Source organism: Pinus tabuliformis, chromosome 9, assembly GCF_031772625.1.
Source record: "Pinus tabuliformis cultivar Carrire ecotype Pingquan chromosome 9, CPIR1, whole genome shotgun sequence".
Taxonomy (NCBI): Eukaryota; Viridiplantae; Streptophyta; class Pinopsida; order Pinales; family Pinaceae; genus Pinus; species Pinus tabuliformis.
This window is the reverse complement of record NC_142307.1, coordinates 1748978364-1749050452: the sequence shown is the minus strand read 5'-3', so window position 1 is coordinate 1749050452 and position 72089 is coordinate 1748978364. Positions and strand designations below refer to the sequence as shown.

Genomic DNA, 72089 nt, shown 5'->3' with positions numbered 1-72089 from the left:
CACCTCACCAATGGTATAAGAAATTTGTTTCATTTATGCTAGAGCATGGCTTCAAAACACTAGAGGCTAATCATTGTATCTACATGAAGAGGTATGAAAAAGAAAGGTATATTATACTACTGTTGTATGTGGATGATATGCTAGTTGTTGGACATGATAAGAACATGATTAATAAGGTGAAGAAGGACTTGAGCAATCAATTTGCAATGAAATATCTAGGTCCAACACAACAAATATTGGGCATGAGCATTATACGTGATAGAAAGAACATAAAGTTGTTATTGTTACAAGAAAAATATATTTAAAAGGTGTTATATAGGTTCAATATAAAATATGCCAAACCAGCCGGTATACCGCTAGCATCACAATTAAAACTTAGTGTTTATTTGTACCCTTATGATGACAAGAAGAAGGAGGAAATGAGTAAAATCCATTATGATTCAGTTGTTGTTAGCTTAATGTATGCCATGGCAGGTACTGCACATTCAGTCGGAGTAGTGAGCTGGTTCCTTGCAAATCCGAACAAACAACATTGGTAAGCAGTAAAGTAGATTTTGATGTATCTCAAGAGTACTAGTAATTATTGTTTATGTTTGGTAATAACAATGTTGTTATTGAATGTTACACAGATGCAAACATGGTTGGAGATGTGGATACTATGAAATCTACAAATGGTTATTTATGTACTTATGTAGGAGTAACAGTATGCTAGATATCCAGATTGTAAAAAGTAGTGTCTTTCTCCACAACAAAGGCAGAATTCATCAGTGCCACGGAATTTTGCAAAGAGATGTTGTGGATGCAATGATTTTGAGGAGAGTTGGGAACAAAACAAGATAAATATTTGTTGCATTGTGATAGTCAAAGTGTTATTTATTTAGTGAAAGTCCCAACATATCATTCTAAGACAAAGCACATTGATGTTCGATATCATTTACTAGAGATTTTTTGACGTAAATCACAAGATCTATCATTTGTCGACGTGTTTCAAACTAATGCAAACATGATAATAATGCATCTTAGGCAAGGGTTAGTAGTGTGGAGTGAAAACAATGTCAAGAACATCCAGTCAAGCTTCTATTTGGTCTCAAGTGAGAGATTGTTAGGCATCAGACCAAATCAAGTCAAAGTTGTTAGTGGCCATGGTATTCAGAACCCATGGCATTGGGCCCATTGTATTATAATGAAATATTTGTATAGATAGGGATGAGTAAAAAACGAAATTTATGGGTGAAAAAGACTGAAGTGAGTGAAATATATAACTATTTTCATTGTGATAATAAAAATATATCAAACCCTTTCCTTGTGGTTTTTCCCTACAATGGGGTTTTCCACTTAAATCTGGTTTTCTGTGTTTGGGTTATTTCTTGTTTCAGTACATGAAAATTTTTAATTTTCAATTAAATAAATTTTTTGTTATCTTTTATTAACAATTGGTTGATCTTGAGTTGATGGCTATAGTGACAACATTGTATGAATATTATTTCCAAGCTTAACACCATTGAAAGTTGGTTAGGTGAAAATAACTGTACTATTAAAGTCAAGCAAGGGTGACCCTTGTCAGCTACCCTTTTTTCCAAATACATTAATAAACTAGAAGAGTGCTCGAAGATGCATGTTGCGTTGGCCTGTAATATTAAAGTCAAGCAAGGGTGACCCTTGTCACCTACCCCTTTTGTCATTTACATTAATACGTTAGAAGAGTGCTCGAAGATGAAGTTTGTTTTTGCCCCATGCTCACTGGTATAGTCATAACTGTTATCCTTTATGTTGATGATATTATTCTTATGGCTAGGAGTCCTTATGATCCTAACAAGAAACTAAGAATCCTTTAAGAATTCTATTCCAATATAGGTATGATTGTTAATACTAACAAAACAAATGTCAAGATATTCAAATCCAAAAAGGTCACATGTGATACTTTCTTATATGATATCAATAGATTGAGGAAGGTTCCTTCATACAAATATCTAGGAATCAATATCCATCAAAAGATCAGATTGAATTATATTATTAAGGAAAAGATAAATGATGGATAAAAATATTTGGAGATGTTACATTATAGGAATATGAAGTTGTTGATGTTCATCAATACTATTAACTTTTGCAAACCATTGTACTTATCCTTAACTAATATTTCCTTAATAACTCAAAATTCTAATCAATTCGCCTAGTAAACAAGACCATCTTTGAATACAATACACATATTTGTATAACACGAATGACATTGCATGTTAAATTATGTTATCCACATTACACAAAATAATTTATATGATATCTCAGAGGTGGAGGTATTTTTTTATGCTACAACCATTTAAAGCTTTTATATATATATATATATTACATGACTCGCAAAAATGATAGCACATAGACAGTTTGATACATATGACTATATATCTATATACTTAACCAAATGTTTTATGCACTAGACAATGCTTTGGTCATACTATATCAAGCACGATATATGCGTGTTAAAAAAAGTTTTTGACAACATGCGAAGGCTCAGATCATGATCCTATATTCAAGTCATAGTTCCTTCCATTTTCACTCATAACTGTTTTGAAATACGACATGTGTATTATCTCATACGACTTCTTCATAAATATGGGACCATATGAATACTGCCAATTGTAGTCTCCCTACAAATGTCGTTATATATAACCTATATTTCAACTGGCTAGTCCAGCCCCTGTATTTACTCTATCGGTCCCTTTTCAATTTTGGTTTAGAATGGCCTTTTGACGGTTCTATGTGGGCTCACAATAGGCTGTTAATTTGTATCGACGCTATACTTTTTCCCTATTTAATTTTTTCTCCTATTATAGTGTTGTAAACTCATATTTTTGTTCATTTGTTGATGATAGATTCGATATCTTTCGATACCAACAAGTAACTATATGAAACGAAGCATTTGTTTTAGTATGAGCTTATTCAATAGGAACAGAGGTAGGGACAATAAATCAAGGGTACTTACAGTTTACTTTTGGTACGTTTTGGATACTGTTAAGACATTACCGCTAAGAAACTTATTTAGGATGGTGATGTTACTCTAGTTTTGGTTGAATACTACACTGCATATACATATAGATATTTACGATAATCTATTTTTGGGGGTGGTTTATGATAATAGTATTCATGACAATACATAGAAAGCTTCTATTTATACACAATATTTTATTTATTATGATGGCATACATGGACTGTGATTATGGAGAATCAACGGTTAATGGGAGGCACAAGGGTTCAATTTTTTATTTGTTGATTTTCTTTTGATATTATATGTGGAAAAACTTTTGGTGATGTGGCATATATTTCGATTAATTGTACATAGTTATGTTATTTTGTATGATGTGATTTATTATTATGGTTTTGATTGGGAATTGTGTGGAGAAACTTTTATGGTCACGTGATTGATTTATTTACATTTTAAGACAAAGGAATTATAAATCCAATCGAATGAGAATAAGGCTACCACCTATTGGAGTCAAATAAAAAATGATATTTTATAAACTAGTTTATTATCTATTTCCTTTAAAATGTATAATCAATCATATCAGGGAATTAAACTTAAAACAATATTTTAAACTAAAACAAAAAAAACCTACAAAACTATTTTGGAGCCCTTTAAAAGGAGGAAGAATTTATGAAGGCAGGTGGAGAGAAATGTGAAGAGAGATATACAATATAATTTTTGGTTTTCATTTCTCTTCTATCTTTTAATTTCTTATAAGTTAGAAGTTAATCTTGATGGTGACAATATTCTTACTTCAGTAAGGGGAGACAAATTAGGGTTACTCCATTGATATTTCCAAAGAAATTTTCAAGTATCTTGTGACACACTGATTTATTTATTGTTGTTTAAAGGTATGGTTATTTTTTACTAATGCTAACAACTATCTTTTTGTAGAAAACAAGCTGTCATTCTTAAGTTTGTGATAAGACTAGAGCTTTCCTGATTTTGGATGTACTTTTCATCATTTCATCATTAATAAAATCAACCGTTGTTTTCACATCTTTATTATTTTTTATTTCTTTATTTTACTATATATTTTAATTCAATAGTTTCTTTTTGTTCCTTGTTATTGAGTTTGTAATAAGACTAAAGCTTGTCTGATTTTGGATGTACTTTTCATCATTTCATCATTAATAAAATCAACCATTTTTTTCACATCTTTATTATTTTTTATATCTTTATTTTGCTATACATTTTAATTCAATAGTTTCTTTTTGTTCCTTGTTATTAATTGCAGTTTATTCTCTACAAAATTGAGGGTCTCCAAACCCAAATTCCGATTAGCTCACTCCTTCATTTGAATCTAATTTATATTTTCTATTTCTTTTTATGCTTATTTGTCAAGTACTTACTATAAATGATGTATCGATGATGTATACATTTTTATTTTATTTGTTGATGTAAATTCTTCTTTATATATTTATGCATTATAAAAAAACACAAAAACCCAAAGAAAACATAAACATATAGTTGTAAATTCTGAGCACAATGTCTTATTATCTAGTTGTGATAAGCCATTTTACTAAATTATAATAAACTTAAACAAACATCAACAAAAGTGTGAGGTTATACTGTCTCCAAATTTTCATGGAGGAAAAACAATATATCCAAAAGGAATTTATAACATACAAACTCAATAATAAGGAAATGCACCCTATCATATCCTCCTCGTCGAACCAAGTGATTCCCCTATTAAAATCATGACTATGACTAGGTATCTTATGTATAATAAGAGGTTTAACAACATGAATGACAAGAGGTTTCTTAAAATTTCTTCTAACTCCATCTAAAACCACCACCTCAACCTAAGTATGGATGGCATAAGGATGTCCATTCTTGGCTAGACCACTAGGGGTTAAAGAAGGAGATTTTTTTCGTAAAATATAGATATTGCATTGAGATATAAGGAGAAATTGTGCATTGATAATGAGTTATAGGGAAAAATGAAACAAAGATATTATAAGAAGGTTATCAACTGAAATCCTGAAAATAAAAAATGTCTATTTGTCTTAGTTATGTAAAAAATAAAATAGAGAAAATATCTATTTGTCTTAGTTATGTAAAAAATAAAATAAACTTTTTAAAACTAAAATCAAATTGACATGAACTTTATAGTCAAACTAGCCATTGGTCAATTCCAAAAACTCATAGGGTTGAAAGAGTGTCTCATTTATGTGAATCTAGGAGGGTTGAAAATGAAAAATAATCTTTTATATTGTCTAGGTTATTCTCACATTAAATAAAATTTTCAAAATATTTGTCACACTACCAACCTTGTTGACCTTTTAACTCTGAAGAATAATGGTGACATTTAAACACTTATTTTTTTTTTTTTTAAGCATATAAATAAAACTTTAAAGAATTCCAAATAATCTCTTATATTATAAGCCCAATGACCATTTTGTTTCTATTGAAAATAATAGTTATCATCCTTGATAAAGTACAACATAATAAATTATACATACATATTTTTTATCCAAAAATATATTATGTTACATGAGATTTTTTCTATGTGGTTCAAGGACTCTCGATGACCACTACATCCACAAAATTAAGTCTTAAGCTTGTTTGTATTACATAAGATAACATGTATTATAATAAATTATATATAGATATTTTATTTATTAATTTTTTTATTAAATTATAAAACAAAACTTTCCACTTTATAAAACAAGTTTATAAATTAATATAATAATATATTATTAATATTTAAAAATATTTTTTTTTAAAGAGAATGTCTTTCAGATTAATCACATTATTAGGATTTGGTCGAGATTCTGAACTAACTAATGTTAACCACATTAGTTGGTACTAATGTGAACCACATTAATTTGTACTAATGTGAACCACATTAATTGGTTCAAAACATCGACCAAATCTTATTGATGCAATTAATCTGAAAGACATTTTAATTTATATTATAAATAAAAAAATTCTAAAATCTAACCATAAAGATTTTTATTTAAATTATTATAACAAATTATTACAATTATATATATTTATAATAAAATCATTTTATAAATACTTTTATTTTCTTTCTTAAACATCTCCCTCAATTCCTATTCCAAATGTTTATAGAATGAGATGAAGAGCTAAATTCCAAACCATTTTTAATCTAAACCCTCCATCACCATATTTATACATTTACATTTATCTTTCCATGTTCATTTATAATCAAATACTTAGTGTGATATATATAAACTTTTAAGACCGTAAATTAAAATAATTTATATAAACTTTCTAAATAGTAAATTATAATAATTTATATAAACTTTTTGATCGGTAAATTATAATAATTTATATATTTAAGATTTATAAATTAAAAATATACCTGGGATGTATACCTAATTTCAACTACTAAACAAGGGCGCTGCGGAGCAGTTGGTCCCTGCCTTTGAAAGAAAATAATGTCGAAGAGGAGACTCCGGTTCAAATGATCGCTTGCTTTGTTGGGATTCTTGTGACCTGAGTCACTAGAAGTGTCTTATTTCAAGAACGACACTGCATACACTGCTTCGCTGATGCGAAGAACTACTGCTCAGCCACATTAGAAAGCAATTGGTTTTTCATATTGCAAAGAATCAAAGTTATGGCCAACCACTGAAAGAAGTGTCCAAAGCGGTGAGAAAGTGATTGGTTTTTCTAATTTCAGGCTGGCATGTGTGAATCTCATTAAAGTGTGTGGATTTTCGACGATGATGTTTAGGCTTTGGGGTGGAAATTTATACATGCAGTTGCTAAGCACTTAACTTATACTATACAACTAGTGTTTGGGTATAAAGACGGATGGCATAAGCCTGAGTTAAACTGTTATAAGAAAGGCTGTAGAGAGAGAATCAATTAGTTAGACCAAGTGTATGAAAGGTTATAGTTTAGCCCAAATATTAGGGAATTAGAGATAGGCTATTGGACAGATTGGATAGCAGTGATACCCAACAAAATGTCAAAACCACGAGCTAAGCATTTTCCTAGAATTTGCAGTAACGTGAAGACCTGATATGATGGACGTTGTAGACACATTAGAAAGAATTTGAGACACTTTTATTGAAGCTACCACTTTTCTTGCTGGCAGCAATACCAATAATTATAAGTAGCACTAACAACATCTAACCTAGAAGGAGAGTAAAAGCGAGGAGCGGATTCAGAGCCTGTTGAAACACACCTTTAAGAAGCAACACCATCGAAGCAAGCAATAGCAGCGAAGGAAGTATAGCTAATAAATCCAAGTGCACTACCCGTCATAAGCATTGTAGGGGAACCATCATAGAGCATACTATCAGATCAAACGCAGCTCACCAACTCCTAGGGGCATATTACCCAACCTCCTTGCCCATTCCATAACCATTCAATCTAGTTGCTCGAGTTACAAAGTCAAAGCCGGGTGTAATGGATCATTAATCTAGCCTTGAACTGGGAATTTGGTCTCTAAAGATCCTTCTTGGTAAGCGGGTTGTAAAGAAAACAAGAGTGTGTAAAACGCGTTATGGGCAGGAGTTAATTCCTTCATGGGTGTTTTAGTCCATTCATAGGTAAATAGTTCTGTAACAATGTAAATAATTGTGTAACAATGTAAAAAAAACAAAGTTCAACATTCTATTATATTGTATATACCTTTGTGACCAAAACACGAGATGATGCTAACCTGTTAATTCCATCTCATACTAAATGAAGGAAACTTATAATTGTGCGACTAAAACATTGTTCACATCATACACTAGATGGTCACGCATTTCTATTCGATCCACCGCTCTGATCGGTTACTAGCGTAACACCGAGGAGAAATCTATTGTTTAAACAAGGGTTACTATATAGACCTAATAAACGTATTCAACTTATGGATCATTGTGTTGTATAACCATAATGTACACGTGAACACTTAGGCTTATTGACCTCATCTAATTAGATTGGTAAGCACTCATTCAACCAGTCTAATCACCATGTAGTTACAACTTGTTATCATCATTACTTGCTTTAAGTCACATTGTTATTTCATAGAATACAAAGCACTATTTAAAAGAACAACTACTTCCTTGTAGCTACACCTACTCATTTCATTCATGCAAGATAATAAATACTAGATAAAGTGAAGAACTCCAACAATCAGTGCTATTAACTACTATAGCTAGGAAAGAAGTAGCTATGAAAGTGAGACACCTGCTATGAAAGTGATACAACAACCATAGCAGCGGTCGGCTAAGCCAATTCTCGAGTTGTATTAGTATCTATTAACGACTCATGTTTTGTTCTCCTACTCTTGGTAGGCACTGACCCTATCGCTGCGACAAATCAATTGCTACACTTAATAAAATCGATATATTTAATATTATTCACTTCGGCGTGTCAGTTCAAGAGGAGAGAGAAGCGATTCTTAAATTAAATCAATTATAGATTAATGATTACGAAGTTTATTATATGTCGTGTCTGCATGAATCACAAGTTTCTTCTGCATTGCAAGTGTCAAGCAACATAAAATCTAGTTGTTATTATAGCAAGTATGTTCCCATTACATCTTTATTTTTCTAGCCAGTTTGTTCAAGGTGAGGTAGCAGTGTAGGCAACATCGAATCGGTAGAGCTACGAATTGGCAGAGCTACCAATGACACTTTATTTTTCTTGAGGCGTTGTGGGGATAGATACAGATACAAAACACTTTCATGTGGATGAAATACACCTAGTTTACACGTAAACAAAACTTCGACACTTGTTACATGCCCACAAAACCTGTGGCAAGCGTACATGTAGCGGTGGTACATGTTGTGGCAGGAGTGCAGGCATACATGTAGCGGTGCTACATGTTGTTGTAGTGGTGGTAAATGTTGTGGCAGGCATACATGTAGCAGTTGCAGTGTGGACAATATATTTTAGCAGTGGCAGCATTGACAATATAGTTTATCGGTGGATAATATAGTTGGTTTAACATAAAATGTTTGGGATTTAATGTTAGTATTAATTCATTTTAGTTTCAGGGTGTTTCAAATGGTCATTCATTATCTATTTTTATCCTAAGTTTTGGCCTCATATGCCTTAGTATGAGGCCAAATAAGACGATGAAAACTAGTACTAAAATTTCATTGGTTGTAAAAAAGTTGGCGCTAAAAACATTAGGTTATAGGTGATACGAGGTCATACAAAGTAATCCTAAAAGGGCCATTTCAATTACTATAGTCCCATGCGTGACCATTTATGGACTAACAAGACACCTTCATATCCATTCTACCTTTATTATCATAAAGTTATATAGTTAGCATATGATAATTTTAAAATATTATAAAGTTACGTATGTTTTGATTTATTTTTAAAAACCAATATAAGTTATTTAATTTCTAAGTTTTATATTTTATTATTTTAATAATTATTTTAGTGTGTATATAAAGAAAATAATTGTAGTTTTAGATAATAAATTTATTATGTATTTTTTAAAGTTAATTGTAACTTGTATATTATTTCAAAACTATAATTTGACTATGAAAGACATTTTTACTATAAAAATTCCTTGATTTTAGGTATCAATAAGTACTACAAAGCATTTAATACTCTATATGTTTGATGTGTTTCATCAAATTTAAAGTTATTTAGATCCAACTATGTACACCTTGACATACAAAACATTAAATGCTATGTAACCAACTATTTATTTTGTACCTTCCATTTTATTTTTATTTTATCTTGATCTTTAAAAGAAGCCTTGACCTTAAAAGATGTGTGTTTTTATCTTGATCTACAACCCCTAGCACTATAAGAGGCCATGAGACTATTATGAAAAAGGAAAAAGTGAAAAGGAATTGAGAAAGTATCATGGTTTATATCTCCTTCTATGGCAATATTTTTCTTGTTACTTATTGGAATCATGATTTTTCTTATTAGCAACATTAAATTCCATAGTCACCTACCTGAGGTGTGAGATGACACGCCATTCATCACTATGAATGATGCAATCTTCTAAATCAAATATTGATTAATTATATCCTAACTACAATGAATACATTTTTTAAAGGGAGGGCCTCTTTAAGTTTTAGTCATCTATTGTTGGGTGTGGAGCCTAATTATCTTCTGTATTCAAAAGTTTCAACCGGATGTATACCCAGGAAGATTGTACACCATTCCACGCGGGGGGGTGCGGGGGGGACTTGTCCCCCCCGCAGGGGTCTAGGGGGATTAATCCCCCCTGGCTGGGGAGTCCGGGGGCCAGCGGTCCCCCAGCGGGGGTTCAGGGGCAGCACCCCCGAAGCTAAAAATAGATGTAAAATTGCCTTGTAAAAGTCTAGTAATTTCTAGTCAATCTGGGCTTTTCATTAGGTGGATGATCTAACAGTAGAAGTTATGTTTAATTTAGGGTTTTTTTGCCCTATAAGGAAACCCCTCACTATATATGAGGGAATTTTATTGCGTCTAGGTATATCTGTATTTTGAGTGAGGAAGAGAGAGGAGATTGAGAGCAAAGAGGGTGTTACAGTGGATTTGCTGTAGGTTGTATCTCTTCAGTTTGCTAGATAATATAATAAGAGAAGGATTGGCTGTTTCTCCGTGGATGTAGCCCAAACTAGGTGAACCACGTATATCTGTGTCTCTCTTGTTTTATGATTTTTCTGTGTTTATATTTCTGCAATATTTTATGTGTTCCATTGCTCTGTAATATATAATTTTTTAACATCTATCTGTATCTAAATAAGAATTACCACCTATTGGCACATTGAAAACCACTGCATGATGATGTATCTAGGTTCAACTTCTAGTAACTTCATCATCTTAACCTACCATCAACTAAATTTTATTATTATTACTCTTCATGGTCATTTCATTGGCTTATATCCCCGTTATCTTGAATAAAAAAATCCATGTTTCACTGAAGAATTTATAGTTCATTAGGTGTTATGATTTAGAACTTACTGTAGCCCTTATGCTCATTGTATCTTCACTATGGGCATAATCTATCGACTTCCAATTAAGAAATACTAGTTGTTGATATATTGAAAACTACCACATCATTATGTATCTAGGTTCAACTACTAAAAACTTCATCGTCTTCACCTTCAATCAACTCCAAATTGTTACTTTAATGGTTTATGATCATTTCGTTTGTTGATATCCCATCTTATTTTGAAATGAAGTAACCATATATCACTGAAGCATGCATATTTCATCAAGTGTGATGATTAATCACTTGGAATGGCCCTTTTATTCATTGCGGCTTCAATTTGGTTATTGTCAATGATAGGATATGCCCTAATAAGGTTAATAGGGCATCATTACTTACATAATGGGATAATCATAGGAGCACAACTTGAGAATTCACTAACAAGGAGAACAAGGATTATACGAGATTCAATCCAGTTAATGTCATTACAAGTTGATTATTTGAAACTTTCTTTGATGTTTCTATTGCTTATGCTAATAGAATTGATGCCCCTACTTCTATGGGTGATGAAAATTGATTGATGCCTTGTCCAAAATAAATCCATACAAATTTCAAAATAATTGTAGTAAATTATATCCTAACATTCATACCAATGCATACCTTACAGACATATTTATAATCGAGATAATAAAATAAAAGATGGACATTGATTCTCAAAATAGAATAATATGGAATCTAGGTAGTGTGGTTTCCCTCGTCAATTCTTTAATGTTTTGAACGTTATTATATACATGATAGTTGAAGCCACGATCAATAACATCTTAAAAATTAACATGTAAATTCATAATCAGTAAATTTATTGTAAGGTTGCAAGTTTCACATACATATATGGTGTTATTGATAACATAAAAATTATCTTTAAGTGTCTCTTCCTCTAATTTACAAATAATTAGAAGTAAAAAGAAGCACAAAGTAATAAAATTCATTATGATAAGTTAGGAAACCATAAATAAAAGGTATATCCATAAAGTGTTTATACTTCCAAATGTTGTGGAACATAATTTGACCTTAAAACATTAACATAAAATAATAGGATACAATGCATTAAAAAAAAACATTATACTTTCCTTTCAACATATTACCAACATATCCACCTTTTATTCTCTTCAGCATTTTCTTACCCTAGTTTGGGGGTATGCTACTTAAAGATAGTTCCTAACGTTTTTGTTTTCCAAGGAAAAAATCATAACTTTATTTATAATTGATAAACAAAATTACACTCTACATATGCACTTTAGAAAAGTGTATTTCACAAGATATTCCCACATCCCTTAGTAGCTCCAATAATAACATCATAAGAAAAAACCTAGCACATGGTACAAAGTTACTAGTTCCCTAGAAGAGAAAATAAAAAATTATATGAAATACTAGAGGGTTCCACACAAAAACCCTACAAACAAGGACGAAACCCACGGAGATAAAAATAGATAGAAAAACAATCCATAGAGAGACAACAAAGCGCTCAAACAACCTAGTGAGGCCATATAACAAGCTCTAAACCAGGAATCGAACATTAACAGAAACCCTATAGTAGCACTATAGCAAGCAATAGTGGAAAATGCCACCAAATAAAGAAGCGATGACAATGGATATACGAACGATGACAATAATCTGAACGTCAGACACAACGGTATAAATGGGTAGCAAAAACCACCAAAACCCAAAAATAATCGATCCATGGAACCAACACCAAAAGGAAACAATAGTGGAATTGTATCCAGGAAAGAATGTCATGAGTGACTCCCATCTAACAACGACAATAGGAAACATGAAACACCAATGGTGAAAAAACCCTTGAGGTAGTGGGAATCCATTGAAACATGAAAGGAAACACAAAAAAGAGGGCTACAATGGCTAACATTCCAGTCGCAGAGTCCTCTCCCCCCTCAATGACCCCCACAGAAAATTGGACATATTGTTCAGAGCATCAACAAAATATTAGATAGCTCCTAAAGTTGTTAGTTTGCTTATGTATAGTTAAATGAATATCCAATTATTTGTCTTGAATGAATTTAGAGGTGGTTATTAAGTGTTTTTATCAAGTGAGATACACACACACACACACGATTGATTTTTAAAAGCTTTTTGTAATACTAGAATCAGATTTTAGTGATGGTGTGTTTGTGATAATGAAAATTTGACATTATAAGAATTTTTATTAAAGAATAAATTTATTTTAACTACAAATTTGTTGAGTTAATTTTTCTTTCATGCTTTTCGCCTTAAAACATTTTTGGAATTTGCTCATATTTGATAAATTTGTAATTAATATCAGTCTATACTTGTTGGCTATTTTGTCTATAAGTTAGACTACGCTTTCACGTATATATATATATATATATATATATATATATATATATATATATATATATTACTTGTAATTAGTGTATATATCTCTAAATTTGATATAAAATTTCTCAACGTCCACATCAAAATAATTTATTTATGGTTGAGAGTGAGAGAGAATTATTTCTACCTTGTGTTGTTGATAAGGTGTCAGTGGGATTGTTGATGTCTTACACTAATTTTAATTAAATCTATCACATCTATATAAATTAAATGTTTGGTAAATGATATATGCACCAGTCCATGATAAACATAACACTTACCCCATTATACATGTAGCATTACTCGCATTAAAAAAATCATAAAAATAACTAAATTAAAATTAACTGAATTATAAATTTATTATTATTATTAATTATAAAAAAAATTAATATATGAGTTTTTTCCTACAAAAAGAAACTCATACGTTCATTCATATTGAAATGAAAATACATTTTGAATATACACACATGAAGTGTGCATTCATCAAGAATCTACCTAGATCCTTGTGTGGCTGGGAAAAAACAAAAATGTTCTCTAAAATAAGGTTACGTTCTAAAATAGAAAAACAAAGACTAAAAACAAAAATAAAATAGGGAATATCCAGTAATGTTGACATCACTTATCTTCCCCTTATTTTACTTCTTTCTGGACTAGTTATCACACCTCCGAGGTGTGGCCCAAAGGAACCATAGCCAATACAACCATAGTTTACACTAGCAGTTGTTCTTTATTTGAATCTGAAATTTCTGATACATGGGCATGATTAATACCCCTTCATCATCCTCTATCTGAGACATTGATGGTTGGTTTATTGTTTCCTCAAGTGCTACTGTATCGGTCCCATATTTTTTAGGGGTTGCAGGGAAATTTTGTTGTGACATCCCCCTTCATCTTTGCCTAAATTCTCCATAGTTCCTTGATCTTCTTCCTCAGAAATATGCGGGTCTATAAAATTCCATCCTCTTGCATTTCCTTTTTTTCTTTTGTGTTTTTCTTCATCTGTGGACGTGTGTTCTACAAGTGTCCTATTTGAAAATAATTCCTACATCAAAATGTCATGCTTTCATGTCTATGAATTGGGTTTGTTGAATATATTGGTGTTTTAAATTAAGGTTATCTGGTAAACCCTTGCTAAGATTGATCTCCACACATATTCTAGCAAAGGTGAAAATACCTTTCTCTGTTCTTTTAGAGTCTCTTTTTTAAATTCTCCTAGGATATTTGTAATATCCTCTAGAACCTTATAGTGCCAAAATGGGAGAGGAAGATTTAAAAGCCTCACCCAAACCAGAATTTTGGAAACCACCATGTTGATTGGATTGAATTTGGGAAACCATGGAGTTGTGAAGAGACCGACATTACCCCAAAACCAAGGCCCTTCAATTAATACAAAATAATAATCAAAGTCAATATTAAAAAAAAGCCTTGGAGCATATGTAAATATTGCAACTTGTTATCCAAAAGGTGAACATCCATTGATGCAATGCTTTTGTTGTAGGCCAAAAGCCTTTAAAACTACAAATAATCAACCTAGATTCAATGGCAGAAAAGAGTGAATTAACCTGTGGAATATTTTTTTCCATGGGTGGAGGGTTCTCCATTTATTACACAATGTATGGGTCTAGTTTGTTTTGTATTTTTTCAACAGAAGTAGAGGTTTTCCCTTTCACTATATCCTTAAAAGAAGTGGTTGTTCCTTTTTTCTGTTCTAGGATCTGGAGCTCCGCCATACAACCCCAAATTCAATACAACAATTGATTTCCTTTGTATTTTATAATCTTTGATCAAGTTAGTGTTTTGAAAAACCCTCCCCTCGTATTACAAACTTTGTAAAGATACAAGAATACTCCATTTGGAACCAATGCTCTATTTCAATTTATTAATTGTGTCTAGAACCTTGACCCAAAAGATTGAGGTACTCCCATTTAACTATTTAATAAATATTTGATATCGACACTGATACTCCCCACGTTTTGGTTTGTCCATTCTAGTTCCAGTGTAAATGATGGGCACAAAAAGGCTTGCAGGTAGCCAAAAAAGCTTTGAACTTAAGCAAGATGACAGTCTTAAATAAGCTAAATTTGAACACGCACAAAAATTAGATAACAAAGAGGGTGTTAGGTTCTCATTTGCCTCAGAAGAAAACCTCCAATCACAATGACCTGACATACTGAAAACTTGATACGCAGTGGTCAATGATAAAGGTCTTGAACACTTGTACCTTCGCAAGCCCAAATGGGAATCAATGAATTCATCCCCAAATCGTTTTCTTTGAGGTATATGTACACCAACAACATAGAATAATCCACCCTTTTTTTCTATTTTTATTATAGAAGGTAGTCCTGGTTAAACCCTCAACTATTAAGGCACCCATAGAGACAAGATCTCCATCGTCGTTCTGCTCCCTATACACCAATATTTGCAAATCCAAGTGAAAATTCACAAGGGAGGGAAAACGCCAATGCCATCTAAGGTAACAAACACACCCAATATCGTGCTCCACCTGGTATGGGACCCTGAATGCTCAATGTAGGAAAATAGTTTCTCATCGACGCCATGGATATTGCAATAAGAACAGAAAACCATAGGCTTTAAAATCTTCATCAGTGTCCTCCCATAGATTATTGATAGAATTCTGAATAATTAATAAATTTATGAGTTAAAAATATATACATTTTAAAATTTTAAAATACCTGTAACAATATTCTTAACCATGGAGATTCAATCCAAAAATTTTGAACTTGTGAATATCTCTCTACATGCCCAATAGGACATGTGTCAATATGACATTTTTTTAACTAATTAATTTCAAATAAATTAATTAAAGGACAATAAGTAACTTGGATATAAATCTTAATCTTTTATTTGTGAAAGCTAGTATGAATATTCAAGTGTATGCCATAGAGATTAAACCTTTAACATCAAGCTAATAATTACTAATAATTAAATTAAAATTGTGGAAAGTGTATTAATAGACATATCTATTTGCTTAATTAACCAAATATGTAAAAAAAAAAAATTAGACATTAGTTTTTTATGTAGAGAATAATTGATTTTATTTTAAAAGGACATGTGTCAACTACAAGTTAAACATGGAAGGAATTACACATCTCTCTCATACTAGGTTTTACATAATCTCACCATGCAATTTGAAGAATTGATGTTTCCATTTTAAAACATTTTAATTGAACTTAATTGTACGATCGAATATACCCAGTGCCTCATTCAAACGGTTCTGTCTACAAAGTGTTGACTGATGGCGCAAACAGTGTGTTTGAAGGATAGCAACGGTAGACATTTTCCTGCAGTATAGTTGAACGCTGCTTTACATTTACGCTGTCCACACACAGTTTGCCTAGTCTCCATTCTGAACGATGATATGGTAATTGAGTTTTGAAAGCTGACATTTGAACGTTGATATGGTAATTGAATTTTTTATATAAATGGGATGTATGCCATATACATATATAATGGTGGATTTATATGAAATTTATATGAGGTGGATTTATATAATGATGGATTTATATGGTGGATTTGAAATCTTTTGAGAATGCCCTTTTGAGTACATTTTCACTGTATATTGGCAGAAGTATTTTTTCTATCAACAAAACTATTTTTTTTACAGAATGCACTCAATCATATCCATGGTGGGAATAGTTATCACTGGCAAGGAGAACTATCCTGAATGGTCTTGGATGATAAAACACACCCTCATTCTCAATGAGTTGTGGGAAGGACTGTGTGTCGAAGAAGGAGACAATGACCCAGTACGACCTACCTCAGACAAAGAGCTCGTCATTTGGGAAAACAAGAAAAACAAAGCTTATGCATTAGTTGCAGCATTTGTAAATGAAGAGGTGAGTCACCATATTTCGTCATATTCAATTGCCTTTGAAGCCTTACAAAAGCTGAAAGAACTCTATGACTCACATTCTGCACTTGAAGTTGTTCAACTCATGATTAAACTCTTCAGTTTTGAACTGTAAAATAATGATCCTCTTGCTCTTGCATCTGAAGTAAAGTCTATAATGCATGATATCAAATCCACTAAGGTTGAGCTGGATATTCCTCTTATTGCTTTTCTCAAGGCACTTTATCCTACTTACTCCAATTATCTTGAGTCATTGCAAGAAAATGGAAATCTCAAAGATATAACCTTTGACTCTCTTGTGAAAATTTTTGCTGAAAGAGAGAAAGCTTTTGGAAAGAAGATAGCCCCTGAATCTTCTGAAGAGATTGTGTGCCTTGCTCATAAAGAAAAGCATCCTGCGCAAGATTCTATAAGAGGAAGAGATGCACGAAGAGGAAGAGGAAGATATTTCAGAGGTAGGGGGGGGCAGACATTCTCAAGGAGAAAAGGCAGATTTGCACTGCATTCGCTGCAAAAGAAATGGATCACGTGATGCCTCTACATGCAAACTACCATGGGACAAAATTGAGTAGAAAAGAAACCAACAAAAAGGTAAAACTGAAGATTCAGACAAAGGTAAAGCACCTGAATCCGCTCACTATGTTGTGGCACAATGTAATATTGGAGTAAACGAAGATTTATTTAATGTTTCACTTGCTTCTTGGAAAAATGACTGGTTGCTTGATTCAGGAGCAACCTGCCACATGAATCATAGAAAAGATTTTTTTGAAGATTTCACTGACAATGTTGATGGAGCAATATACTTTGCATATCAATCAAAAATCAAGCCATCATGGGTTGGCACAATCAGGCTTAAACTGCCTGGTCTTCCAGACTTTCTTCTAGATCATGTTCTATATCTCCCATAGCTCAAGAGAAACTTGCTGTCCTTGGTCCACATTCGCCAGCAAGGTCACTCCATTCATATGTTTGATGGCAAGCTTGAGGGAAGAAAAGCATCTAACCACTCACTTTTCATGAGGGGAATAAAAGAAGAAAGGCTTCTCAAGCTGCAAGGAACCTCGGCTCATGCACAACATTTCTCATACAATTCTCATCATGAAGAAGGTACACTTCCATCAAGTTTATTATGGCATGCTAGATTTGGACATTTGAACTATGACAGTCTCCGCTTATTGAAGAAAAATGGTGTTGCTGGTTTGCCTACAATTCCTAGGAAACTTAAGCAATGTGATGCTTGCATTCTAGGAAAGCATAGCAAACAGTCTTTTCATGATTCACATTCAAGAGAACACAGGAAAATTGAACTCATTCATTCAAATTTATGTGGTCCAATGCCCGTTCCTTCTGCAAATGGAAATAAATATATCATGAAATTTATTGATGACTACACCAGAATGTGTTGGGTTTATTTATTGAAGAACAAATCTGATGCTTTTCAAACATTCATGAATTTTCATAAATGGATTGAAAATGATGCACAATCTCATATTGGGTCTATTCGCACTGATAATGGAAAAGAATACACATGAAATGAATTTGAAAACTATCTTCACCAACATGGGATCAAACATCAAACAAATGTGCCTTATAATCCCCAACAAAATGGTGTAGCTGAAAGAATGAATAGGACAATCTTAAATATGGTACGATCCATGCTTTTCTTCAAAAATGTAAAGATAATGTTTTGCACTGATGCTGTTCTATGTGCTGCATATATAAAGAATAGATGTCCATCTAATGCTATAAGAAACAAGACTCCTTATGAAATGTGGTATGGACATGTTCCTTCGGTAAAACATCTTAGGGTCTTTGGTTCCACCTATTATGCTTTGATACCAAAGGTACATAGAAACAAACTTGGTGCTAGAAGTCGTAAGTGTATCTTCTTGGGATATTCAAACACCTCCAAAGCATACCATCTCTATGATGAAGTAAGTAAGAAGTTTGTTGTATCTAGAGATGTAATGTTTCTTGAATCATCCAAAACTGACAATGTTGTTGAGCAGCAACTTGATCGCTTGGATAGATTCACAAAAAAAAAATCATTTCAAGAATTTGATAATCAGATTCCACATCTTGAAGGGGGGATTCCTATACTAGATCAACTTGTCGAATCTTCTTCTGAAGAACACTCTACCCCGCATGAAACTCCAACAACGGATGATGCTTTATGTGATGTAATTGATAGAATTGGGAGACTCAATCTTGATTCAGTCCAAACTTAATCAACGGAGCAGCCTGGACCATCTAAAAAAGGTCCCCCAAAGTGGGTGACAAAGACACTTGAAAGTGTTCATCCTGATGAAGTTGGAAAGACAGGAACAAGAAATTCAAATTGGCAAAATGGAGGTGATGTAGATGACTCTAATTCACCTGTTGATATGGATGTTTCTTATGATTGTGAATTGAACTTGTCTACAGATTTTGAACCAACTTCCTTCAAAGAAGCTGCTTCTCATGATGAATGGAAAGAAGCGATGCAAAAGGAGTATGATTCCCTCATAAAGAACGACACTTGGAAGCTGGTTGATCCTCCATTTGGAACCAAACCAATTGGCTGCAAGTGGGTCTACAAGAACAAGTATAAAGCTGATGGCTCACTTGACAAGCACAAAGCTAGGCTTGTGGCAAAAGGTTTTGCACAGAAGGAAGGGGTCGATTATGAGGAGACTTTTGCCCCCACAGCAAAATGGGCTACCATCCGGACACTCTTTGCACTGGCAGCTCAGAACGGTTGGAAAGTCCATCAAATGGATATAAAAACTTCTTTCTTGAATGGAGATCTAAAAGAGAATTTTTTTATGTCCCAGCCTGAAGGATTTGCTATGAAAGGACATGAACATAAAGTATGCAAATTTGTGAAGTCCTTGTATGGCCTCACACAAGCACCGTGAGCCTGGTATGAAAAACTAAATGAGCATCTTCTAAAACACAATTTCAAACATTTTGATCTTGATGATGCAACTTTATTTGTCAAGAAAGTTGGCAAAACAGTTGTATATCTTATGATATATGTAGATGATCTTTTGATGACAAGGAACAATGAAAGCTACATTGCATCCATAAAGAAGGAATTGGGGAAAAGTTTTGAAATGACTGATTTGGGCTATGTTCGTTACTATCTTAGCATTGAAGTAACCCAACATCCAAAGTCCATATTTCTTTCTCAAAAGAAATACATTGGAGATTTGTTGAACAGGTTTGGCATGATAGAGTGCAATCCTCTTACTACTCCAATGGAACAAAACTTAAAGCTCACATCTATTGAAGGAAAAGAATTTAAGGATGCAACAAAGTATAGACAGCTTGTAGGAAGTCTCAACTACCTAACTACTACCAGACCAGACATTTTGTTTGTTGCTGGAATCCTCTCCAGGTTTATGCAAAAGCCTTGTGAGGGACATTGGTCTGCTGCAAAAAAGGCTCTAAGGTACTTGAAGGGAACTCAAGACTTTGGAATCAAGTATACACAGGTAGACGACTTCAGCTTGATTAGATACTCTGATTCAGACTTCGATGGAGAGAAGGAAGCTGGAGTATCAACTTGAGGATATGCTATGAGTCTTGGATCAGGAGTTGTCTCTTGGAGATCATGCAAACAATCAGTTCCAGCAGATTCCACAACAGAAGCAGAATACATGGCAGCAGCTGAAGCAACAAATGAAATTGTGTGGCTCAGGAAAATTCTTGAAGATTTCCAGGTAAAACAAGTACAATCAACTCCACTCATGATTGACAATACCTCTGCAATAAATTTGGCTAAGAACCCAAAGTTCCATGATCAAACAAAGCACATCAATACTAAATATCATTTGATTCGACATCATGTTGAGGCCGAAACAATCCATATCCGTCATTGTTCCACAAATGAGCAAATTGCAGACATATTCACCAAAGCGGTAGGAAGAGAAAAGCTTGAACGATTGAGAACGATGCTTGGACTCGCCAACATCCCTTCAGATTAAGGGGGGGAATGTTGACACCTAATCCTTGTGATTGGGTAAATATATGTAAATAAATAAATGAGAAATATGAACAGTCATCGGGAGATGAACTGAACAATCTCTCCCTCATGTATATAATAGGCCTATCTGATGGAATAGAAGATACGAATCAGTTTTTGCTTAATGGAGTTACTACCTGGCCTAACACATACTTCTGTCTAATCTTCATTAATTGCATAATAATCACCCACATCCGGATGTGCCTCTTCACTCTGTACCAAATCATTATATTCCTGTATCTGGGTAGCAGTGGTGATTGTATTGAGCGAAACTGTGTGTAGTGTTTGATCACTATCAACTCCTAAATTAGCCAAGAGATCAGCTAATTTTTTTCCTTCTCTTCTGATATGTTTGAAGGTGACTGCTCTGTTGGTGGAAAGCCAATGTTCAATGTGCTCTGTTCTTTCTGCCAATCTCCAGCTGCTGACTACTTTGTATGTCGGGGTCCCCTACAGAATTTGATTAGCCATATTAATGAGAATTTGACAGTCACCTTCAATTATTAGGGGGAAGAAGCTGTGTTTTTGAGCTAAAAGAAGCCCTTGCCAAAGCCCTTCAAGTTATATAGAATTGTTCGTATCCCATCTAATTGAGCCTAGGAAAATTAAAAGAGGTTTGCATTTGTGATCCCTGAATGCTCCTTCGTAACCTGCTTTGCCTGGGTTACCTTTGGAGGCTCCATCGTAGTTTAATTGGATCATATTATGTGGAGTAGGGATCCATTTGTTTAGTATGTTGTGGTGTAGAGAAGATTTACTATGCTTTGCTTGTACCTGGTTCATACGAAGATCCCAATTTGTCCATATGTTCTGCTCCTGTGGAAGGGAAGGAAAGTCCTCTTCAGTCCAAGTTTGAAGTATTAATGTTTCCTGAAGATTTTTTCAAACATTGTTCCATAGGACTTCTAATGGTGTGGAATGATTTTTAAAGATGCGACGGTTCCTTTCTTTCCATATAGTCCACATAAGAAGACCTGGGATGATTTTCCATGAAGATTTTAACAGTTTGCTCTTATATGGATTGATTTCCCAACTACGAATGGTGTTGGTGATGTCCTCTTTAATTCTTCCTTCTTTTTGGCATCTGAAAATTACTTTTTCCCAAAGTCTGTTTTCCAACTGAAAAGAGTTCATAAGATGCAGAATGGTTTCTTCCTGTCATTTGCAGTTGGGGCATATGGAGGGTCCGTGGAAATTTGTTTTCCTGAGATTGTCCCAAGTGAGTATTTTGTTTGATATAACAACCAGAGGAAAGTAGAAACTTTTGGCCATATGGCGGGGGACAATACTTTGTCCCATAGTGGATCCTTGATTGCTTGGTTTCCAATTAGAAGTTTGTAAGCCTCTTGAGTCGTAAAAGTTCCTCGTGCAGTATATCCCCATCGTATTATGTCCTTCTTGTCGAAAAAGTGAATCTTCCTATTGATAAGCTCTGTCTCTAAATTTTTATGAATAGACTATGTTCCTTAACTGATGATGTGGGCTATGTTTGTCCATTGCCTATATCCCTCCATGAGAGTAGGTATCCAGTATTGGCTATCTTTATCCATTTGATGCTCTTCCCATTCCTGTGTTTGGTGAGGTCTAATCAGGTCACTCAACTTGGGTCTCTGCTGCCATGAGTCATGTCAAAAACGTGCATGGTTGTCATCCCTTATTTCCCAAAAACTATGCTATTGGATTATAGCTTTGTGTTGACTAGCCACATTCCAAATTAAGGAACCTTTTCCCACTTTCGTGAGTCGAATTAACTCATATGTTGGTCAGTTGTTTGCATATTTGGTGGTCCATAGGATGGCCCAGGGTGTATCCGGAGCAGAGATCCATTTCCACCATAAACGAGCTCCCATGACTGCATTACTATGTTGAGGATCACGAAGTCCAATGCCCCCTGAAGTTTTTGGAAGGCAGACCATAGTCCACTTGACCAGAGCCCATTTTCTATGTTGTCCCGAGGATCCCCATAAAAAATTTCACTAAAGAATTTTGATTTTCTTGAGCACCCATTTTGGTGCTGCCAACACAGAGAATAAATAAAGAGGCATGGATTGTAGGACTTCTTTGACTAATACTAGACGACTAGCCATGTTGAGGCTCTATAAGTCCAGGAGGAAAGGCGAGCTTCCAATTTCTCAAGGAGAAATTGCCAAGTAGAGTTCTTTAAATGAGAGTCAATCATGGGTGCACCCAGATATTTGGAGGGGAGAGAGGCAACTAGGAATCCAAAAAGTGTGAGCTATTGAAGATTGGGTGATGGAAGTGGTATGAAAGAAAAAGATTTGGGATTTACCATTATTAATAATGGCACCAGAGGCTTCAGAGAACTCCAGAAGGGATTTTATTTTATGTGCTTCTTGAATCAAGGGATGGCCAAACAACATGTTATCATCCACAAATTGTTGGTAGGTAAAGGCAAGGGTGTTGGGGAAGGAAGGACCTCTAACCTGTTGGGATTGAAGAGCTTTTTTGATACTTTGTTCAAGCCCTTCCGCCATTAAAACAAATAGAAAGGGGGAGAGAGGATCTCCCTGTCGGATGCCTCTAGAGGGATGGAAGGGGGTGGAAAGTATGCCATTGACCAAAATGGAGAAGAAAGTGGAGGATATAAGACTCATAACCCATCTAACCCAAGAAGGGGAGAATCTGAAGGTTGTCAGCATCTTTTGAATATAAGTCCAGCTTAAATTATCAAAAACTTTTAAGAGGTAAATTTTAAGGAGCATACCTGCTTTTTTGAGCTGCTTCAGGGAGTGTATGATCTCATGGGTGAGAATTATGCCATCTGTGATTTGTCGGCCTTCCACCTATCCCAATTGCTCCGGCGAGATGAGCAAAGGTAGCAACGGCTTCAGTCGAGAGGCAATAACTTTATATATGATTTTGTAAATGACATTACAAAGAGCGATAGGCCTGAATTTGTCCAGAGTTAGGGATTGTATCTCTTTGGGAATAAGGGCAATAAAAGTCGCATTCAGAGAGGGAAGCATCCATTGTGAAGTCCAGGATTCTTCAACAACTTGACAGACTTCCTCTTTAATGAGATCCCAGAAGTTGTGAAAGAAATTTGAGGTGAAACCATCTGGACCAGGTGCCTTTCTTTCCTTGAGCTATCGCATAGCAGACTTGGTTTCATGTAAAGATATTGGATGAAGGAGGAGCTGATTATGTTCGTCTGTTACGATTTTCGGAATGTTTTGTATAATCTTCTCTATAGTTGGCTATCGGTCAACTTGTGGTTCTTGATGCACATGTTTGAAATAGGTAAGAAGATCTTGTTCTATGTCCTCATGGTTTTCCAAGTGTGCTCCTTGCTGATTCTGAATATGAGTGATATTATTGTGCATTCTTCTTTGTATGGTGGTACGATGAATTTTTTTTGTATTTCTCTCTCCCTCCTTAAGCCATCTAATTCTAGATTTTTGTTTCCAGAGTATCTCTTCGTGCATTTCTCTTTTTACTATTTGCATCTGAAGGAGATTTTCCTGCTCTAAGAGGGCTTCAGTTCTTCCTTCTGTAATGATTATTTGTTGGATTCTTTTCATTTCCTAAACTAGAGCATTCTGGGCCTGGAAGATATTGCCAAAGGTTAGTTGATTCCATCGTTTGATGTTATTTTTGAGATGTTTCAGTTTTTGTTGGTGTTGATACATTTTTGAACCTTCTAGAGGGCTGAAGCTTTTCCATGTTGTGTGGATCAGGTTGTTGCATTCTGGATGTGTCAACCGAAAAGCTTCAAAGCGAAACGGTCTCCGAGTATTGTTCCCGGGTCTTTGCCATTGGAGCGAAATAGGCCAGTGATGTGAGCCAGTAAGCGGTACGATCGAGGCAGAAAGGTCTCCTCCAAGTTGGATGGCATTATGTGAAAGTATAAATCTGTCCAGTCGAGAGGAAATTTGCTGGGTGCTAGTTCTTCTGTTATTCTATCTGTAGATACCATTATTGAATGGCATATCTATAAGCCAATTATTTTGGATGAAGTTCTTTAAATGGATACTTTCATTGTCTAGTTTATTCCTACCTCCACTTTTCTCTTCTAGTTTTGTAATCATATTAAAGTCTCCTCCTGTAATCCAAAGTGGATGGATTCTGGTGGAGTTGATCAGAGTTAATGTATTCAGAATGTCTATCTTATGCACTGCCTCCTGAGGAAAGTAGACATTGGTGAGGTGACCATGCACATTTGTCCCTATTATGTGAAAAGTGGCCTGAATGAAATGATGACTCGCGTGGATATTAGTAAGCGTGATAGCTCGTTCATCCCAGACTATTGCTAATCCTCCTGAAGCTTCTAAGGCATCCACTGCTACTGCTTGACTGCCTGGCCACACTTTGGCGAGAGTTTGGCCAAGTATGGTAGAATTACATTTTGTTTCTTGCATGAAGAAGATTTGGGGTTTCTCCTGCTGAATCATGTTTTTTATCATTCTGTATTTCCTAGGACTGTTTAGCCCTATTATATTCCAAGATGTGAGCTTCATGTTTCCTTATTGGGTTTAGGACTATAATACTTTGTAAGCTTAGAATATCATCCTGATTCCACTAGCATTTCCCCAATACGGATGGTTCTTTGGAGGTCTATCTTTCTCCCTCGTTTTTTATTATCTTTAGGAATGTTTTTTCCATCCCATTGACTTTCGGGTTGAATACCTAGAGATCTTTGCTGATGTGCTCTGGAAAGGATGACTTCTAAGCTTTCCAACTGCCTTTCTAGGATCTTGTCAAATTATTTTTGCCTGCAAGCTTGTTCTAATCCTAATATGTCCAGATCTCCTATGTCTATACTCTCAGGCTCTTCTTCCATGTGCTTGGCCTCACTGCTTTCCACCACGAGGTCTGTTGCAATGGTGGTCTCTTGCTGCAAGATGTCTATATCCATTCCATGAGGTTTCCAGATCAGTGTCTGACTAGGCACAGAGGTGGTTAGATCTATGGATTGCGAGGAATTTAGAGAATTCCCTAAGCCTGTGAGGTTTAGCTGAGAGGTTGCTTTGAGAGGCTCCTCGGAGGGTAAGGGGGATTCAGTGGCTGTCAGATCAGATTGAGCTAAGATATCAAAGCTGTTACTGGTGGATCGCATTGAGGTGTTGGCAGAAGACTTTTTAGGGTTTGATGCAGGTTTTTTGTGGTTCCTTTTGCTATTGTTTACCTTGGTGAAACCTTCAGAATCAGGTTTTTCCATGTAGGTATAAGCTGGGGGTTTCATATTTAACGGGAAATCACAAAAGAGATTGCCAAGGGCATGACATTTTCTGCATCTAAATGGAACATGTTCATAATCTATTGACTGAATCCACTCAAAATCATCATGATATAAACTTACCGCATCCGGAAGAGCTTTGCTTAGATGCATATAGACACAAATGTGGGCGTAGGAAGTATATCTTTTGAGTTTTGTCTCTTCCGCAATTTTAATGAACTCCCCCAATCCATTTCCAATATCTCTCAGTGAATCTTCATCCCAATACTCCAGAGGAAGGGAATAAAGACAGATCCAGACTGGTGCCCAGCTTAGATCTTCTTTGTCCAGGTTGAATCTCTCAATCCAGTCTCTCAGGTAAAGACCAGCTGCATTGAAGAAGTATGGTCCTTCATCGATGACCCTGTTTCGATCCTCTATACAGTTAAGGACTGTTGTGAAAAAGCCTATTGGTCCCAGCTACAAGGTGATATGCCCTTTTGGTTTCCATTTTGTTGTGATCCAACCGTGCAGGGCTTTCTCTGTGGGCCAGCCAATGAATTTCCCTATTAAAGCATGATCCTTCATGTATTGGATTTGGGTGTTGATTCTTTGACTTGGTAGTTCAATCTTTGGTATTTCTACTGCAACAGGTTTGCAGGTTGCCGAGGTTGCTTTGGGAACTTCGTCCCTTCCTATGTTATTTGTTTGTGCATTGTGAATCGTTTTTGCTTCTTCGTGTGGCTTCTTCCCATCATTTCCCATGCGCATCTGAGATTTTTCTTGCTCATTGGTGGAAGACACTGCGCCCTCCACCTGGAGGTTATTCATGACGAGTACTTTATTCGTTTTCGTATGTTATTGCTAGTGTTGCTATTGAGTTGTTGCAGGGGCACCGTGGTCTGAGCAGGTCTGTCGTCACAGGGTCTAACAAAAACCCTAAACCACCATAGTTTCTTCAGAGCTCCACAAAGATCTTCATTTGTTCTCCCATTTGAGCATTGTTATGTTCATGCACCTCTTCGTTTAAGTTTATGTATATGTATGAATTATATATTTTCCCACCTTACCTCCTGGTGAGCTCCAGTATTGTAGCAATAATGCTACAACTCTTGGGGCTTCCTGTCTCTCATTTTATCAACCCGGTAGTTCGTACAAACTTGGAAGCGACGGTGCTATATGCACAAGTACTAGCTCTTGTCGCAGATGTCACTTGGTCAGCTGGCACAAGTCCGCTAGGGCTCAAGCCAACTTCTATAGGCTCTCCGAAGAAGCTTGCTAATTGATGGAGGAAAGCTATTCTCAAAGGAAAACTACTCTACTTGACAAAATGGACTGAAAGCAAATCAAAACATGTAAACCTAGGAAACCCTAATTTAACTAGTCTAACCTCTATAATGCAAAGAATGTGAATGAAACCTCTACCAATGCTGCTGTTACCTCTAATAAGTGGAAATGCATGGATCTAAGCTACTTGCATCATAAAAGACATGCTTTTGGATTTTTCCCTTAAGTGAATGGAATGATTGTGATTTTGTGCTAACTAGGGTTTGGTTATGCAGATGGGATGGAGAAGGAAGGAAAGCGTGGGACAGGTTGGGGAGGCTAGGAGAGGTCCCTAGGGATCCTTAGCATCCATCCACAGAGGTTCCTCGCATTCAGATGCTCAACAACCAAGTGAGTGGCCTCCTACAGGATGTCTGCAGGGGATCCTACAGGATACGCAGAGATTTCTACAGGATGTCTACAAATTGCTACAGGATGACCTACCGTGAGTGTTTGAAGTGATGGAGGAGTGATGGAATGGTAGGGGGAGATGGGTGAGGTAGGAATAAGGCTGGTGATGGCTCAGAAGTGGAAGAATAGGATAGGGAGTGAGTGTAGGGAGTAGGTTGGAAGATAGAGGACTAGGTCAACGAAAGGGCTAGAGAGTGAAGCTATGTGAGGAGTGAAAGACTTTGGGAGATAACAGAGCGGAGTAGGGGTCAAAGATGTGGTTGCATGCGTGATCAAGATGGAGGAGAAGGTAATGGAACGAGAGAGAGCAATGTAAATGAAACAAATGCTTATGATTGTCACCAAACCGAAAATGCATTAACCTAAACTACCTGTGCGTATAAATTCAATGAACAGCAATCCAAAACGTGAAGGAGAATGTGCATGAAGCTGTGATGAAGGCGTGTGTGCAGGTGTGAATCATGTGGAAAGATCTATCATAACGAGACTATGTTGCAACATGTATGAAGTGAAGAACTGCGTGTTTTTGTGGCTGGTATGGGCTGCACTCCAATCTCCAAATGGAGGTGGCAGTGGAGACTTCCTCAACCTTTTTTGCTGGATCTCCAATGTATTATCAACCTGCTAATCTAACTAAACAACCGAAAGCAATTCAACCATAAACTAGTCCTATCTATGCTCATGAAAAAGACTAATTCAACAACCTGTAATTCAAATTGCATGTGAAAATGAAAACTCAGAGTGCTGAAACGAAATGCAAACAACACTACAACAGAGGGGATCTATGGCTCTCAGGTTGGGCCCTAACTTGAGAGCTATAGTCCCCTTAAGAAAACTCAGAGCTAGATCAAAATCTGCCTTCTTTATTCATAATCTGATGTTATGCCAAAACTGGCTTACAACAAGAACTAACACCGTGCTCCAAAATTACAATAGTAATGCGAAAGTTTCAACAACCTATCAAAGGCTACGGCCTCTATACTTATGCAAAACAGTGACCCAACAAGTGTCCTTGATTTTAGGAGCTCGGCTGTCCAACTAGAGTTTAACTGATGATCCTGTAGGACAGTCATAAGTGTTGTTCCTGTAGAACAGTTGTAACTGTTGTTCCTGTAGAACAGCTGGCTGCTTCTAAGCTCGGAGGGGAGATGGATTGGAGCTCGGAGTTCTTGGTGGGAATCACGAGGAATTTCCCCAAGACCGTGGACATCCTCTCCTAAAAACCAGCAGTGCCACCTCGTTGTCTCCTTGTCTCCTTTTTCGTTGTCTTTTGCTCCCTTTTAATGCCAAAACCTAGAATCATAATGCATTAGTCACGTAGATAGAGTGCCTACCCTTCTTCCTACAAACAACATGAACAAACTAAGAAATGCATGCATAAGCAATAAAAAATGAATGGTTTGAGCAAGTATAATAGGCCAAAATGAGCCCAAATTGTACCAAAATTGGGGCTCATCATCACCCCCCAGCTGAACCATTTGCTAATCCTTGAGCAACCTTGCTCCTGCTCCTTGTCCTTGGCCGAGGACTCGGGACCGGAACAGGCTCTTTCTTTTCTGCTTTTGATGGTCCTGCTTTCTCTGCCCCTGGTGGTGACGAGGGTGATGCTTCCTTCCCCTTTCCTATTTCCTTGAGTCGGGCTTCGGAAGGCGACTGGCCTATCTTTCGTGTCCAGGAAGTTATTTTTGGGCTCCCCTTTTCGGGGGTGGCTGATGTTTTAGAGGGGGTCCTTGCACTGGGTGAAGTAGGGACATCCCCTGAAGTGGTTTGGCTGCTGGGTGGAGGCTGTGGCTTGCCCGTGGTCATCCTCTTGCTTCTCCTGGCTTCAGATGGTAGAGGGGTCTCCCTCTCCCTTTTCTCTTTCGGTTTTGGAGGTGTGCTGAGGGCAGCCAGTGCCGCTGCTGCCTCCTTTTCGAGAATGCCAGCCTTCTCTTTCCTGCGTTTTGCTCTCTCGGAGCTCCTTGTAGAGGGCCCCTCCTTTTCAGATTTCGGGCTTCCTGTGGAAGACCCTGCTTTGCCCGCTTCCGGGCCTCCTGTAGAAGATTCTTTCTTTGTCTTCAGACTCTCTGTAGGAGGCTGTTTCTCAATGACTTTCGGGCCTCTTGTAGAAGCCCCTCTTTCCAATCTCGGGCTTCTTGTAGAAGCCCCTGTCTCTGTCTTCGGGCTTCTTGTAGAAGCCTGTGGTTGCACTTTTGGGCTTCCTGTAGAAGCCTTTGTCTCCGTTTTTGGGCTTCCTGTAGAAGCCTGTTCTCCAACGATTTTTGGGCTTCCTGTAGAAGCCTTGGTCATTGCTCTTGGGCTTCCTATAGAAGCCAGTTTTTGCTTTCCTGTAGACACAGGTGTCTCCACTTCCGCTTGCTTGCCTGCTGGAGTTTTTCTTTTTGCTTTTGTTGCAGGTGCTGTCGAGGTACTTGGGCTGACGTGGGCCACCTCTGCTTTGTCCATTCTGCTCTTCATCCTCTTTTCCCTTGCTGACAGTATAGGTGTGCCACCCTTTTCTTTGTCCTTCTTTTCCTCAGCCACTGCTTCCTTGTCTTCACTGCTGGAGGAGCCACTATCTTCGATCAACATTTTAATGTCCCCATCTCGTGTTAGATTCCTAAATGACTCCCAGGAGAGGGGAACTTTATACGAGTGTAGTGCATCCTCCACAAGCAATTTTATTAACCCATGGTGGGCTATCTGATCAGGTATGCCCTCTCGTAGCTTTGTAGCACACTCCATTAAGGACTGCAGGAGATAATAAGGGATGCTCAGCTTTTGCTCTACAGGAAGGTCAATTCGGTGCCTCAACTCAGTGAGTAACCGAAAGTGGTATGCATACACGATGCTGAACCGGCCTTCACAAGTAATATATTTCATGATTTTCAAACTGACTTCATTCCAAGGTGGTGATAAACTCGTTCTTCTTACCCCGTTTTTATCCTCCGAGAATTCTTCCTCAGGTGGAAAGAATTCTTTCTTAGCTTGCTGGCTCTGCTTCCGCTCTTCTTTATCCCACGACAGACCCATGGGCAGTTCTGTGATTCGACTTTTATGCTCTGGGGTGAGTTGGAGGCTGAGACCTCTGAAGCTTACTGTGGCCAGTGTCTGGGATTTAGGCTTCAATGCCTGCAAGAATTCCTCGGCTACTTCATCATCATAGCCCTGCAGCTTATCACAAACAGGCATCCATTGTGCTCTGGTGAAGAGCTCTACCACTGCGGGATTTCTCCTTAATTTGGTGGAATCTGTGGGTTCTCGCCTGATAAATCCACCCGGCATGATGGCACAATTTTCTTAACCGGAGGTGGTGATGGTGGAAGAGAGTTTAGTTTCGGTGACAGAGTGCAGAACAATGCGTATAACCCACAAAATTTTTACAACACAGTCTAACCACGCAACAATCCTGTAGAATTGCAGTATGGGCACACAGACAACAATTTGTCTACTTTCTCATTTACCCAGACAGTAACTGACAATCCTACCACCTTAAATGAGCAATTGCATGAGGAGTCCAGGGTTACCTCGTTACTCGGCCACCTTTTTTTATGTGAACACCCGCGTTCCTGTAGAAGACTGCGTTCCTGTAGAGACTGCTTCCTGTAGGACTGCGTTCCTGTAGAAATTGTTCCTGTAGGAGCAGTATGCAAACTTCGGGGAGGACTGCAATTGGACTGCGGTTGAGGTGCGCTTCACCGGTGTTCTGGTAGCCGAAAGCTTGGCGTATCAACGTGCCGAGGAAATCATAAGAGCCACTCAAGTTTTGAAGTGGAGGTTGATGAATACATGCGCATAATCTAGCCGATTAGATTTTGAATCGGCGCAGCTCATGGCGCGGGGGGTGAGCTGTCCCCGCCGGACCGTTGGGCGACGTCACCCATCATTCACCTGCATATTCACTCGCTGCCGCATTCATTCCCACAGATCTGCCGCCACCCTTTTCCGTTAAACTCGTTTCTCGGTTGACGGGACTATCTTCACGTGCGTGCTGCGTGTTTTCTTTGTCGTGGCTGCCACCCGATCATCCGACTATACCATAACTAGCCGACATGGCCAGTCAACTGGCCATACGGCTGCTCAACCATTCACTCTTACGCCATGCAAACAAATCAAAGTAATATTCATGCGATTTGATGGAGAGAAGGTTGAGACACTTACCTGTGCGCGTCTGCACACGAGTTTCAGTTTTTGGACGACGGATCTACCTGCTGCACGCGGCTTACACAGACCCGGAGGCTCATGGTTACAGGTTGCTGATGCTGGAGTGGATGGTTTTCCTTTCATGCACCCGCGTTTCATCTCGGATGGCGGTGCTGTGGAGGGTATTCACTCGAGCAGATTGAACTGTTACAGGATCCCCGCGAGGGGTCTCGTCACAGTCCTTTCTCCTTGGGTGCATGCCGCACGCTGGCGGTTCTGGCTTCTCGATCACGATCCTAGCGCTCTTGATGCATATGGTATGAGATCTCGTCATTTTTTACCTTTGGAAATGGCTTGCCCGCGAGAACTCATCGATTTTGTTTGTGGGTGCATGGACTTGGCCGCATGTCGACACGGGTGGTGGAGCAAGGTAACAGCGTCGTGCATGGGCCCAAAAGAGGCCTGCATGTGTCCACACCAACCCGTAGTCATCAGATCTGCTCATGAAACGCATTCTGGGCCGTTCTGAGCTTCTACAGGAAGTTTCCTGTAGAAATACAGAGCTTCCTGTAGACAGGCAGCTCTTCCTGTAGAAATTTGCACCTTCCTATAAAAACTCGCACCTTCCTGTAGAAAATCTGTGTCTTCCTGTAGGAGACTCAATCTATAATGAAAGTGCACATACCTTGAAGAACATGAGAATTCTTGGAGGAGGAGCTGGTGAGGTGTCCTGGCTGCATGATAAGGACTTTTGGCCTTGAGTTGAGAGGCTTCCTCTCCTCCATAGAACACCTGCAATCTGCAAGCAAATTTCACATAATGACTTATTGATCTTGTATTTTTTTTTATTTTTATTTTTTTTTGAAAGATAGCAGGGGCGCCTCAATGAGGTTTTCACCCCTACCACCTGCCTTAAGCGCCTCAGAGAGGTTTTCACTCAAGGATCTTTATCTCTTTTTTTTTTTTTTTTTTGGAAGATAGCAGGGGCGCCTCAATGAGGTTTTCACCCCTACCACCTGCCTTGGGCGCCTCAGAGAGGTTTTCACCCAAGGATCTTTATTATTTATTTATTTATTTATTTATTTAGATGCTTCAGGGTGTGCCCAAAGCAGGGGCAGGACCCTTCTCTATGACCAATACTGCCTTCTCCATTGTTTTGATGAACTCTTGTCTTGAGGGAGGCTTCCTGTAGATCTTCAATCGATGCCCATTGACAAGCATGGGAATGGCTTCCTCATCAATGGTTCGAATGAGGACAGATCCATTGTCATGATACTTTTCCACTGAATATGGTCCCAACCATCTGGTTCTCAACTTCCCCTTGAAATCTTTGTATCTGGAATCATACAACAAAGCCCAATCTCCCGGCTGAAATTGCTTGTCATGGAGATGTTGGTCATGCCACACCTTCCTCTGAAGTTGAACCACTTCTGAGTGGAGGAGGGCCTGCATGCGGTGCTCATCCAGTCCATTCAGCTGCAATAACCTTTCTTGTTGTGCATGGCTGAGATCTAGGTCCAGTTGAGCTGCCATCCTCAAAGTGTTATATTCAAACTCGATGGACAACAAAGCTCTCTTCCCATAGACCAGCTCATATGGTGTGAAACCGGTGGTGGTCTTCCAAGTGGTGTTGTAGGCCCATGTGGCCTCAACCAAGCGATCTGCCCAATCTTTTCTGCTGCTGCTCACCACTTTGGTCAAGATCCCTTCTAATGCTCTGTTGGTGACTTCCACCTGCCCATTTGCTTGAGGATGATAGGGAGTGGAAGTCCTATGCTTGATCTTGTGATGAGCTAGGAGATCTTCAACCAGGTTGGAGGTGAACTGGCTCCCTTGATCGGTGACCAGCTCTCTTGGGTAGCCAAACTTGTAGAAGATGTTTTCTCTTAGGAACTCGGCCACTTTCTCTTCTGTTGATGCCTTGATTGCTTTGGTCTCCGCCCACTTTGTCAAGTAGTCAGTGCACACAATGATGTAGGATCTTTGCCTCGAAGAGGGATTGATTGGACCCACAAAGTCCATGCCCCACTTCTCAAATGGCTCAAGAGTCACTTGAGGTTGGAGAGGCATCTCATCCCTTTGGGTCGGTTTCCCCATTCTTTGGCATTGGTCACACTGACTGACATATCTTCTGGCATCTTGATGAAGTGTGGGCCAATAGTAGCCTGCCTGCAGGATATTGAAGGCAGTTCTCTTTGCTGCAAAATGTCCTCCACAAGGCCCATCATGACAGGTGAGGAGGATGTCAAAGACTTCCTCCTCCCTTACACAACGCCTTAAGATCTGATCGGGGCCAAGCTTGAACAGGTTGCCCCCGATCCAAGTAAATGAGGCACTTTTTCTGATGATTCTGCTCTTCTCTTTTGAAGAGAGGTGCGGAGGGAACTGAGTTGAAACAAGGTAGTTTTCTATATCAGCAAACCATGGAGAGAGTACTGAGATAGCAAACAGATGCTCATCAGGCATCTGGTCATCCATCGTCCCATCTTCATCTACAGACAAATCCAATCTAGATAAAAAGTCAGCAACAACATTTTCTCTACCTGATTTATCAACAATGGTTAAATCAAACTGCTGCAATAAAAGTAACCATCTAATAATACGAGCATTCACATCTGGTTTATTCATCAAATATCTAATAGCAGCATGGTCAGTATGTACAAATGTTTGATATGCAGTGATATAATTATGGAACTTGTTTAGTGCATGGACTATAGCTAAGAACTCTTTCTCGGTTACAGTGTAATTCAGCTCTGCTTTGGACAAGTTTTTGCTAACGAAGTAAATGGCATATGGAAGCTTTTTCTCAACTTGTCCTAAGGCTGCACCTATGGCTTTGTTCGAGGCATCAGTGTGGATGTGGAAAGGTAGGGCCCAGTTTGGACCTCTCAGGATTGGTGCTGACACCAACTTGTCCTTTAACTCATTCAAACTCTTCTGACAATCGTCAGTCCACCTAAACTCCACATCTTTTGCCAATAGGCCAAACAATGGTGAGGCTAACTTGCTGAAGTCCTTAATGAATCTCCTGTAGTATCTCGCTAATCCCAAGAAACTCCTAACATCCCTGACCTTTTGGGGAGGTGGAACCTTCTTGATTAGATCAATTTTGTTGGGATCCACCTGTAACCCTTGGCAAGAGATGGTATGGCCTAGCACGGTCCCTTCAGTCATTAGGAATTCACATTTTTCAGGGCTAAAGGACAAGTTCATCTCGATGCACTTGGTGAGGACTTTTCCCAAGTTGGACAATGCTTCTTGGAAGTTAGCCCCGTAAGGAGTAAAGTCATCCATATAGATTTCTACTGCATCATGGACCAACTCTGAGAATATGCTCAAGACAGCTCTCTGAAAGGTAGCAGGAGCATTGCATAGTCCAAAGGGAAGGACTTGGTAGGCAAAGGTACCCCAAGGACAAGTGAAGGTGGTCTTATCTTGGTCTTCCGGGCTGATTTGGATTTTATTGTACCCGCTAAACCCATCCAGGAAAGAGAAGAACTTCTTTCCTGCCAGTCCATCCAACACTTGATCTATGAAAGGTAGAGGGAAATGGTCTTTCTTGGTAGCTTTGTTCAGCTCACGGTAATCCACACAGATTCTCCACTTCCCATTCTTTTTGGGAACCAACACTAGAGGGGACACCCATTCACTATATGAGATGGGGTAGATGAATCCGGCATCCAACAGTTTCTGCAATTCTTCCTTGACAATGTCTTTAAGTGCTGGATTCATTCTCCTCTGAGGTTGCCTAACCGGTTTACAATCCTCTTTGATGTATATATGATGGGTACAGACCGAGGGATGGACTCCTTTCATCTCTTTATAACTCCAAGCAAAAGCATCTAGGTGGTTGGCCAACAGACTACACAGCTCCTTTTCCTGGGAAGGAGATAGGGAGGAGCTGATTTTCAATGCTTTCTGAGGGCCGAACTCCACATTCTTAACTCTGGGAGTGACAGGGTTGGTTGTACAAAGATCCACTAAGGTGCTAGATTGGGCATCCTCCACCAATTTTTCTAAAGGTAGTGCACCGGTAGGTGGGTTTTGGATCAGAGTCTCAATCAAGTCATCCTCTGTTGGGGGGTTTCTTTTAGTGGTATCTAGGGTACACAGAGGTGCTGAGTACACCTCGTCTTCTTCTCCTTCCTCCAACCAGAGCGGTAAATCATGCTCTAAAGAAGGTTGGGCAGGAGGGTATAGGACTAGCTGCTTGGACATGGGACCATTTTTGATGGTCATGTTTCCTGCCCGACAACTTATGTAAGCATCTGCAGTAGCTAACCAAGGCCTTCCCAAGATGAGTGGATATCCAGTAAGCTTGGTATTTGGTTGCAGAACCAGGAAGTCTGCAGGGTATTCCCAAGAATCGATGGAGACCATGACATCCTCCACAATCCCTTCGGGAGTCACGGTGGAGCGGTCTGCTAATTGCAGTACTGTCAAGGTCTTCCTCAAGGAACCCTGAAGATTGAGTTTAAGCATGGTATCCCTGGTCATCACATTGATGGCCGCCCCCAGATCAATCAAGGTGTGGGGGATAATGGTGCCATTGATGTGAACATCTACTACATGACTTCCAGGATCTGGGTACTTTGGGCAGATGACTTGTCCTAGCATAAGGTCAGACAGTTGTCCTATGACATTGATAGTTGAGGCATCTTTCTTCCATCTGCCTGGGTGTTTGAAACACTTCTCCTTAACCAGCTTGTTATAAATGGGCACATCCTTGATAGCTTGGAGAAGGGGTATCTTCACACAAAACTGCTTGAGCTCTCCCAAAAGCTCATCCTCCTCTGGGTTGGGTTGTGTGGTGGCTGTTAGTCTCTCAGGAAAGGGTGGAATAGGCTTTGGTTCACTCTCCTGATGGTCTTCCTCATCCTCTGGGGGAGGAGGTTGGCGATCTGGAAGAGTCTTTCCAGATCTAAGATTGATCTCCTGGATCTCCACAGCATAGGTAGGGCATGAGGTCTCCCCAGTATATACCTGCTGAGCCTATCTATTGTTGGGGTTCGAGTTCGGTTGAGCAGGCATCTGAGGTTGCCTTGGAGGAGCAGGAGGTAAAGGCTGAGGTTGAACTGGTGGTGGAGGCAAAATGGCAGGAGGAGTGTTGTATTGGGGCCTCCACCCCGACTGAGGTGCACTCCATTGAGGCTGTGATTGGGCATGTGAATGATAGGAATGAGAAGTAGGTTGAGTAGGGTACTGAGGTGGATAAGACCATGGAGGAGGCATGGACCAAGAAGGATGAGCAGGGGGACCCCAAGAAGGCATGGGAGTCGATTGGTTGGGGTTAGAATAAGCTTGTCGTGCCCCTTGCATCCCCTGCTGATAAGGTCTAGATCCTTGTGGCCTCCTTTGGTTGATGAAGTAGAGAGGTTCAGTGGGGGCTTCGGTTCCTTGGTACATGGCTTTAAACCCAAGTAAGGTTGGACACTGATTTGTTGGGTGGTCCTCCTCACAAACGAAACACACTTCAACCGAATGTAATGGGCATTCGTTCTTAGGGTGTCTTCTGGTGCACCTAGGGTAGAAGACAGCCAAGGCTCTCTCAGCTTCTTCTTTCTTCTACTGGATCCTGAATGTGTCCAGCTGCATGGCAATGGTCTATCTCACCTCACTCTTAAGATCTTCTAATTGGTTTGTAAACTCATGTTTGGAGAAAGGGACACCAGCGGAGAGGAGATTTCCTCTACCTCGTTTCCTAGCTGCCCTGGAATGATTTCTAAACACAGTCTTGATGTCCTCATAAGGCAGTTGGTAAATGTCCCCCCCAGCTAACATGTGAAGGGTGTCTAAGAGATCTTCAGGGACTCCTCGGAGTAGAACCAACTTGAGGGATTCAGGGTCAAGTGTGCACCTGGCCCGCTTATAGCTAAGTTGGAACCTCTCCTCATAATCCTCTAAGGACTCATCAATCCCCATGGTCATCCGAAAGATCTCTCCCTTGGTTTCCTTAGACCTACAATAATCCCTATACTTGGTATTGAAGGCTTGCTGCATTTGAGCCCAAGTAGCGATGCTACTCCCAGGTAGTCCCATGAACCAGCGTAGTGCTGCATCCTTAAGGGTTGAAGGGAAAAACTTCAGCTTTTGCTCATCTTTAATATAGTCATAGGTTCTACAAAGGACAGCAAACTCAAACAAGAAGGTATCAGGATCCTCAGTGGTCAGTCCATGGAAGTGAGGCAAGGCGGAGGGGCTAATGTTCTTCATTTTCATCTCTCCATTGGTCTCTCGGATGGGGAAAGCTCCTTCTATTCTCTCATCTTCTCTTCTATTATCAGCCATGGCTTCAGATGGAGTGGTCTCTAACTCTTCTTCTTCTATAGGGTCTTGGTATATCTTAGGATGTTCACCTATAGGTTCCTCTGGGTCACTGTCACCAAAGAAGAGAGAAGGGTGACTCAGTGATGTGGTGGGGGTGTTTGGTAGGAATTTGCCTGATCTATCTCGGTTCCTACGAGGCATGAAATGGAAAGGACTTTTTTTTTTTTTTTTTTGCTTTTGCTTTGCTTTTCTTTTGGTACCTGCAAAACTGAGACAGATTGATCTACAACTAACTATGAAAGATGTAAAATTAACTGAAAGCAGGAAAGAACTAATCTACTTTGCTCAAAGAAATTGCAGAAAGGAAATGCTAGTCTATGAAAGCAGGAAATGCTAATCTATGAAAGCAGGAAATGTCTATGCTACTTTTGCAGAATGGAAATGAAATAAACTACTGAGCAGAAGTAAGAGTACGAAAGTAGAAGAAAAGCAACAATTACTAATACTCTGACGCTTCCCCGGCAACGGCGCCAAAAAGATGGTGAGCTCCAGTATTGTAGCAATAATGCTACAACTCCTTGGGCTTCCTGTCTCTCATTTTATCAACCCGGTAGTTCGTACAAACTTGGAAGTGACGGTGGTATATGCACAAGTACTAGCTCTTGTCGCAGCTGTCACTTGGTCAGCTGGCACAAGTCCGCTAGGGCTCAAGCCAACTTCTATAGGCTCTCAGAAGAAGCTTGCTAATTGATGGATGAAAGCTATTCTCAAAGGAAAACTACTCTACTTGACAAAATGGACTAAAAGCAAATCAAAGCATGTAAACCTAGGAAACGCTAATTTAACTAGTCTAACCTCTATAATGCAAAGAATGTGAATGAAACCTCTACCAATGCTGTTGTTACCTCTAATAAGTGGAAATGCATGGATCTAAGCTACTTGCATCATAAAAGACATGTTTTTGTATTTTTCCCTTAAGTGAATGGAATGATTGTGATTTTGTGCTAACTAGGGTTTGGTTGTGCAGATGGTATGGAGAAGGAAGGAAAGCATGGGACAGGTTTGGGAGGCTAGGAGAGGTCCCTAGGGATCCTTAGCATCCATCCACAGAGGTTCCTCGCATTCATATGCTCAGCAACCGAGTGAGTGGCCTCCTACAGGATGTCTGCAGGGGATCCTACAGGATACACAGAGATTTCTACAGGATGTCTACAAATTGCTACAAGATGACCTAACGTGAGTGTTTGAAGTGATGGAGGAGTGATGGAATGGTAGGGGGAGATGGGTGAGGTAGGAATAAGGCTGGTGATGGCTCAGAAGTGGAAGAATAGGATAGGGAGTGAGTGTAGGGAGTAGGTTGGAAGATAGAGGTCTAGGTCAACGAAAGGGCTAGAGAGTGAAGCTATGTGAGGAGTGAAAGACTTTGGGAGATAACAGAGCGGAGCAGGGGTCAAAGATGTGGTTGCATGCGTGATCAAGATGGAGGAGAAGGTAATGGAACGAGAGAGAGCAATGTAAATGAAACAAATGCTTATGATTGTCACCAAACCGAAAATGCATTAACCTAAACTACCTGTGCGTATAAATTCAATGAACAGCAATCCAAAACGCGAAGGAGAATGTGCATGAAGCTGTGATGAAGGCGTGTGTGTAGGTGTGAATCATGTGGAAAGATCTATCATAACGAGACTATCTTGCAGCATGTATGAAGTGAAGAACTGCGTGTTTTTGTGGCTGGTATGGGCTGCACTCCAATCTCCAAACGGAGATGGCAGTGGAGACTTCCTCAACCTTTTTTGCTGGAGCTCCAATGTATTATCAACCTGCTAATCTAACTAAACAACCGAAAGCAATTCAACCATAAACTAGTCCTATCTATGCTCATGAAAAAGACTAATTCAACAACCTGTAATTCAAATTGCATGTGAAAATGAAAACTCAGAGTGCTGAAACGAAATGCGAACAACACTACAGCAGAGCGGATCTATGGCTCTCAGGTTGGGCCCTAACCTGAGAGCTATAGTCTCCTTAAGAAAACTCAGAGCTAGATCAAAATCTGCCTTCTTTATTCCTAATCTGATGTTATGCCAAAACTGGCTTACAACAAGAACTAACACCGAGTTGTGCTCCAAAATTACAATAGTAATGCGAAAGTTTCAACAACCTATCAAAGGCTACAACCTCTATACTTATGCAAAACAGTGACCCAACAAGTGTCCTTGATTTTAGGAGCTCGGCTGTCCAACTAGAGTTTAACTGCTGATCCTGTGGGACAGTCATAAGTGTTGTTCCTGTAGAACAGTTGTAACTGCTGTTCCTATAGAACAGCTAGCTACTTCTAAGCTCGGAGGGGAGATGGATTGGAGCTCAGAGTTCTTGGTGGGAATCACGAGGAATGTCCCCAAGACCGTGGACATCCTCTCCTAAAAACCATCAGTGCCACCTCGTTGTCTCGTTGTCTCCTTTTTCGTTGTCTTTTGCTCCCTTTTAATGCCAAAACCTGGAATCATAATGCATTAGTCACGTAGATAGAGTGCCTACCCTTCTTCCTACAAACAACATGAACAAAATAAGAAATGCATGCATTAGCAATAAAAAATGAATGGGTTGAGCAAGTATAATAGGCCAAAATGAGCCCAAATTGTACCAAAATTGGGGTTCATCACCTCCAATGGCCTTAAAAATTCCTTGACGCCAAGAAAGGAGAGGGGAAAGAGGTATTTTCATCCACATAGGTGTAGATTAAATTTTCATCAATGGATTAAATTCAAGAAACCAATTAATAATCTTAACAAACCTCTGGTGCCCATGAAAAAGGAACCTGATTTGTAGATTTGGTCTCTATCTTCCTGTTTTTAAAAGAAAAATAGCTAATATCCATTTACGCAAGAAAAGATGTTCTTAGGATCATAATTTTCCTAGTTGTCAAAGGCCGAGTCTTTAATAGCTTCACGACTTGGCCACAAACTAGTGGACTTTCCTAGTAACTCTTTTTCCTTCAAGCATACCACATTCTCTTTTGTTGAGGAGAGAAACCCCAGACCCAGAGATGGATTTGATTCTTATTTTTTCACAAATTTATTTAGGGTGCTCATTGTACCTACATGAAGCACATATCCAACAAAACAACCCAGAAACCCTTGTCATGATCGCTAACAGGAAAGAAACTTATAGCAACAAAAAGCTCGAATCTTGGCACAAATTGCATTCAATCTGCACTTCAAGTAAACCAATCTAAACTCCATTGTAATCACGAGCATTGAACAACTAGTTAATGAGCATATATCTAACATCAAGATGGAAATGAAGTTGCTAAACCACTCAGGTCTTCCTTATAGTAGTTTTTTTTCCATTAGTAGAGTATCCTAATACTTGATATGTAATGAAACACTATCTCCCTCATATTTTTCCTCTCTTAATTTATTTTAATCTAATCTTTTGTGATTCCCTTAACCTCTTTCTTTATCTTTTTTAGTTGTATGTGCTTCGAGATTTCAACAATTATTCATTTTGATGGTATTTTTTTGGAAGAGTAACCAATCAAGATCTATCAAGTACCGAGGGGTCAAATCTCTTTTCACTTTAAAAGAAGTTTGCATCGCAAGAGAATTGTTCCCTCTTGGTGCTTGGTAGATGGAGATTTAAGATGGAATTGAGAAAGTTTGATTATTAACTATAGTTATAGTTATTAATTATTATTTTTTTGCCCGATTCAAAATTTTAAAAACATCTCTACCAAGGGTATTTTTTTGCCCGATTGAAAATTTTAAAAACATCTCTACCAAGGGTGGAAAGAGATCAAATCTATTTTTCGCTCTAAAATAAGTTTGCGCCTCAAGAGATATGATTCCTTTGGAACTTGGTAGATCGAAAATTAAGATGGACCTAGGCTCATTTAGTTATTAATTATAATTATAACTATTAATTCTATGTTTTTTATTTTATTTATTTATTTCTTATGTAATTTGATCTAGTCAAAGTGTTAAATAGGACATTACATTTGTATTGTATTAGACTCAGCCTATGGGAAAAATTATTATTTTCAACTCTATTTCTATTTGTATCTTTCAATTATATTTTAATACTATTTTAATAATGCAATTCTTAATTCTATTTTAATTCTATGATCAACTACTTTATTTTTATACTATTTGGGTTGAGTGGGGTTCGAGTGCGGCTCTCTCCAACCCAATATGGTAGAGATGTTGTAATGTATTGTTTAACATTTTGAATAAGTCAAATTATATAAAAATAAAATTAACGAAATAAAAATAAATAACAATAAAAGTAAGGAAATAAAAATAAAATAATAGTAAAAAAAAAATGGCCCATGCTATTGACCCATGGTATTGAAAACCTATGTTATTCATGTTGAATGTTGTCTATTTAAAGGGAATAATTAAACCATTAGAGGTCCATCTTAACTCCAATCTACCAAGAGTGGATAAGGATCAAATATGTTGATATACAAACCTCTTTTAGAGTGAAAACACATTTGATCCCTAAAGCTTGGTAGATCGAGAGTTAAGATGGATCTACATTAGTTTATAGTTTAATAGAAATATTCAATTAAACCATTATTGCTAATTTCTTATTTCAATTTGAAATAGTCTAATTATTCTCTCAATCTCTTTTTAACTTAATAAATCGTAATTCATTAACATTCACAATGTTCTTTTGATCTTTAATAATCTTTCATAATAAATTTCTTATTTCTTTCTTCCATTTATAGTAATAATCTACCATATTAAATTTCTGATTTCTTTCCTCCATTTACACTAGGTCTAGGAGTCTTCGATTCATATTTTAACTTAGTATATATAATTTTTAATCATCCTGTTCTCGTGGTGAAAATCTGCATAAGAGAATTACACTTATCTCTTAAAATAAACCCCACTACCATACTAATATCAACACTACTTTATTAACCTATAATATAAATAACACTAAAATTATATATAATAAAAAATTAATATTCCTCACACCCCAAGATTCCGTACACTTCTATAAAATTTATTTATCTCAAATTGATATTCTAATCTAAATCTTAGGATTTCACCCCTATTGAATTATTTATCCCTTAAAAAAAATAATAATATCATTAATGAATTGGTTTGAACCAAGTCGATCTCTGTTGAAATATTAATTTCCCCTGCTGCGTACTGTTTCCAGAAAACCAATACGCTTCCCAGCACAAATTAAAACAGCAGACACCTGGACAACAGTTTTACCAAAGCAATTTTCCCTGGAGCAGATAGAGCCGTGCGATATGGATGGGCAGCTGTCCGATTGAATGTACAGGGCCTGCAGCAATGAATTTGACTTGAAGTTGAATCTTCATTGACAACCAGATTTATGAGTCAAGCGATAAATGAAATTTAATGCGGTTGAGCGAGTTGGTAAAAATGGTAAACAACAGGTTTTATTGCGGACATGGGGAATGTACCGCAACATCCAGAAATCTCAGGAATTAGATTTATTTGTCTGCTGCTCCATACCTTGTCTTAATTTCCAGTCTTCTCATAATAATTTTAAGTAGTTTTTTTTCTAGTGTGTTGTTTTAATGTAATGAGCAGCAGCATAGAAGTAGAGCGATAGTAGTGTTAATCTCTCAGCAATACAATGCAACAGCGCTCGAATGTAATTTCTGTGTTTAAGAAAGAATGTGCAGCAGCACGAGCTCAGATGAATGAAGCTTTCATGCACAGCAGTGCAGGGACTGTAAATGAAATGTAAGAGAGAAGCGCAGCAGCGCTTGAATGTGATTGTGTGCTGCAGAGAAGAGTAGAAGCAGCAACGAAGGCACATCAGTGCAGAAAAGTAGACACAGCAGTGTGTAAGTTTTTTTTTTGAGGAACAGAGACAGAGCTCTCTTTGTAATGCACAGCAGTGCAGAAGTTTTTTTTGTACGCAGCAGCGTGTTACAGCAGCGTGTTACAGCAGCGTTCTGAGCTGAAACAGAGTGTTACAGCAACATGTTTTGTAAATGCACAGGAGTGCAGTCACAGCAATGCAAAGTGCAGACACAGCAGTCAAAAACAGCGTGTTGATTTTTCAGAGGAGACAGACTATTTTGTTTTCTGTAATGTACAGCAGTGCAGACACAGTAATGTATTTTCTGTTTACAGCATGAAATTTTTATGTCTTGAACTGTCTCTAAAAGTAGCCTTGTTGAATCCCTTTGTCAAGAGGAAAGTTTTTTTTAAAGAACAATCTTTTATGAAATTCCTGTAACAGTTAGTTTACTTTTAATAAACGCAAGTTAATCTTTTCCTGTTGCTGTTACACCGTAACCAAAAAAAAATATCAGACGTAAAAAATTTACGTTGCTGAAACACCACGATCAGCGTTGCTGAAACACGTGTTTCAGCAACTAAAAAAAATCTGTGTTGCTGAAACACCATTTCCAGCAAGCGATTTTCTGGGTTTTCTGTGTTAAAACAGAGTATAAAAACAGAGCATTTTTTTTGTCTGTCTATTATGGAATTTTCACAAATTTCCAACATGGTATCAGAGCTAGTCCAGGCTCTTTGAAGTGTCAAAGAAGCTGAAGGAAGGGTTTATTGCGGTAGCAGCTTCACCAGCAGAGTGAAGGCTCAGCTAAGAAAGGATCCAGGTATTTCTCAGATTAATTTTCTGTGTTGTTGTTGAAGAAACAGTCAGTGATTTTAAAAACACAGTCAGGGATTTTAAAAATAGTTAAGAATGGAAAAATCAAAGAAGAAAGCCTCCAAGCCTGTTAAAAATGTGTCTCCCTCCTCTACTAAACTAGAAGGAAATCTGTTTGAAAGCATTGTATTTGAGGTTCCAAGGTTTGATGGAAACTTCGATGTATGGGAAATAAAGATGAGGGCTTTCCTAATGTTTGAAGGGATTGAAGTGTGGGAGTCAGTGATTGATGACAACAATATGGATAAAGAATCCATGGAGTATGATGCACAAGTAGCAAAGACTATCTTGGATGGTCTCCCTAATTCAGTGAAGAAGAATCTTGGAAAATACACATCAGCAAAGGATATTTGGGACAGACTGCATGACCTTCATGCAAAGGGAGCACTGACCATGAGAATGAGCCAAGAAGAACCCATCATAGAAGCTGAGAATGAAAAGCTTGACCTCATCAAGCTTCAAGTAAAAGAAAGGGATGAAGAGCTTGCCAAGCTTAAGAAGGAACTTGATGAAAGCAAGAGGAAACATCATGAAGAAGTCATATCCATGACAAATCAGCTGAATGAAGCAAAGAAGCAGGCAGATGCCTTGACAAACCAACTTGAACAAAGACATAAGAGAGTGAATAAGCTTGTGGAAGAGATTGGACAATACAAGGTAGAGGTCTCCTCCCTTAAGTCCGAACTACAAGAAGCCAAGAAGCAGGCAAAAGGAGCTGAAAATAAAATGGAGCGCAGTCAAGCAGAAATCTCCAAAATGAAGTCTGATATTATCTCCCTTAAAATAGTAGCAGCTGAAGCTACTCGTAGCAAAGAAGAGACTGAGGAACAACTAGCAAAGAAAAATAATGAATGTGAAAAGTTAGAAGAAGAGATTGTCCTCCTCAGGAAGAAGGTTGAAGGGATGAACAAGATCATGAAGAGCTCTCAAGCCTTGGATGATATGCTCAGCTATCACAGATCTCCATATGATAAATCAGGACATGGGTATGTAGGTGAACCCTCAAACAAGAATGAGGATGCCTTAAGCAAAGGAGATGTGAAGAAGCCAGAAAGATGTTGTGAAGCTCCTAGTTCCAGCAAAGGCAAGGAGAAAAATGAAGGATGCAATAGAAGAAATCCTGCTCCAAGCATAAAACCAGCTCCAAGAAGAAATGTAGCTGATGTCAAAGAGGCAAAAGGCAATGGTTATCATCAAAGGATCTCAAGGCAGCAAGGCTTCAGAAGTGCATCAAGAAAACCTCCATCTCCCAGGTACCAAAGTTCATTTTTTGGTTATTGTTATGCTTGTTCAAACTTTGGTCATATGGCAAAAGACTGTAGAGCATTTCATGGAGATAAATGTTGTGGTCTCCGAAAATCTCCAAGAAACAATTTTAGAAGAAATCATGAAATGTTATTCATGAATAAAGTTGAATGCTTCAAGTGTCATAACATTGGGCATATGGCACCAGACTGTAACTTAACATGGGCTCCTATGCAAGCTAGACCCATGCAAAAGAAGAGAGTTACACAAGTATGGAGAAGGAATGAAATACAGTCAGAAAGTCTCTTGAGCTCTCCAGCCGATCTAAGTTTCTTTTGAGAAGATTCTACTGAAAGAAGATAAAGCATACACTAAAGGGGAGCTTGTAATTTTTGTTGCTGAACTGTCTTAACAGTCACTCTTTGATGAAGACCTTTTCATAAGGGAAAGATATGAAGTTAAATCTGCCATAAAAGTAGAAAAGAAAAGGGGACAGCGCTCAAATGTAAAGTGCAGCAGCGCAATAAGAAAAGTATGCAAAGCAAGAAGACCCTCACAGCAGTGGGAAGACAGAACATAAAACAGCAGTTTGGAAATTTTTGTTATGGATCACATGCATTGAAATGCATAGCAAAGGAAGGTAGTTTCCTTCTATGTAATGTGAGAGAACATACTCATAGCAGAGTGAGTACAATACACAGCAGTAAAAAAAATGTAATGTTTTTCTTCATATGCAATGCAGCATGCAAAGAAATGCATAAAGAAAAACATGGACAGCAGAATTTTAAATGCACATGGAATGAATGAGAATGTGTGTGGCAGTAGAAAGTCAAAGGAATTGCACAACAGTGCATTGTGTAATTAAAAAAATGAAGCTGAAGATTGTGTGAAGCAAGGGTGTAAAAAGAAAAGGCAGCAGCCTGTGTTATTTTTTTTGTAGAGAATGAAGTGCCAAGAGTATGGGCACACAGCAGTATGATGAAACAAAAGGCAGCCACAGTGAAAATTGCAGAAGCAACGCAGCAGCAAATAAAAACCCAGGGATGACAGAGTCTATGGTTATGGGTATGGACAACAATGCATAAGAAAAGGCAGCAGTGTGATGGCAAGAAGGAGAAGCACAGTAGTGCGAAGAAAATGAAACCAGAACTAAGAGAGAATGAAGAAATGTGTTTTTACACAGCAATGCAAATAAGAAAATGCAGCAGCATGGAATTTTTGTTGAAGAAATGAAAGGTAATGGCACAGCAGCAGTGCGAGTGTAATCAATGAAGGGGAGCACGCAGTGCGTATTTTTGTTGTTAAATGTGAAAGGAATGCGCAGCAGCGCAAGAGCAATTTGAGAAGTTATTTTATGCACAACAGTGCAGTGATAGAGAGAGTGCTGAAACAACAGTGCTGAAACACAAAACACAGTGCTGAAACAGCAGTGCTGAAACACAGTGCTGAAACAGCAATGCTGAGATACAGTGCTGAGATAGAGTGCTGAAACAGCAGTGCTGAAATAGAGTTGCTGAGACAGAGTTGCTGAGACAGCAATGCTGAGACAGCAGTGCTGAGATAAAGTTTTGTAATGGAATATGCAGCAGCATAAATGTATTGAAAATTTTACACATAGCAGTGTAATGTTTTTCAGGAGAAGACAGAGTCTGTAATGAATAGCAGTGCAGAGCATATTACAGCCTAAGCGCTATTGTGAAGAGCAATGCGAATGAAGATATTTTCACACACAGCAGTGTAAAATATCAGGCAGACACAGTAGTGTCAATTTGGACAGATTGAAGTGCCTCTGAAGCAGGCATGTTGGAATCCCTCTGTTAAGAGGTAGATGTTATTTGTGTGGAACAAAAGCGTTCCTTGGTGAATCCCTCTATCAAGAGGAAGATGCTTTTTAGCATACACATGGTAAATCCCTCTATCAAGAGGATGATGCTTTTCAGCATAGTCACAGGTGAATCCCTCTCTCAAGAGGAAGGTGCTCTTCAGCACATTGTTATGGTGAATCCCTCTGTCATGAGGAAGGTGCTCTTAAGCACAGTCTCAGGTAAATCCCTCTATTAAGAGGAAGACAATTTTAATTGGCTGTGGAACTGCATCAGAAGCAGTTGGTGAATTCCTCTATGAGAGGAAGTGTTTGGGTACGACAGAATGCCCAGCAGTTGAAATTAAAGGGGAGTGTTGAAATATTAATTTCCCCTGCTGCGTACTGTTTCCAGAAAACCAATACGCTTCCCAGCACAAATTAAAACAGCAGACACCTGGACAGCAGTTTTACCAAAGCAATTTTCCCTGGAGCAGATAGAGCCGTGCAATATGGATGGGCAGCTGTCCGATTGAATGTACAGGGCCTGCAGCAATGAATTTGACGTGAAGTTGAATCTTCATTGACAACTAGATTTATGAGTCAAGCGATCAATGAAATTTAATGCGGTTGAGAGAGTTGGTAAAAATGGTAAACAACAGGTTTTATTGCGGACATGGGGAATGTACCGCAACATCCAGAAATCTCAGGAATTAGATTTATTTGTCTGCTGCTCCATACCTTGTCTTAATTTCCAGTCTTCTCATAATAATTTTAAGTAGTTTTTTTTCTAGTGTGCTGTTTTAATGTAATGAGCAGCAGCATAGAAGTAGAGCGATAGTAGTGTTAATCTCTCAGCAATACAGTGCAGCAGCGCTCGAATGTAATTTCTGTGTTTAAGAAAGAATGTGCAGCAGCACGAGCTCAGATGAATGAAGCTTTCATGCACAGCAGTGCAGGGACTGTAAATGAAATGTAAGAGAGAAGCACAGCAGCGCTTGAATGTGATTGTGTGCTGCAGAGAAGAGTAGAAGCAGCAACGAAGGCACATCAGTGCAGAAAAGTAGACACAGCAGTGTGTAAGTTTTTTTTTGAGGAACAGAGATAGAGCTCTCTTTGTAATACACATCAATGCAGAAGTTTTTTTTGTACGCAGCAGCGTGTTACAGCAGCGTTCTGGGCTGAAATAGAGTGTTACAGCAACATGTTTTGTAAATGCACATGAGTGCAGTCACAGTAATGCAAAGTGCAGACACAACAGTCAAAAACAGCGTGTTGATTTTTCTTAGAGGAGACAGACTATTTTGTTTTCTGTAATGTACAGCAGTGCAGACACAGTAATGTATTTTCTGTTTACAGCATGAAATTTTTAAGTCTTGAACTGTCTCTAAAAGTAGCCTTGTTGAATCCCTCTGTCAAGAGGAAAGTTTTTTTTAAAGAACAATCTTTTATGAAATTCCTGTAACAGTTAGTTTACTTTTAATAAACGCAAGTTAATCTTTTCCTGTTGCTGTTACACCGTAACCAAAAAAAAATATCAGACGTAAAAAATTTACGTTGCTGAAACACCACGATCAGCGTTGCTGAAACACGTGTTTCAGCAACTAAAAAAAAATCTGTGTTGCTGAAACACCATTTCCAGCAAGCGATTTTCTGGGTTTTCTGTGTTAAAACAGAGTATAAAAACAGAGCATTTTTTTGTCTGTCTATTATGGAATTTTCACAAATTTCCAACAATCTCAAACTGATATTCTAATCTAAATCTTGGTATTTCACCCATATTAAATTATTTATCCGTAATAGAAAATAATAATTTCATTAGTGAAATCGTTTGAACCAAGTCGGAATATTCCTTAGTTTGTTTTAAAATATTAACATTAAAATGTGAAATACAAGATTACCTAAAGAAATATTTCGAAAATTAATTAAAGGGAAAAAATAAAGATATTAGGTAAATATTAAAAGAAAATGGCATTCACTTGAAAGCTCTGCCGCAGCTTCTTTCGCCTACAACGTGCCAGCGTCGGCCGGCAGATTAAGGAGTGGTTGCCGGGTCGAAATTTCGCGAAGTGCTAAAATACGAGCGCCCTCGCAAGCTTTCTCACTCAATATAAATATATATAATTTTTTCTCTCATATATATATATATGTGGTTCTATTCGTGTCCCTCCACCATTGTCATTGACAGCTCCCATGGGTGTTGCGATTTTTCGCACGTAAACGCTCTGCTCTCGCTTGGAAAATGGTCCCGATTCATGAGTGGGAAACATTTAGTGCTAAACCGCGTCACAACCCATCGATATTACGTGGATGGTAATTTTTAATAATATAGATTCATTTATATATTTTTAGGCGCTGATACTAAGTGGATTCTAATTTTTAATAAAATACATTAATTTTTTCATTCAAATACTCATCAACATCAAAATGGTTCAGGGGTTCAACCCCGTGACACGCCTGCCTGAATATAATTTTTAATGTATATTTGATTCCTATTAAATGTGCTCATGATTTCAAGAACCTACCCTACAATTACACTTATACGCTTCCTATATAATTGTCCACATGTCATCATTCTGCAAACAAGTTCTTCAATCCCTATTCATTCTTTTCCAAACCCAAATCAAATAGGTAATCAATTAGACTAGTCTGCTCCGGTTGCATCCTCAATATCCATGAAACAATATATCATCCATGGAGGCTCTTAATCCATCTATTTATGTCCATTTCATTCTTATGGTTATTATAATCTGCAGTGCGAAAAGGCTATCCAGTTGAAGTAATCTATCCAGTTATTTATAGTGTAGATTCATATATAATGCCCATTTTAAGCACTCCGTAAGAACCGGGTTTTCATTTGAGTAAAGCACCCCTACTAAGGTTCTGTAGCGGCTTTTAAGGGCCTGTATTCAGAGATCGAAGGAAGGCTGCCTCCCTCAGAATTTGTGTTTGAAATTGTTGAACTGGCTGGGATGAACTGGAAACCCCCTGCCATATGAGTAACTTATAAATAAATAAAGAGAAAATAGAACTCCATAGCATATTACTCGAAATCCCCTTACCAGATGAGTAACTTATAAGTGAATAAAGAGAAAATAGAATTCCATAGCATACTAAGGCTAATGCAGGTAGAGGGAGGGGATAAAGTCGAAGCCGGGTGGTTGGGAGGGTTTAATGATAACTTCCTCACTCCGGTTCTAAGACATGATGATTATGTTGAAAAAAATCTTGAAAATGAATTCTATGTAGGGTTATGCTCGGGCTTTTTAGTAATGAAAAAAATTCACACATAAAACACTCGCTGCTATTTTATTGATCACACAAAACATGATTATTACAATGACCCCACTGAAGGGTATTTAACTTTTTTCAATAGTGACTGGCTTAAAATAACTTGACATGCACACACTTAACTCACTTAACTCACACTCTAAATGTGGACTGCACTTAACTCATTAGACAAAATGCTAACCACTCAACAATCAACACTCAGTTAACGAACTCTCTAGTTTTAGCCAACTTGTATGACTCAACATAACTCAAACATGATTCAACTATTACACAAACATGCCTATTGTTCTATGTCTCAGCTAGGCTTACAATGACTCAAGACTTGCACAATTTTGTATTTTATTTTTCTCATTTTCCAAATTTTATATCCTCAAAATTGCTTCATTCTCTGCTGCGCTTTCTTGTTGTAGGCTCCATATTCTTTTACCTGTTGTCGCTACAATTTTTCTTTGACTTTTCTTGAATTTGTGCTGAAACATAATTTGATCTTGTCTACTACACTTGCCTCTTCAAGTATTCGTTCAACCATGGACTCTTGCCAAAACATTGCATCTTCAAATTGTCTTCTTTGCTTCGCTTCTTGTGTTTCATATTCCTAAATTTCTTTTTGCCATATTTCGTGATAGCAGAATCTTATTTCTCATTGACTCCATTGATAAAAAATGGTTTCAATGCATTCATCTTTTTCTTTCATACCATTCTTTTCACTTTCATCATCAGGTACTGTTGTTTTTTAACTGTATTTTTCACACTCAATATCATTATTCACCATTTCATTCAATTCTTTTATTCCAACAGCTTCTTTAAGGCTCGCATCAATTTATACTATTGGCTTCTGAATGCATTCTTCAACGAGCTTCAAATCTACATCAAATTTGTTAACAACCTTTCTTTCAACTTCTTTGCCCATGGTATTCTTAACATCTGCATATGCAAAAACAATGTTAAAAACGTCTTTAATATGACTCTCTTCAGTGAGAGCTTCCTGCTCTACATCTGCCTTCTTTTCAACTAGATGGAGGTTGTCTTCCAGTATTATTTTGTTAGTGGATATTCTCATTAAAAACTCTTGAATCACTTTATCTTGTTTTTTATCATCAAGTGCTGCTAGATGAAATAATGCTTCATGAGCAGTTCCAACTACTTTATATCTTGCTGCTATAGTGGCAGTGTCAACCTTCAATTCTTCATCAAACATTGCGCTTACCATATTGTCACAATCCATCTCTATTTCAAAAAAGAAACCACACATATCATCAACATAATGTTCATCTACACTATGGTGAGATATCCGAGCATCCATGTGCTCATTGTCAATTTCATTGACAATTTCAACTTCATCAAATCCATGAGTTGCAGTTGGATTCACCAATACACATATAACTTTGTACTCATCATCCACATGTGTCTCATCACAGTAGGAATCACAATCATCTGCATCATCCATATTACAGTGGATTCTTTTAGTATTAATATGCTCTTGCTCTGTTTCACACACATAGGCTTCAACTTCTTTCTTTGCAATCTTTGTTGCATCTTTTTCATCCATATGCATGATTTCATAATGGGCTTCAATTTTATGGTCTTATCAACCATCATCCACTTTTGAGTGGGATTCTCCAAGCTCTATTGTCATCTCAGGATCATGCTCATCTGCTTTCGGATCTGCGGCTGACTTCTTTGCTTGTGACATACCCTGCTGCTACTGCATGTCACTCACCTTTGTGCCAAATTCTTCTTCCAAGATTTTCCATGCTACCTTGGAAGTAGTAGCTTTTGCTATCTTGCAAAACAACTTCTCATCCAATGCTTGTTGTATAAAATTCAATGCTAAAACATCACATATCACATCATATGGGTTACTAGATTCGTACTCAATTAACTCTTTAGCTCAAACAAAAGTTAGCATCTTGATAACCCAACGATCAAAATATTCACGAGTAAACATAAGAGGTGGTAGAAAATCGAAGCTACACCAATCACCCTCGATATCTTCTTCATTTTCTCGTAGACTTCTGAATTCATTGGCTACGACCTGAACCTCTCTAACCATGGCAATGATCTTCGCCTCTTCTTTTCGATTTCTTTTCTTAATATGCTTTAGTCGCACTTTACCACCGCTAGCTACTGTCATTCCTTTTCTTATTGCTACTTTTCTTATTACAGTAGGTTGTCCTCTATTTCCCCCTGAAAAAAAAAAAATTATGATTTTCAACGTGCCCTAGTAAAACACGATCTTCACCCAAAACACTGTAAAAAAAAACCAAATAATTTTGTAGATAGACCGGTTTTACAAAACCTTTAATTCTTTTTCAATAAAAATTACTTATTTCGAAACCTTACTCTCCGAAACACCTTTTTTCCTATTTGAATTATCAAAACACTTTAATAACTCTTCAGACCTTTTAACCACGCGTTTAAAAACACCTTTAATAAATCTGACGTATTTCAAAGAAACTTTAATAAACCTCACGTAATAAGGAACCACTTTGATGTAAAGCTTATGACTCCTTTGACTCATAAGCCGTCCAATGTAAGCTTCCGCGATGCAAGAGTCAACATATAACAAAGTGAACCTAACTCCGAAATTGTTAACGCGTTGTATCATTGAAATCGGTTGCGTGTTAGCGCCTTTCACGCAAATGAACGCGCTCTCCCCTGAGCTTGAACGCGGAAGGCGTTATAGCGGCCTGTGTATAACTGTAGGTTGCGTTAATGCTCAAATCACGAGAAAACAAATAGATTTTTCCTCTGACACGGAGTGCTTCTAATATGTTATTTCTCGCTTTGATACTAATTTATTAGAAAGGTAAAGGAAACCAAACACGAATTTACACATAAATCACACTAATTTGTTAGAGAGGCAAAGGAGACAGAACAGGAATTTACACACAAATCACACGAGTTGCACCTCTACTAATTTGTTAGAAAGGCAAAAGAGACACAACATGAATTTACACACAAATCACACCAGTTGCAACTCTTTTAATGATCACAGAAATTTGATTATTACAATGAAATGAGTGAAAGGTATTTAACCTTTTCCAAGTAGCAACTCCCCTAAAATAACTTGACATGCACACACATTTAACTCAACTCACACTCGAAATGTGGATTTCACTTAACTCTTTATCTATCACTAGACTTGACTCAACGCTCAACACTCAACAAACAACGCCCAGTTAAGTAACTCTCTAATTTTAACCAACTACTGATGCAAGAGTAATTACGATTTCTAACAATTATGTAGATTGTAATTTTGAATAATATAAATTAATCTATATACTTTTAAATACGTATATTAAATGAATTATAATTTTTAATAAAACAGAATAATTTATATAATTTTTAAATATATAAATAAATTTAACAAAGTCACATTTTCATTCAAATCCTCCTTTGCATGGTTTATGACTGAAAAACGTCAGGGGCTCAGCCGCGTGACAACCTATCACACCGGCCTGAATAGAATTTTTAATGTATATTTGATTCCTATTAGATGTGCTCATGATTTCAAGAACCTACCCTACAATTACACTTATACGCTTCCTATATAATTGTCCACATGTCATCAATCTGCAAACAGGTTCTTCAATCCCTATTCATTCTCTTCCAAAGCCAAATTAAATAGGTAGTCAATTAGACTAGTCTGCTCCTGTTGCATGCTCAATATCCGTGCAGCAATATATCATCCATTGAGGCTCTTAATCCATCCGGTTATGTCCATCTCATTCATATGATTGTTATAATATGCAGTACAGGTACGTATCCCACAGTCCGTGCAAACTTTTACAATGATATAGATATAACATGGGGTTATAACAACGTCAACATATTCGACAACGGAAAGGGAGGAATTGCAGCTTTCTCTAAAAAATGCTTCACGTATTCTAATGTTATTGATATATAACTGTAATCTTAGCTTTTTATCGCTTTATGTTTCTATGATAATATACTTCAGGCATAGAATAACAGTAGATATGTTTTGGGTATTGTTTAATTGGGCTCGGCATTTCAATCCAAAGCACAATTCTTGTTTGGAAGCGTCGATATGTTTATGAACTTGGTGCCCGGAAATTCTGCTGGAACTGTTACCACATTCTATGTGAGCTAAATTTGTGAAATTTATATTCAATAGTATTCAAATATTTATGTAACAGGTTTTTGGGTACATCTGGAATTTGATAGAGAAATTATTGAAAAAAATAAGAATAATATTTAAATATTAATTTACATTAAATTTTGGGAATATTTTGAAATAAAATTCGTAAGAATTATAAAAATTGTAAAAAAAAAAATTAAAATCTATTTTATTCCATCCGATTCTAAAATATTCCAGAAATCCTTATAAAAATATCTTAAGATTCATACCATTTTTACGATTCTTAAAATTCATACCATTTTTACGATTTTTAAAATTCATACCATTCTTACGATTCTTGGTAATGTTACTATGTTCTCCTATCGAATGGAAGAAATACGCTGCTGTTATCTTCAACAGGCGACAGGCACGACGAAATTGATATTGAATTTCTAGGAAATGTTTCTGGTCAGCCATATATTCTCCATAGAAACATCTATATAAATGGTTCAGGTAATAGGGAGCAAGAATTCTATTTATGGTTCGATCCTACATCAGACTTTCACAATTACTCAATTCTCTGGAACCCGCAGCAAATTGTGTAAGCTATCTCTTTCTCTGAACCTGCTTTAATGTTTTCTTCTATTATGATGAATCCATCTCAACTGATATCTTCGTTTCAGGCTTTTTGTAGATGGGCTGCCTATTAGAGTATTTGGGAACCATGAAGACATAGGTGTGCCTTACGCTAACTGGCAGGCGATGAGAGTGTACTCCAGCATATGGGACGGAGATAGTTGGGCAACTCAAAGCGGGCGGGTGAAAATCGATTGGTCTTACGCACCATTTGTGACTTCCTATAGAAATTTCACAACATACGTTTGTGAATGGACAGGCATTGGCAGCTCCAATGGACAGGCAGTGGCAGCTCCTCCCAGTTTTGGGCTAATACTCCCACTAACTGGTGGAATCAGAGAGCTTACGAGATCTTGACCTATGCCCAACAAGGACAATTACAGTGGGTTCGCAATAATTTTGTAGTTTACGATCACTGCAAAGATACGGCCAGATTCAATAATCAGTTTCCAGCTGAATGCTCCAGACAACCATAAAATAATTCCGAGGGCTTCCATGCGATTACTGTTGGATTCTTTCTTTGTTCATCGGATTTAATTCCAATAAAGCGTCCCTATCGTTGGCGGTTAAAAAGACACGAAAGACACGTCTCATCTCAGTTGCCATCGAAGGCGCTAAATTAAAATTTCTTTCTCTGGCTTACCGTTCTTGTTCTAACCATCTGAACGTTTTGAAACCCAACGGGATTTATTGTATGTCAACATATGTGATGCATGTCCGTAAAAATTAAAATGATGATTCTCAACATATGTGATGCACGTCCGTAAAAATTAAAATGATGATTCTCTCTGGAAGTATGGTCCTTGTCTTCGAAGGTCGTCTTCCATATTCCTGTCGTACGGTCTTTCATCTTGTCCCCTCTGATCTCTATTTTTCACATAACAACACTATCACTACGATCTACAACCATTTGCGTTTTGAGTGCATATGGCCAGAGAGCAGATGTTAGAAGATATTTTTATCTTGTATTTGACAAATAGGTTGACTTTGAATTAACTTACTTTTGCCTAAAAATTAAATAACATGTTAATATTACAAAATTAATTTAATTTATGTTTAAAATTATTTAATTTTATTTATTTAAAAGTCGATTGGTTCATTTTATTTTCTTCCTATTTTGCCATGATAACCATATAGCCTTCATCAATTCACTTTGAACTTGCATGCATATAAACACCCTTTGTTGTCTCATCATTTTTTCTCTCTCGAACACGTGAAAAATAAAAACCACTCTTATTAGATTTGTAAAAAAAAATGTAATCAAATGAATTAAAAAGATTGTGGCTGGTGTTAATTAACATCAATGTTACATTATAATGTATTTTTTGGTGAATAAATGTTACTTGCTAAAAGTAAACAATTTCTTTTGTAATTTTTTTTATTGTAATTGTTGTAAGAACTAAGAGATTGTCAAATCAAATCATTCTCATTCTAATTCGAATTTTAATTTGTGCTACTCCAATTCCATGTGTAAAATCTAGGTTATTATTACATTTTAAGATAGATGAGGATGTGTTGACTTTTTTTATTTGTTTAATTGATGGTTTAGATTGATTTTTAAAGGAATATGCTCATCATATGCGTAGTCTTAATGCTTATCAATAATTGTAGTGTATTAAACAGTTGTTAGGTTGCATTAAGTTTTAATCAGTTTAAAAAAATAGATTTGCACGAGGTGGCTCACCACCCACTAATTTCTTAGGGATTTGAGATTATTCCAGTTCTAATAAGTTCCTCCATGATAAGTTCCTCATTATTATTTATAACATTCATTTATATTTGATAATGAAGATGATGATGATGATGGTTAATGTCCGGTGAGACCAAACATTGGTCTATGGTACCTAAAGAAACAAATTATTTATTTCGATTTAAGATTTTATTTCTATGCTCAAAAAGCTTGGAGAGAAGTCTCCCGAGCTCACTATAATTTTGACATTGTAAAAGGCTAGGAAGGTCAGCATTGTAACAAAGATTGTGAAACTAAGATCTAATGTGGTTGTATGCGGGGCACTCTAAGAGGAAGTGGTTTTCATCCTCGATCTTCCTATTCTGACATATATGGCAGATCCTTTCCATCCATGGCATTTTAGGAACTGCCCAAGGACTTGTTTCACTATGGAGCTCATGAGAATTCGTTATAATCTTTGCTATATTATTTTTCTTCTTTGAACTAGTTAAAATAAAGAGATACTTTTGATCTTCTAGGGTGGGGTTGATGACCTTCTTATAATAACTTAATTTTTTTTTAGCCGCTAAATCTTTCTCACACCACATTTTTCTTTGAACTTAGAAGTAACAATACCTTTAATGTTCTTTATGTTTTGCAATGCATCATTCTCGTTGATCTCCCAGTAGTTTAACTAGGGCCTTGTGTCTTTATGCCACCCCCGATTAAGCCTTAGGTGGTTTTGGCTCGAATTTAAAGCTAGTTTAGGAAGTCTATGATCATCTATGTTATTGAGTTTGTGCTTGTACAACAGAAACCTAATCATAGCTAGGCTCTCAATAGGGGAAAGACCTGCTTCTATAAGGAGAATAGGATAGGGTGTATTACTTTTAATTTTCAGGTTATAAGTTATAAAACGCTTTTGGATTTGCTTAATATTTCTCCATGATTCTCTGGAGATGCTGCAACCCCAAACCTCACAGCCATATAAGATAACAAGAGTGACTAAAGTTTTAAAGAGGAACTTCCTTTTATCCCACATTACGAGGTTTGTTGTTGTACAATTATTTTCAAGACCAAAATAAGCTTTCCACCCCTCATTAATCATTTTCTCAATGCTATGGTTCTAGTTGAGCTTGTGATGAATATCAATTCCTAGGTACTTGTAAGAATACACTTCCTCCAAGTTATTATTGTCATACATAAAATTAGTGTAAGTGTCCTTCTTGGATTTGATAATCATAACTTGTGTTTTGTCGGTGTTAACAGTCATACCCATGGTAAAGCAGAAATCCTTAAGAAGCCTGAGTTTCTTATGAAGATCAGATGGGCACCTTGCCAAGAGAATAATATTATCAACATAGAGAAGAAGGATGACAACTATCCCAGCTAAGATCGTGCCATCACATCTTGCTTCCTCTAAATAGCCTTCAAGCTTATCGATGTAAATGCCAAATAGGGTAGGGGAGAGGGGCAAACCTTGTTTAACTCCGATGTTACACTTAATATCTTTCGACCACCGTTCATTGCTCTCTAGCTTGGAAATTACATTCTCGTATAACCTTGTAGCGACAACTCTCAAATCAAGAGGAACCTTTAGCTCTTCTAACCTATTTACAAAATAGTCCATTTTACAGTAAGATGTGTGCCAAGCTCACTAATTTCCTAGGGATTTGATATTATTCCAATTCTACTAAGTTTCTCCATGATAAGTTTTTCATTATTATGAATAAAACTATATTTAGCAAAAGAGTCCATTACTTTTAATAGATTAAAAAAATTACATTCGTACCACTTGGCTCCTCACCCACCAATTTCCTAGGTATTTGAGGTTATTCCAATTCTAATAAGTTCCTACATGATAATTTCCTCATTATTATTTATAGCATTAATTTATAATTCGTTTTTTCATATGTTAAGGTTGACCTATAACCTTTTAATACATGGTAAATAAGGGAAATATGTGCATTAGTAAGGATTTCTTCGTGTTGTAATATTTTTTTGTTATATTTATCAAGCCTTTGGCTATATCAACCACATTAATATTTTTAATGTGGTTGTAATAGTATTCTATACTAATACTTTGTGAGCCTCAAATAATACTATGATTTTTGCCTATGTTATACCAATAATTTAATTAATAAATATATTTGTCAACAATGAACCATGAATGTTTATAACCTACATCAATAATTCACAACAAAGCACATATACAAAATCCTTCCTCTAGAAAACTTCCTATGCCCAACACACACCAGAAAAATTATCCCTAACCTAGTTGAAGTGAGGGAAAATTTTAGGGGCTAATATTTGCATGTGAGCTAAATAATTTCACCTTAAAAGTTGCCAAAATTTTATATAGAAACAATATAAAATTATTAGAAATCTGAATATTTTTACAAAAAATATTGTCAAACATTTTATAGATTGCATATAATAAACTACAAAATCAAAGTAAATTTCCATAATTAAAATTAAAAAACAATTGAAATCACCAAAATATATTTCATTATATTTAAAAATTAATTGTGGCTCAAAATTAGTTTTTTTTTTTTTTAATTATAAAATATATCAAATTACTTTTAAATTACTATTTCTTTAAAAAAAATTAAAAGATTAAAAAAGTTTAAAAAATCATAATAAAAAAAAAAAAAAAAAAAAAAACTTGGAAAAAAACTGTATTTATTATTATCATTGTATTATATAATAAATATTGTATTTATTGTTATCATTGTATTGTATAATAAATATTAAAAAAGTTAAACATAAAACTTAAGAAGAAAACTTTGTATTTATTATTATTATTTTTTTTAATTTTGTAAGTTTGTATTTGTGTGATGAACTTGAATTAATTTGTTTTTAATAAAAAATAATAATAATGTATAATATTATTATTAAAAAAGTAATTTTATTTATTTTTTAAAATATTTTAATTTTATTTACACTTTGTTTGATTGTTCATTTTATTTTCCTTTTATTCTGAAATGATGAAGACGTATAGCATAGCAGTTTATAGATACATAAAATCTCTTCGCATGATTCCATAAAGCAATGTTGTATAATGGACTTATTGATATGTAAGGTACATTGAATTAATATGGTTAGTACTATGGGAATGAGATTGATAATTATATTTTTTACTCTATGTAGTAATTCGTGTTATATGTATTTAAGCAAAGAATTTATCAACACTATTTTAAATCATTAACATTTTTTTTTCATCAAGGAAAAAGTTGGCCTTGTTATTCCTTGCTCCATGACATTAATTATGAGGTAAATCTTTTTAAGATGGTTTATATGATCTCATTGGAAATGAGTTTTAAAACAACTTTACCAATAACACTCTTTAAATTATTAAAAATTATATATATATATATGCTAATAGCACTCTTTAAATCGTTAAAAAATATAATTATATATATAATTATATAATTATAATTATAATTTTTAATGATTTAAAGAGTATTATTAGAATATATATATATATGATGATGATGATGATGGTTAACGTCCACTAAGACCAAATTGGTCTATCGGACCTACAATTTTCTTAATTTTTACTTGTCTGGCTCCTCGTCTTTCTTGGCGAGATTGGTATTGTAGCTTTCTTTCTTTTCTCTACGGTCTTCCAACTTCCTTTGTCTTGCATCTCCTTCATCTCTTCTGGTTCTTGGGACATTGGTGTCTTAGCTTCGCGATCTATTGTGTTCGTTCTTTTGAAAATAGTCGGAGAAGAAGTTTGGTTTAGGAGATCTGCTTTGCTGTTAAATGAAGATTTATTTTCCGCGGTATGCAAATCCTCATAACTGTTGATTTGTTGGGGCGGGCTTTCTCCTTGCTTGTTTTGAGAGTTGTTTCCTTCTTCCTTGATTTCTTGTGACTCATTTTCTCTAGAATATTCTTCTTCTTTGATGACAGTGTAGTGTTCTTTTTGTGCTCCTTCCCACCATGTAGATCTGTGGTGGTTTTTTCTAGCAAAATTTTTCTCAGAGGCTTTTGGGCAATTTTTGGCTAGATGCCCCGTCTCAAAGCACGATCGACATCTGAAGATGACACTTTCATAATCAAGCTTCTGCTTCCACACATAGTCTTCACTTGTTAGGTTTATTTCAGCTGGGAATCCGGCGCTGAAATCCATTTCCACACAGATGCGTGCATAGGTGGTTCTGGCATATTCCTCTGTTTCTGGGCACCTGCAGTAAATATAGGATTTGATATATAATATTATCTTTGTCCATTAGTTGGTTGAGTTCTTGTTGCTAAGTACTTCACAATCTGGGAGGTCACAGGGTCAAATCTCCTCGATGCCCTTGGGGTTAGGCATGACTTGTTTGGCCCACGGTCCTTTGGGTCGATCTCCTTAGATATGGCAGTCCGGGTTGATCTTCTTAGATTTGGCGGGTTGATCTTCTTAGATTTGAAGGTCCCTTCGGGTTGATTTGCTTAGATATTTCCCGTGGAAGTAGGGGCCAAAAAAATATTATTTTGGTCCATTCAAACTCTAAATTAATTAGAAATTTTCTTAGCGAGACATAGATATATGTTGTTAAATCTAACTTTACATATTTTAGTTTACCCATTTAGATACTGCAAAATAAGTTATATATAAAAAAAATTAAGTCTATTATTTACAAAGCAATTTTTTCTTTTATTTATCAATGATTTATTCAAAAACCCAACATTTGGTTACCAACTCATAAATAGTTTTGATAAATATTTAAAATACTTTTGATAAATATTTAAAATACTTTTAAAAGCCTATGACCTTTCATATTATTTATTTTACATTTAATACTTAATCATGATTACATTGTAAATAAAATAAATATCCAAACAAATAAAACAAAATATATTACTTTTAAAACTTTTTAAAACATTTTTATTAATCTTTAAAAGTGTTCAACTTTAGAATTTGATAACCATTAAAAATAAATCTCATTGTTTAAATAATCATGACATAAAATTAAATTAGTTATCACTATTCAACATCAATAGCCTAATGTGATTGTTCTAAAATTCTTTCCATCCATAATCTTTTATTAACATGGATGGATGGAATTAGTGATCAAAACCTTAATTTTTATGAGTCATTTATCAATTTCTATATATATATATATATATATATATATTTTCTAAAAAATTCTTTCCATACATAATCTTTTATTAACATGGATAGATGGAATTAGTGATGAAAACCTTAATTTTTATGAGTCATTTATCAATTTCTATATCTATATATATTAATTTAACTATATTTACTTCATTCAAATGTAAAAAATATTCATACTTTTCAAAATTCAATAATTAAATTAATTTGGTATATCCTCAATACCCTTTGAACAGCATATAAGTACATGTCAAACAGCATATCATCAATGGAGGCGCCTCATCCATCAAGTTATGTCGATGTCATTCTTATGGTTGATATAATATGCAGTACTGGTACATATCCCACAGTCCATGCAAACTTTTACAATGATATAGATATAACATGGGGTTATAACAACGTCAACATATTCGACAACGGAGAGGAATCGCAGCTTTCTCTCAATAATGTTTGAGGTATTCCAATGTTATTGATATATAACTGTATTGTTAGCTTTTTATTGCTTTATGTTTCTGTGATAATATACTTCAAGCATACAATAACAGTACATATTTTTTTGGGTATTGTTTAATTAGGCTCAGCATTTCAATCCAAAGCACAATTCTTGTTTGGAAGCGTTGATAGGTTTATAAAGCTGGTGCCCAAAAATTCTGCTGGATCGGTTACAACATTCTATGTGAGATAAATTTGTGAAATTTATATTCAAATATTCATGTAATATGGGAAAATTTGGAATCTAATAGAGATAATAGAGAAATGTGGGAATAAAAATTAAATATTAATATTCCGTAGATTTTGGGATATTTTGAAATATAATGGATAAGAATTATGAAAAACATTGAGAAAATTCTTAAAATCCACTGATTACAAAATATCAAACTCTTATCCATTTAATTTCAAAATATTCAAAAACAATCTACAAATCCATATAAAAATATCTTAAAATTCAAACCATTCTTAATAATTTTATGATATTGTCTAACAAATAGAAAAAATAAGCTGCAGTTATCTTTTACATGCGACATGCAAGACATAATTGATATTGAATTTCTAGGAAATGCTTCCGGTCAAGCATATATTCTTCCTACAAACATCTATACAAATGGTTCAGGTAATAGGGCGCAAGAATTCTATAAAGGTGAGGTAAAATCAAACTTTCACAATTACTCAATTTTCTGGAACCGGCAGAAAAGATTTTGAGAATATTTGAAACCGGCAGAAAAGATTTTGAGAATATTTTGAAATATAATGATGGAGAATTATAGATAGCAATAAGAAAAATTGTGAGATGCATTAATTTCACTAGATTCCTATCCATTCTATTCCAAAATATTTAAAAAATCTACAAATCCATATAAGACTACCGCTATTATAATGTTCTCCTAACGAATAAAAGAAATACGTTGCAGTTATCTTCGACAGGCGCGACGAAATTGATATTGAATTTCTAGGAAATGTTTCCGGTCAGCAATACATTCTGCATACAAACATCTATACAAATGGTTCAGGTAATAAGGAGTATGAATTCTATTTATGGTTCGATCCTACATCAGGCTTTCACAATTACTCAATTCTCTGGAACCCGCGGAAAATTGTGTAGGCTATCTCTTTCTCTCAACCTGGTTTAATGTTTTCTTCAATTATAATGAATCCATATGACTTGATATCTTCGTTTCAGGCCTTTTGTAAATGGACTGCCTATAAGAGTATTTGGGAACAATGGAGACATAGGTGTGCCTTATGCGAAGTGGCAGGCGATGAGAGTGTACTCCAGCATATGGGACAGAGATAGTTGGGAAACTCAAGGGAGCGGGTGAAAATCGATTGCTCTTACGCACCATTTGTGGCTTTTTACATAAATTTCACAACAGACATATGTGAATGGATTGGCAGTGGAAGCTCCTCCGAGTCTTGGGCTAATACTTGTTGAGATTTTCCGTTTTAATTAAATTTGGCAAAAATCTCATGTATGTGACAACAATTGGATTAGTTGCTATATTAGCTCCAGTGTTTTTTGATGAGGAGTTAATGCATCCTATATTTGGTGTGAGGGAATTTATGATTCAGTTTTATACTCTAGCTATAGAAAAATGTAATCGCGTAGAGGATTGAGTTAGTGTAGAGAAAATAGAATGAGCTCAGAGTATGTGTGAAGAATTAGAATTTGTTGTAATCTCCTGTCGAATAATAAGATTGCCGATGCCTCTGTTCTAGTGGATTGGTTGAGTGAACCACGTTAAATCCTTGTGTCATCGTTTTGTGATTTTTTAAATGTGCTGTGTATGTTTTTTTATTTTATTTCCGCTGCGCATTGTTTGGTCTAACAAGTGGTATCAGAGTGGCGCAGCGGAAGCATAGAGGGCCCATAACCTACAGGTCTCTGGTTGTGGAGCTGGTGCGTGTGACAGAACTGCTGAAGGTGGAGTTTTGGCGATTGGCGCGGTTTCGGTAGAGACAGTCGCGCCAATTTCTTACAGTGATCGGGTTGGCGCGTTTTATTTTGGAACAAACGCGCCAGTGGCACGGATCCGAGTTCGATACTCGCGCCCAAGCGCTAGTATCCCGATTGGCGCGGAATCGACGGATTTAAGCGCGCCAATTTTTTGTCACTTACATCGTTTTTGTTCTGGCGCGGATCGTCTGCTGTCAAAGAAGCGCCAACACGCTAAGGGAGGATCGCTTTGGTAAAACTGCAATTTTGTTATTTGTTTTTTATTTGTAATCTGTAGTTTGTACAGCAGAGGGATTGTATGATAAGGTAAAGGCAGCACAGTAGAAGGCAAAGGCATTTTTTTGTTAGATATTAACTTTATTTATTAAGTTGGAATTGGAGATTCAGTTTGTTACAACATGGCAAAAACTCAAAGTGCTCGTTTTGAGATCGAGAAGTTCAATGGCAAAAATAACTTTGAAATATGGAAAGTGAAGATGCATGATCTGCTTGTGCAACAAGCCGTGGCGAAGACGTTGTTGGGAAAATCCAAACAGCCTTACACCATGACAGATGATGAATGGAATGAATTAGATGGAAGAGCTCTGAGCAGTATTCGACTGTGTTTGGCGGATGATGTTTTGTTTAACATTGTGTCAGAGAAAACTGTTGTTGGTTTGTGGACAAAGCTGGAGAAGTTGTACATGACAAAATCCTTAACCAATAGAATTATTCTGAAGTGACAATTGTACAGTCTGCGCTTGAAGGAAGGTACAACTATTACTGATCATTTGATTGTCTTTAATACTCTCATGGTGCAATTAGAAAGTATAGAAGTAAAATTTGAATCAGAGGATAAAGCTATAACTTTATTATGCTCGTTGCCCAAGTCATGGGATCATTTTGTTACTTCTATAAGTCTAAGTATATTAGAAACCCTTGAATTTGATGATGTTGTTGGAGCTTTGTTGTCTGAAGAAACAAGGAAGAGGTCAAATTCTGAAACCTCTACGCCAGAAGCAATGATGGCTAGAGGTTGTTCTAGAGAAAGACGCTCCAATAAGCATAGTGACTCACATTCAAAATCGAAACGGAAGAAGAGTAAGGTAAAGTGTTGGTTTTGTGGCAAATCGGGACATTTGAAGAAGGACTATTGGAAGAGACAACAAGCATCCAAAGAAGACTCTTCAACAAAGAAGAAAGAAGCAAACACGACAAATACAGGTTCGGCATCCAAGACAGGTATGAGTGGTGAAGTTTTATCAGTTGATTTGTGTAGTCATGATCAACATTGGCTGTTAGATTCTGGTACATCAAATCACATGTGTATTCATAGGGATTGGTTTAAAACTTATAAGCCAATCAATTATGGAGTAGTTTACATGGGAAATGATGTCACACGTAACATTGTGGGAATTGGAACCGTTCAGCTTAAAATGTTTGATGGGACAAATATAATTTTAACTGATGTAATACATGTACCTGAACTAAGGAAAAACCTCATTTCGTTAGGAGTACTAGACACTAATGGATATAAAACCTTTATTCAAGGTGGAGTAATGAAAGTTTATAAAGGAATTTTACTAGTAATGAAAGCAAACAAGGTTGGAAATCTTTTTTAGTTAGAAGGAAGAACAAAGTCAAATCATGTTTCTACAGTGTTTGAAAATGACAGCAATTCTATTCGTTTATGGCATCAAAGGTTGGGCCATATGAGTGAAAGAGGTTTAAAGATTTTATTTGATCGTAAGTTACTTCCTAATTTAAAGTCTGATAAGTTAGATTTTTGCAAACATTGTCTGTTTGGTAAACAAATCAAGCAGAAGTTTCAAACAGGAAAACATACTAGTAAGGGAATCCTTGATTATATCCGTTCTGATGTTTGGGGTCCGTCTCCTACAACCTCATATGGAGGTACGCCATATTTTGTATCTTTTATTGATGATTTCTCTAGAAAAGTGTGGGTCTACATGTTAAAGAAGAAGTCTGATGTGTTTACAATTTTCAAACAATTTAGAGCATTAGTTGAAAACATCACTGGAAGAACTATTAAATGTTTAAGAACTGACAATGGTGGTGAGTTTACTTCAAAGGAATTTGATAATTATTGCAAGGAAGTTGGGATCGAAAGACATAAAACCACTGTGTATACTCCTCAGCAAAATGGTGTTGTTGAACGCATGAACATGACTCTTTTAGAGAGAGCAAGAAGTATGTTGAGTAACGCCAATTTGCAGAAGGAATTGTGGACAGAAGCGGTTGCTACAACTTGCTATTTGATAAATCGATCACCATCAACTACAATAGGATGCAAAATTCCTCAAGAGGTATGGAAAGGTCATCCTTGTGATTATTCTAAACTGAAAGTTTTTGGTTGTGATTCATATGCTCTAGTTCGAAAACATCAGCGTTCTAAATTAGATCCAAAATGAAAAAGATATATCTTTGTTGGATATGGTGATGGGACTAATGGATACAGATTGGGGATCCTACTACTCACAAGATCATCATTAACAGAGATGTTAAATTTAATGAATCCTCACTTGAAAGTTCAGATGTAGATGATAAAGTGAAACAGGATAATGTATCTAAACTTCAACACATTTAGTTTGATACCAGTTCAAATACAGATGATGATCAAGATGAACATGTTTCAGATGCTAATCATGAACAAGTTTGAAATGTAGATCATGAACATGTTTCAGATGCAGATCATGAAGAAGTTCCTACAGATAATAATCAGCAAATTGTGGGAGTACCAAAAACATCTTTAAGGAGGTCCACGAGAATTAAACGTCCTCCTAGAAGGTATGATGATTATGTTACTTCAGTTGCTTTAACTGCTAACGATGATGAACCTTTGTGCTATCAGGAAGCTGTAGAAGGTTCTAAAAGTGAAAAGTGGAAAGAAGCTATTAAGGACGAAATGATGGCATTGGACAAGAATGACACATGGGATCCAGTAGAACTTCCTAAAGATAGAAAAACTGTGGGATGTAAATAGGTGTACAAATTGAAAAGGGGTGTTGATGGTTCAAAGGACAGGTACAAAGCAAGGCTGGTCACGAAAGGTTTTTCTCAAAAAGAAGGCTTTGATTTTCATGAGATATTTTCACCAGTTGTGAAAATTGTTTCAATTCGAATTGTATTAGCATTAGTTTCCTTACTTGATTTAGAATTACAACAACTAGATGTTAAAACTGCTTTTTTACATGGAGATTTAGATGAGGAGATTTACATGGAACAACCGGAAGGGTTTGTTCAAGATTGCAACAAGAAATTTGTCTACAGGCTCAAGAAATCATTGTATGGTCTGAAGCAATCGCCTCGACAATGGTACAAGAAATTTGATTCTTTCATGTTGAGTCAAAATTATATAAGAAGTGAATATGATCATTGTGTTTATTTTAAGAAATTAAGTAATGGCGTGTTCATTATCTTAATGTTATATGTTGACGATATGCTTTTATCAATCAAAAGAATAACAGAGATCAACAGGTTAAAGGCTCAGATGGCTAGGACATTTGATATGAAAGATCTAGGAGCAGCAAGACAAATTTTGGGCATGGAGATTTTCAGAGATAGGAGGAATGGTAAGCTGTGGCTATCACAATAGAAGTATATTGAGAAAATACTCTTGAGGTTTGGTATGAACAATGTGAAGCATGTTCTAGTCCCTTTAGTTTCCCATTTTAAGCTTTCTTCAAGTTTATGTCCTAATACAAATGAAGAAAAGGAATCTATGTATCGAATTCCATATGCCAATGTAGTAGGTTGTTTAATGTATGTGATGGTTTGTACTCGACCAAATATTTCACATGCAGTTGGGGTTGTTATCAGGTATATGGCAAATCCAGGAAAAGAACACTGGTCAGCAGTGAAATGGGTGCTTCGGTATTTGAGAGGCACAAGTGACTATTGTATCGCTTATAACAGAAGTAGTGAATTTGTTTGCGGATATGTTGATTCCGATTTTGCAGGCGATTTGGATAATAGAGAGTCAACTTCAGGGTATGTCTTTACTCTTTCAGGTGGAGCTATTAGCTAGATGTCAAAGCTACAGAATATTGTTGCTTTATCCACTACTGAAGCAGAATACATAGCTGCTTCCCATGCTTGCAAAGAAGTGGTTTGGTTGAAAGGTTTGATTGGTGAGTATGGTAGGTTACAGGACAACATCAAGTTATTTTGTGATAGTCAAAGTGCAATTCATTTGGCTAAGAATCCAGCCTATCATAGTAAATCTAAGCATATACCTATCAAGTACCATTTTGTAAGACAGGTTATCACTGAAAGGGGTGTTTCTCTTGAAAAAGTGCATACGAAGGAAAACTGTGCAGACATGTTCACGAAACCAGTTTTGTTAGAGAACCTAAGTTGGTGTCTGGATTCTCTTGGCTTGCAGAAAAGATAAAAATAACAAATGAACAGGGTATCAGGCTAATTGTTGTCAAGGTGGAGATTGTTGAAATTTTCTGTTTTAATTAAATTTGGCAAAAATCTCATGTATGTGACAACAATAGGATTAGTTGCTATATTAGCTCCAGTATTTTTTGAGGAGTAGTTAATGCATCATATATTTTTTGTGAGGGAATTTATGATTCAGTTTTATACTCCAGCTATAAGAAACGTAATCCCGTAGAGGATTGAGGTAGTGTATAGAAAATAGGGTGAGCTGAGAGTATGTGTGAAGAATTAGAATTTGTTGTAATCTCCTATTGAATAATAAGATTGTCGATGCCTCTGTTCTGGTGGATGTAGCCCAGATTGGTTGGGTGAACCACGTTAAATCCTTGTGTCATGGTTTTGTGATTTTTAAAATGTGTTGTGTATGTTTGTTTATTTTATTTCCACTGCGCATTGTTTGGTCTAACAATACTCCCAGTAACTGGTGGAATCAGCCAGCTTATGAGAGCTTGACCTTATGCCCAACAAGGACAATTACAGTGGGTTCACAATAATTTTTCAATTTACGATTACTTCAAAGATTCAACCAAATTCAATAATAAGCTTCTAGCTGAATGCTCCAGACAACCATGAAATAATTCCATGGCTTCCCTAAGATTCCCGTTGGAATTTTTATTTGTTCATCGGATTTCATTCCAATAAAGAGCCCCTATTCGTTGGCACTAAAAAGAAATTATTTTATCTAATTTTCCATTGCAGGACGCTAAATTAAAAATATTTTCTCTCTTACCATTCTTTATCTAACCATCTGAACGTTTTGAAACCCCACACGATTCTTTTTCACCTACCCCACAAGATTCATGGTATGTCTACATACCTCATGCATGTCCATAACAAATAAAATGATGTCGTCCAATCTGTTTTTGAAGAGATATCTGATCCCTTATGGAACATGTGGGCACTAGTCAAAAACGACATCTCATACATCATTTTGTTGGGTCAATGGTTTAAATCACATTTTTGTTGCGTTAATGGTTTAAGTTCATCATTTTGTTCTAGTGAAAGATAATTCCTAAAGTTGTTAGTGTGCTTATGTGTTTCAGAGTGATTTTTTTTTCATTCCAAAAAATGTTAATCTTTGATTACAACAAGAAATATCTCATTCATTCCTCCTCTGCCAGGATCAAAACAGAAATATGATTGATTCCTCCTCTACTAGGATCACATTAGATCCTATGCTAGGATCACACTTATAAAAATGTTATCTACTTACAACGGTAGATCATACAATCTCCATATTGAGCTTGTCCAGTGCTTACAAAATAACAAAATTGCAAATACTAATGCTCTTTTGGAAATACGGTCTATCCTTTTCTCCAAAATATATCCTCTTACCATGAAATGAAAAATTTCCATCTATAGGTACAATGAAGTAGCTACAACACAATATGACTGATGCAGGAGCATCCAGCTAGGGCACCATGACCGGGTGTTGGTCTCCGCCAAGGTGGAAAGTTTTATTAGCGAATTGGTTTCTTTATGTTCAGTTTATCAAAGTAGGATGTAAGACTTTGTTTTTCTTTTTAATCTCAGTATTAGTTAGGGACAGCTTGATTAGTTAGGGTCACTATTTTGTCTTTCTTTACTAAAAAATAGGTTAATAATTGTTCTTTCATTTTAGAGGAAAAAGACAAATATTTCTAATGTAAAATCTTGCAGTATGGGCAGAACTGAATACATGAATAGTTATGTAACTAATAAGAGTTGAAACTGAAAAAGTAACTACACATTTCAGGGAACTGTGGACAAAAGACATAAACATAAAATCAAAAATCATTCGAAGGATTCAACTTTTTTGCATACAATAATAAAAGGTAGAGAACAAGTTTATTTTCGAATCCATCCATCTGTAACAATTTTGTACTGTGTATCTATACTTCTTAACCATTAAATAATTCAGAATGACAAACATGGTGCACACATACAATTTCATACATTTCCTCTCTTAAAGAATAGAGTACTGACAGATCTATTGCATGTAAGTTTTCCAAAGACGAGAATGGACAAACAATGAATAAGTCGTGGCTGGAAGAGTTCAATGCAGCATAACTAACTAAACCAGAAAACAAGCACATGAGCGCCAAGTGGACAAACCCTATACAGAGGTAACCAGGGACAGTCTATCTCAACGCAATTTCTTTTCATTTCCAACAGAACAAGAAACAAATATATATGTTTGTTATTACATAACAGTTCAATGTTACTTTGCCGAAAAAAATACACGAAAATAATGTCCATGAAACAAAGAAAACCCTAG

General features: G+C 36.7%; 1 protein-coding gene and 1 pseudogene across 1 annotated transcript; both read left to right on the top strand.

Moving 5' to 3' along the window:
- Window positions 1–53987: 53987 nt before the first annotated feature.
- Window positions 53988–56634, top strand: LOC149155707 (xyloglucan endotransglucosylase protein 1-like). Its single transcript, XM_089444504.1, has 6 exons — window positions 53988–54133; window positions 55123–55321; window positions 55445–55546; window positions 55930–56123; window positions 56206–56405; window positions 56441–56634. Exons 1-6 carry the CDS (start codon window positions 53988–53990, stop codon window positions 56632–56634), a joined length of 1035 nt encoding a protein of 344 aa, XP_089300630.1.
- A 6547-nt stretch (window positions 56635–63181) lies between these two features.
- LOC149155706 (putative xyloglucan endotransglucosylase/hydrolase protein 13) lies at window positions 63182–64864 on the top strand (annotated as a pseudogene).
- The last annotated feature ends 7225 nt before the right edge of the window (window positions 64865–72089 follow it).

What these genes read in the sequence shown, in the direction of transcription:
- LOC149155707 (XM_089444504.1), top strand. Translation starts at nt 53,988, where the DNA reads ATGCAAGAGTCAACATATAACAAAGTGAACCTAACTCCGAAATTGTTA. An exon ending in CAGCTTTCTCTAAAAAATGC is followed by an intron (nt 55,322 to 55,444) that starts TTCACGTATTCT and finishes ATTGTTTAATTG; the next exon opens with GGCTCGGCATTTCAATCCAA. An exon ending in AAATTTCACAACATACGTTT is followed by an intron (nt 56,406 to 56,440) that starts GTGAATGGACAG and finishes TCCAATGGACAG; the next exon opens with GCAGTGGCAGCTCCTCCCAG.